The sequence below is a fragment of the Mauremys mutica genome, chromosome 2 (assembly GCF_020497125.1).
Source record: "Mauremys mutica isolate MM-2020 ecotype Southern chromosome 2, ASM2049712v1, whole genome shotgun sequence".
NCBI lineage: Eukaryota > Metazoa > Chordata > Testudines > Geoemydidae > Mauremys > Mauremys mutica.
The window spans coordinates 85,900,645-85,972,733 of record NC_059073.1 but is presented as its reverse complement, the minus strand read 5'-3'; the positions used below and the strand labels follow the sequence as shown (position 1 = coordinate 85,972,733).

The window sequence follows — 72,089 nt, the reverse complement described above, 5'->3', positions numbered from 1 at the left end:
GCTCTGAACCTGTGCTGCATTGTCAAAACTGGTATTGTTACCCACGCTAGCTGGATGCAAGCTAGCTCAGATAAGCAAGCCTGTGCACAACTTTTGATATGTGGACATCCCCTTAAGGTGACTGAGTACAAACATTATGCTAAGTATACACCTTTTCTCTTATCAATAGGTATCCTCCCTCTCTCAGGAAATCAGGGATCAGACATAGCACAGAAATGTAGTCTGGTGTAATTTAACAAATAATCCATTAAATGCTGTTTTAGTAAATGTCTATTTTCCAACTAGTACAGTTGACAATGAAATAAGACTAAATTAGATGTTTTTTTGCATAGGGCCTTCAGTGAGGGGAAGAGTAAGATGATAAAGAAGAATTACATTTGTACTAGTTTCCATTCATGTTAAAATTTGTTCCAGGAACAGATTATTTTTGTTCTATCTTCTGTTGTGGTCTGTGACCATCATTATTCAGGGACTAAGCCATTTTAATGGCTCTGAAAATAATTTGGTGTCAGCCTAACTCCCAGTGGACACATGTCCACATCAAAAAACCAACCACTCTAATTGGCAATCTCATTGGCATTCTCAGCACAGAGGCCAAGAACTTCAGAGATCCTTAGATTAAGGCCAGAAGGGACCATTGTGATCATCTAATCTGAATTTGTGTAGAACATATTACTTCCCTGAATTAATGCCTGTTGTAAGTCCCAATAGCTATGGTAGAACTAGTGCATATATTTTAGAAAAACATCCATTCTTAATTTAAGTTTCCATTGATGAGAATCTACAACAACTCTTGGTAAATAGTTCCAATGGCTAATTACCCTCACTGTTCAAAATGTGTGCCTTATTTCTAGTCAGAATTTGTCTAGCTTCAACTTCCAGCCGTTGGATTTTCTTATACCTAAAGAGTCTTATTATAAAAAAAATTTTGTAATCCATGGGGGTGCCTATATACTGATAAATTTAATATTCTCTGGCTAAATAGATCTAACTGAGTCTCTCTCTAAAACATGATTTTACAGTCCTTTAAATATGCCTGTGGCTCTTCTCTGAACCACTCCAAAAGGGATGTTGAAAAAATTGTAGTGTGGGGACCAGAACTGGACACACTAATCCAGTAGTAGTCACACCCATGCCAAATACAGGTAATAACCTCCCTACCCCTATACTGGATTCCCATGTTTGTATATCCAAAGATCACCTTAGTCCTTTTAGCCACAACATTGCACTGAGTACATGTTCAGCTGATTATCCACCAGGACCCATAAGTTGCTTTCACAGTGACTGCTTCCCAGGACAGACCCCACATCCTGTAAACATGACCTACAGTATTTGTTCCTAGGTGTAGGACTTTATATTTGGCCACATTGACTACATATTGTTTGCTTGAGCCCAGCTTACCAAATGATCCAGATCACTATCGGTAGCCTTTCATTATTTACCACTCTCTCTTTGTCCTCTGCAGACTTTATCAGTAACAATTGTCACTGGTTTTTGGCTCAGATTTAATATTTTTATCAATCTGTGAGACATCACTATAAACACACTTGATCAATGATTCCCTATTTATAATCACATTTTTGAGACCTACTAGCTAGCCAGTCTTTAATCCATTTTATGTGCCACGTTTTTTGTACCATTCTTGTCAGGGAGCAGAGTGAATTCTTTATGCCCTTGCCCTCCAGTACACCTTGAGTGAAACTGACTCTTTGCTACTTGCTGCTTGCAGAGCTGAGTGCTTGTGCCTTGCTCTGGCACACTGATTGCAGGATTGAGTGTTAACTCAGTTTACCAATTCTACCACATTCCTTGTATAACTGAGGTTTTCTTTCTCTCTCTTGCTAGTGGTTAGGTAAGGGTTAGCAAATGTTTGAGCAGTTGCTTTCTTTCACTGATGCTAGTTTGAATGTAGCATTAAAGCTTGGTTCTAGCTGTGACTTTCTCTCTGCAATTGCTAAGGGAAGCTATAAAAAATTAAGGAAGGTGCTGAGTGAGGACTGAGGTGGAGGAAGAAGGATCAGCCTGAGGAAGGAAGGTCCAGACAGTGAATCCATCTCAACCTATTCTGACTAGGGAACTCCGAGGCTAAGATCCGTATTGACTATTACGGATAGCTAGCATATTGTCAGAAATGCCAATGTGATTGGCCTCGTTGAAGGTTTGAAAAAAAGACCTAGACTCTGAGTAGTCAGCCCAGCCCACCATAAAAGTTAAGCCCCGAGGAGAATTCTGGGTGATTTGGTAACCATTCAGTTTCTTAATCAAAAGGTTGTGTGATACCAAGTCAAATGCCTTACCATAATCCACTAGATTTACACCATTTCCTTTATCAAGCAAACCTCTCATTTAAAAAATGAAATCAAGCTAGTTTGACAAAGTATTTTCCATAAACCTTTGTTTGTCATTAACACTCAGATTCAACAATTCCAAGGCCTGAAGGGACCATTGTGATAATCTAGTCTGGTGTCCTGTGTCACACAGGCCATAGAACTTCCTCAAAATAATTCCTAGAGCAGATCTCTTTAGAAAAAATCCAATCTTGATTTAAAAATTGCCAGGAATGGAGAATCCACCATGACCATTAGTAAATTGTTCCATTGGTTAATTACCCTCACTGTTGAAAATCTACATCTTATTTCCAGTCTAAATTTGTCTAGCTTCCATTTCCAGACTTTGATCATATTACACCTTTCTCTGCTAGATTGAAGAGCCCACTACCAAATATTTGTTCCCCATGGAAGCACTTATAACCAGTAGTACTAATAACCCTTTACCTTATGTTTCCTAAACTAAATGGATTTAGGTCCTTGAGTCTTTCACTATTAGGCATGTGTCCTAATCCTTTAGTCATTCTTGGGGGCTCCTCTCCAAATGTCAACATCCTTCTTGAATTGTGGGCACCAGAACTGTACAAAGTGTTCCAGTAGCAGTGTCACTAGTGCCAAATACAGAAGTAAAATAACCTCTCTACTCCTACTTGAGATTCCCCTGTTTATGCAACCAAGGATCTCATTACCCCTTTTAGCTACAGTGTCACATTGGGAGTTCATGTTCAGCTAATTACCCACTATAACCCTCAAATCTCTCAGTCATTGCTTCCCAGAATAGAGTACCCCCATCCTGCAAGTATGGCCTACATTCTTTGTTCCTAGATTTGTACAGCTAAATTTAGCTGTACAAAAACACGTTTGCTTGCATCCAGCTTACCAAGTGATCCAGATTGCTCAGAATCAGTGGCCTGTCTTCATTATTTACCATTTCCTCTTCTCCCCTCCCTCCAATTTGTGTATCACCTGATAACAATCAGATTTTTTTATCAATGACCTGGAAGAAAACAAATGTTTAAGAGGGTAGCACAAGGAACCAGTCCCTGTGGGATCCCACTAGAAATACCTGCTCAGTGATTTCCCATTTACAAGTACACTGAAACCTATCAGTTACCCAATTTTAGGCCATTCAATGTCCATGTTAATTTTATAATTCTAGTTTTAATCAATGTTGTACTGTACCAAGTCAAACCTTACATAAATCTATTACATCCAATACTATTACCTTTATCAGCCTAATTTATAATCTCCTCTAAAAATATCAAGTTTGTCTGACAGGATCTATTTGCCATCAAGGCTCACTGAAAATCAATATTATTGGTCCAGCAAGCTTTTCAAAAACTCTTGGACACAATCTGTCTCAACCTGTTGACTTTAAAGATGGCTAACATTCATAGCTGCTGTTTAACATCCTCCAGACATATGAGTGGAATGGAAGCAGTGTTGTATCATCTGTTTCTTTCCCAAATATAGACAAATTTATTGAACCTGCATTGATTGATAATTCTACCATTTCCATCTAGTAATGGATCAATACCATTGTTAGGATTATTTTTGTTCCTAATATACTTGAAAAACTCCTTATTGTCCTTAACTCTGCTAGTCTTAGTGTCATTCTTGTGTCCCTTTGCTTCCTTTATCAATTTTCTACAACTCTTTGCTTTTAATTTTTATTCATTACTATCAACTTCCCCTTTCTTCTATTTGTTTATATATAGACACACAAGGAGAAATCACAATCCCCCAATCAGGGGCAGGGGCAGGAGCAGGGGCAGGGATAGCTCAGTGGTTTGAGCATTGGCCTGCTAAACCCAGGGTTGTGAGTTCAATCCTTGAGGAGACCACTTAGGAATCTGGGGCAAAAATTGGTCCCCCTAGTGAAGGCAGGGGGCTGGACTCAATGACCTTTCAAGGTCCCTTTAAGTTCTAGGAGATTGGTATATCTCCAATTATTACCTTAATTAAGGAAGGTCATATGGGTTACAGAACTCTTCTTGTTTAGAAGGGAAGTGAATGCAGTTAAAACCAGAGCAGGTTTTTTAAGTCATTACAACCTCCATCCTTGATTGGCTTTTCGGGGCATTGAGTAGAGTGGTTTTTAAACAATTCCCAATTAGTCACATTTTTCTGATCTTCCTAGGGTGAGCAGATGTCCCAATAAAATCAGGACTGTACTGATATTCAGTTGTTTGTCCCATGTCCCAACGGACGTATGGTTGGGACACTATTTGTCCTGATATTTTGGCAGGGGGCACCTTTTTTTGGCTTTAGTGGCGCTCCAGCTTTTTTTTTTTTTTTAAACTGTCCAGATTTTAAAACTCTTGCATGCAATTTATAAGGACCTGTAGCTTTAAAGATGTCTAATTTTAGTATCTTTAACATCTGCCTTTTCATTCCAACAGTAACTATTTCTTCATCATATGATAGAACATATAACCTGACTTTTTCCCAAATACAGAACAGAAATATATATATTGAAGACTTCTGCTCTTTCTGCATTATTGACCATTCCTTCCTCTTCCATCTAGTACTGGACTAATACTGTTGATTCCTTTTGTTACTATCATTTTAAAATCCTTATTGTCCTTAATTATGCTGGCCATAGATTTTTTTTCCTTGTGACCTTTTGCTTCCATTATCAATTTTCTATTACATTCATTTATATCAGTTCCTGTTTTTTACATATGTTGTCTTTTAGATGTTTGTTTGTGGGTTGTTATGGTTGGGGGTTTTTAAATTGGTGCTTTCACCTCCCTTCATGGCCAGGCTTTTTTTTGTGTGTCAATTGTAAAAGATGATCTTACCCACCTAGTAAATTTAATTAAACAGTTTTCAATTGTCATTCCCTTTTTCCGTTTAAATTCTCCCAGCTGATTTGACTCATAATTGTTTTCAGCTTTCTGATATTGGCCTTTTAAAAGCAACAAGCACATATATTCGTGGTTGGGTCTCTTTTCTGGTTGCACATAACAAAGGTAATCAAGTCATGATCATTTGCACTTAAAGCAGCCATTAACTTTTGGTTCTGTGATCAATTCCTCTTTATCTGTCAAGATGAGGTCTAATATAGAATTCCCCCGTGTTGGATACAGTCCTTTTTTAACTTAATGGGCCAAAGCAGCTAACTTCCTCTAACTGTAGAGGTAACCTCTATAATGTAAGGTTGAAACATCTTGATGGAGCAGTGTAGGAAAACAGCACTATGTTGCCCATGATGTATCTCTTCTGCCAACAGAAGATTCTAGACTTACTTTGCAAGTCTCTCAAACCAGCATACTGCACAAGCAGCATGTTCACGCACTTAATGTAATGCCACTCAGTAAATCTGAAATGTGTATTTATTGTTCCTGTTGCCTCTGTTCTGGAAACATAATTCTTCTAATATAACTAGACAGACAACCATTCAGATGTATACATGCGCGTGCACGCACACACACACACTTGACTTTACATACTGAATATACATTCAACAGGTAAAAATTTGGAGAAAATTTTCCTTTTGATTTGCTTGGTTTTGATTGTAGTGCCATTCCTAACAGACTACCAGCTGGACAGAGGCTGTAGTAGTCCTCAGCAGAACCAATTTCCAACTTTCCTGAACTTAGGTGGGAGGAAAACCATAATGGGGTAAAGGTGTGGAAGAGCTGGCTATGAATACCCAAAGTTTTCTTGGTGTTGTAAGTTGACTCTTATAATATCCTTGGAAAATGATAGACTGGGGATGGGAGAAATGCCCTTAAGTCATGTATAGTTATCATTACTGAACAATAATGAAGTGCACACAGCACCAGTGATATGTAGTCCCTTCCTTCGAAAAATAATTACTTCAACTCTTATATGGTACACTATCCTCCACTTAATTGGGTCATGTTTAATCTAGATAGCCTCCTTATTAGAATATCTACAAGGGAATAGATATCGCTTAATGGCAATGATTGCTGGTTAATCAGGGCACAATTAGCATATATTCTACTTAATAGGGATACATTTGCCCAGTGACAACTGATGCTTTTCACTAGGTGTGAAATTCCACACTACAGTCTTTTGAAAGAGAAGTGCCCAAGTAAAGATTAAAAGGATAATACGGCTCATGAAAGATTAGAACAAATGTTTTATTGCATTTAATCTGTTTGGTATGGTATTAGTTAGTTTTTAATCTCTTCCTATTATATATACACAATGTCTTAATGAGGACAGCCTCTTTATTGGGACTCTGTCCACACAGTTAGGTAGATTCTTCTGTATAATAGGAATGAAGCATCTTCAAAACTGCAAAGCCATTACAGGTTCAGCACCAGCCACATGGCTGCTCCTCCAAATAGTTATATTGTATTACAGAATTGTCCTCCCTGGTTATGAAAACGTACATAGCATATGGTTCGCCGTCAGCTTAGCTCTCTTAAAACCACTTTGGAACACATGGAATCAAGGTGCTGGTGCTCCAGTTACGGCTGAGGACTTGGAGGCACTTTTATTATAGAAAATTGCTATAATTACAGGCCAACAGTTTTTCCTGTTGCTAGCATACATCCCATGACATCAGCACTGCAGCTGCTAGCAGAGAGCCCAAGTCTACCATATGGCTTCCCACAAAGGGAGGATTAACCAATAAATCCTGTAGGACAGTGTCTCAGAGCTGATGGCTGGGTTCTGACAACAACATACTTAAGGCTTTGGGATTTTTTTTTAAATCTTTTTCCTTTTAAAAGTTAACACGGGTGGGTAGGTAGGTCAGCTAATTGTCCTGTTAGCCAGGAAAGAGACCAAGGCAGTTCCTCCCACAGATACACTTTGTTCTAAATATTTTAAAGGCAGCAAGGTCCAGTAGATAGGACTGGGACTCTGGAGACTTGGTTTCTAATTACTGGCTCTATCACTGATCTGTTGAGAGACCTTGGACAAGTCTATTCCTGTTTCTTTCTCTGTTCCTCCCACCTCTCACTGTAAGCTCTTCAGGGCACAGACTGTATTATAATGTGTTCATGCATTGCCTAGATCAATGAGAACTCTGATCTTAAGTGGGGTCTTTAGACATTTAAAAACTTTGACATCAAAAAGGAGGGAGGAGGAAAAAGGGCCAGGAAAGAGGATGAACCTTGCTGTCAGCTGCAGTTGTTCCATATCACCAGCACCAAACTCCCATTATTATAACTTCAGCTGTCAAAAAAAATTTCAGGTGCATGTAGCTTTATAAAAATACCACCTTTGTGCTTATTTTACAGCTGTTCTTAATTCAAATGTGATTTTCCTTTTTAAAAGTTTGAACAGAGCCTGTAAAGTTGTACACATGTGAATAAGGGCTTTCATGCTTTAAATAAATGGTTCCATTGAAATTTGACATCCATAAGCTCACTGGCATGGACTTAAAACTTCTCACTTGCCATATTGAGTATATCGTCCTCACTGAGGATGGTCTGCCTTTACCAAATTTGGGGGGGGGGGGGGAAATTCTCAGGTGCTTTCAGATACATAGTTTTCCAGAGCTACACCATTGCTACATATTGAAATCAGTCCCATATCTTAATGATAATGGGACAAGTTTTTTAGATGTGACTTGATGTACAGAAACACCCACAACTACATACACTGAGCTGGGCATTTCACTGAGCAACTTGGGTAGGGAAGTGTCTAATGGCAGGACTTTTGCAAGCTGATGCAAAATGAGGCAAATGGGTCCATGCCCATTTGAAGCCTACTTTAGAGTTACGTTTGGAAGCCTAATCTAAAGGCATTTGAAGCCTAAGAGTGTGATTTATATTTCCATTTGAAGAAATTAAGTCCTCATTCTCCACAGACTATTTGTATACACCTGTGCACAGTAGATATAAAGGACAGCCCTTCTGACTCAGTAGCATTTTATATGCACTTTTCATAGGAACTACAGTCCAAGGCTGCAGTGAATCAGGCACTGAATTTATAATATGCAGTAGAGATTGAAGGGTTGGATAAATGCTTCAGCACTCTCTTTCCCCCCCCCCCCCACAAGAAAATGGCATACAAAAAAAATGTAGGTTAATGCAACATTATATTTAAGATTACTCAGGAAATACGTTGTTTCCCACAGCAGCCATAACTTGCTTACATTTTGGAAATAAATACATTTGAGTTAACTGCATTGAAGTCAATGGAGTCACACCATATAAAACTGACTTAAATAAGAGGAGAACTTGACCCGATGTGTGAGTATGTCACTAAGGTTAACATCAAATATTGTAAAATAAAAATACTGTATGCACACGGGGGCTGAGTTGCAGTACTTGTGATGCAATAACTTTTAATTCCCTGACTTTATTATCCTGGCGTTTGTGGTTTTTAAAAAAAAAAACTCACATTTTTTGCATTAAGCAAGTTTTATATCATTTATTTTCATATTAAAGAAGCATCAGCTGCAATCTCCTCTCGTGAAGGAAAATAGTTGGTAAAATTATTCCTATTAAAATCAGTTCTTTATCAGATAGGGAGAATTACATTTGTATTTGCTATAGAATTTTTTTGGTCTTTCCTATAAATACGTCAACACTTAGAAACTGAAACAAAACTCGAACCTGCCTAAGTTTTGTTGCACATAGCCTAAATATATACACTTAATGATCATTCCATGCCCTTCAAAATATGGAATGCAGAATCCAGCCTTCTGACCTATACTCTGTTGCAGCAAGATAACACACATTTTTAAAATCGCATACATTACCTTATAGTATCAGTGTGCTAAATACTCCAGAGAGAGCCCAAACATGGGTGTCTAGCACTGGGCACCTAAGCAGCCCAATTTTTCAGGTATTAAACATCCCACTCCCACGAAATCTTTAGACACTGTCTCAAATTTCAATCTATGCTTTCTTGTATCTTGTGTGCAGAACCTAGCATTGTTTGACATTATATAAAATATACCTTAAAATGCTACTATAAAAATGTCAGCTCCCTGGGATTTAAAATGGGGGAGAGGAGAACAGTCTAGGATGCAGAAGATCTATCATAGCTCAACACTTTCACAGCACTTTTTTCCCTTGGCTGAAACTTCAGTAGGTCAAGCTAATAAAAATCCGAGCAATAATGTAATCATTTGACTTCCTAGCACAGCACCAGACTGATAGCAAGTACCCCTCCTCATGAAGAGAGTCTAAAAGCTTAGGCTCCAACGGCCAGGCAGGAAGAGGCCAGTATGACTTCAGTCACAAAGCTGGGTGAATTTCTGAATCTCCAGAATGTTTGTTCAAACAGAAGTCCTTTAGTATCCACTTGCCTCCTGAAGGCGGTGTATGCATGCAGTCATAATTCATCACTTCATCTCATTCATTGCCGTGCTTTACTTCTCATCTTGTCCTTCACCATTGGCTGGTCTTAGGGTGACCAGACATCCCAATGTTATCGGACTGTCCCAATATTAGGAGTCTTGCATAGAAAACAAATGCCCTCACCCCCAAAAATTGTGGGGTTTTTTAACACTTGCTATCTAGTCACCCTAGCTGGTCTGGACACAAACATTTATCTGGTATAATTAATCTTATTACATTGATATAACTACTTTGGTTGAGTGAGCCAGAAGCTGGGAATGGGTGACAGGGGATGGATCACTTGATTACCTGTTCTGTTCATTCCCTCTGGGGCCCCCTGGCATTGGCCAGTCAGAAGACAGGATACTGGGCTAGATGGACCCTTGGTCTGACCCAGTAGGGCCATTCTTATGTTAGTTCACACTGTGCTTGTGCTGGCACAAGCAACACTTAATTTCAAGGGCTACATCTGCATAACACCAAACTACTTCAATTTTAAGCATGATGCAGTATGACTAGGTCCCAGAGTCCCACTGGCACTCTCTCCAAACTCATGGTGTTCTGGACAATTTTCATGGTCCTACTGGTGTGAAGAAGTTTGTTTAAGCAGGGGGTCAAACACCTATTAGCCTTTCCTCTATCACCTGGCACCAACACCATTCCTGGACTGCTTTCTGCCACTTTGGATGAGGCTCAGAGGAACACAGTGTTCCTGTCTTATGACTGCAAAGCATATCCTGTTATACGGGGGAGGCTATGGTACTGTATCAATGGCACCTGCTGGAGATATCTGCAGACAGAGGGAGTTAAGAGGAAAACCCATATTTTGATGCTATTCAAACATTTTTCTGTAAGAACTATTAAGAGCAGCTTCATGTGGAGTGATGGTTTAGGGCAGGAGTAGGCAACCTATGGCATGAGCACCAAAGGTGGCACGCGAGCTGCTTTTCAGTGGCACCCACACTGCCCATAACTTTAAATGATGCTTCTTAAACATCTTAATCTTCTTTACTTTACATACAATAGTTTAGTTATATATTTTAGACTTTTAGAAAGAGACCTTCTAAAAACATTAATGTATGACCGGCACGCAAAACCTTCAATTACAGTGAATAAATGAAGACTCGGCACACCACTTCTGAAAGATTGCCAATCCCTGCTTTAGGGCCTGGCCAACAAGAAGTGCCAGGTGGTGGGGCCAGGTCATTCTAGAGACTTGGCACGACCAGCAGTGGCTCTCGGATGCTTTTCCTAGCTGAATCTTTTGCAGCCAGTCAACAGATGTGGCTTTCTACATCTTCCTCAGAGAGAGCCAACTCCACTTCTCCCTCCCACTTCTTAGTGGGTGACTGCCCAGCCCCCTCCCACCATGTTCCTGGATTAAATATCCTCTCACTGCTCTCTTATAGCAGGAAGACCTGGAAAGGCTCCTCAGACTCCACCTCTGCCACTACATCTCTCTTTCCCTCTTTATAGGGAGACGCACCATAAGGCTTACAGGAGAACATGAAATCCTCATTCTGTAGTTTGAATGCAGAGGGTGTATGGGGGAATATAAGGGAAGAAGGGCCTCCAGCATGTACATGGGTACAAAATAGATGGTGGGTAGGTACAGAAAGTGCGCTGACCCATATGCTATAGGAAGGTGAGCAGGAGTGCACAGATGGTACTAGAGAGACAGGCAAGCAGAGTTGGTGATGAAACTGGAATGAGAATTTCCTGAAGAGTGTGTTTTGGTTTTGTTTTTTTTAATCACACCCTAAATTTTGCATTCACTAAGACTTATTATTATTTGGCCTGATGTAACTCCTCTGTCAAAACAACCAAAACCTAATATCTTGGTAAGAATAGTACAGACCACTGAAGTTGCTGACTGAGAGGAAATACCTCTGTGGCTCCTTCAAAATGTTGGTTTACAGGTGCCTTGTATAAGTCAGAATATTAAATGACCTTATAATAAATTAATCAATCTTCAAAATACTCACAAGTAACTAAATTATCATTGGTGCTTTGGGGTTCAAACCAGTCCAGCAAAGGGTTGTCACCACCTACCCAGTAAGCCTTGGTGCTTCTGTGCTCTGCAGCTTTGGCTGAGCCCTAATACCAGCAGCATGTTCACGGCACAGTGGCCTCATCTTGGCTTCCACCAGTTTACTCCCCTCCAGTCCCTCCCACTGGAACCTCATAGAAGTCTGTCTGCTGTCTCCAAGGAGACAGAGCGCACACTAGCCTGCTCGATTAACTGAAGATTTTACCCTTTTGCTTAACATACTGCACTGAGATCTCATTAAACTTGGTTCACTTTTACTAATAGAACCTAGATTTTTAGTGATACCAACTAGAAGGAATAGGCACAGAAATGGTTTCAAAGAGAACCATGTAAATACACTTCTACAACTAAAAATCTAAACTAAAACAAGTCTTTTGTCGAGAGCAGTTTTCTCAGTCATTCTCCAGCATAGCTGGCCATGCCTTAGCCAGGATCCAACACAGAGCCAAAGTGCTTGGTTTATCTCCTCAGGTGAAGGAGAACCACAAATTATTTTCCACTCCCATATATTCCTCCAACTGTAACTGTCCTGGTGGCAAGAGACAAATGATCCCCTGGGTGATTCCATCTCCTGTCTCCTCCAGGAGGGGCAATTTCATCTTGAACAGTGTCCCCTCCTGATGGGTTCCTATGAGGTTTCTTGCTGTAATTTTACAATGCAAATGAAGTCTCCTCCCCACCCCCCACCACCTGTAAGATGATTGCTTTAGTTACTGTTGACGTATCTACATGGCTATAAAGTAGACAGGGGGAATTCATAACCCTCTAAGGAAAAACCTATTTATCAACTTTTCCTGGCCTGCCTGGTTTAAACACATTTTAGTCACACTTCCATCATACCTGTCTAGTTCTGTACATCACACAGGAATCTTAATCAGTGAGTTAGTTTCTCAATGATATTACAAGTTACCTTTTTAAATTAATATCATGACAATAGTGGGCCAGGTGCAACGAGGTGGTCAGACCAGCTGAAATTCCCTGCTACGTACCAGCAAGCCCCTTGCCCTCTGGCACTGGAGTGATCTTGGGGTCACAATATTTAGAGTTTAGCTTTCATCTGCTATTTTAAATTTTACATTTTAGCAAAGACTTCTTGTTTGCAAATTAAGACTTTAGCTGGGAGAAATACATGTTGAATTTTCCAGTACTTGCTGATGAAATATTTAGAGCCTTATCATGCCATCCATCAAATAGACAGTTCTGATTTAAAAAAAAAATCAGTGGTACTAGAAGGCTCTCTCGTTTAGATGGAAGAGGTCATCCTGGAAATCTCACCTTTCCTATCTGACTCAGTCTGTGGTTCCTTCCCTTTCATTCTCCCTATTTTTTTTTAAATGTTGCTCAGTCAATGCCTCTTGTGGATTCTGTGATGTTTATCACATTGTCACAGAACTGACAAAAAGGCAGTAAGCAGAATTGACTGGCAGAAAAAATTGTAGCAATGGCACAACAAGCAAACCAGCACACAGGAGATGTGGATTCAGGAGACCAAGTCAAACAAAGGATAAGCTGAAAAAAATATATATAGGCCCTTTTCTGTCAGGCCTTACTCAGACAAAACTCAGTGACTTCAATAGGGAGCTTCTCCTGACGAAGGATTGTGGGCACCATGCCCTAACCTTAATTCCTTTTTTTTTTCTTAAGTGTGGATCATAGAATTAATTGTTATACACATTTTGGACTGTGCTTCTTAATGTCATTTTCATCATCCCATCTTTTTATTTTTAGAAATGCTGATTATGGTAGAACTGACTGTGCAGCTGCTCTGGAAAAATTAAATTGCATATTTCAATGGACAGGTATTAGCTGAATTACACCCTTTCCATTTTCCACCATTTAAGTGCCCTCTTTACATCTGGTATTCTTATGCCTACTCACTCTGCCAAATATAGAACCATTCAGATGCTAGATTTGGAGTACGAAGGGAAAGTAGACCTTCCAAATAACTGGCAAGTAGTTTGATTTATGACACATCAATAGTTTGTTTGGGTTTTTTTTCTGTGCACAGTCTTAAAATGGAGCAAATTGTTTCCCTGAGTGAATTGCCTCACTCTGTAGAACTTTGGTGGAAATGGAGCACTGTCCCCAAGACGCAGCTCACATGGAGGAGGAGGAGGATGATCATCATCTCATTGTGGACAAACCAGGATATTCATTCCCTCTAAATGGACAGAGAGCAAAGAACTGTGCCCTGGAGTAATCCACTAGTAAGGCTATTCTGTTCCACTCTTATAGCTCTCAGCTAGAGCAGGTCAAATCTAGGAATCTCTGTTCTGTGGGAAATTCTGGCACTAATTTTTTTTTTGTTCTAAACGAACAAAAACAGAAAACTTCAACATTTCCTGTGAAACAGATATTTACAAGGAAAATGTTCACTGTGGGTTAGTCAAAACATTTCATTTCCAGACAATTGAAGTTTACATTAAAAAAATTATGCTTTTTTTAAATAAGTAATTTCAAAGTAATTAGTCAAAATGACCAGTTCCAATAAGGTCAGACCCTATCAAAATATTTTGCTTCCCCCCCAAAAAACTCTCAATGGAATCAAACTCTTTCCAAGGGAAAGTTTCTTTCAACCAGCTCTAGTTTTGGCTCTTTAGTTGAAAGACTTGTGTATTTGGCTGTGCAGGTCACCAATTCCATCTCTAGAGGGCTGGCCAACATGGTGGCAGTCACATAATTGGGGGCTTCTTCAGGATTGAAACTTCTGTGAGCTTCCAATGCTTGGGATGAATTTCCTCTGCCCAGAAGTATGTAGAGCATTGTGCATTATGGGTCTCCCTCTGTGCCTCAAGTATAGCAGATGTGAGCCTCTAAGAGCTTGGCGCTCAAGCTGCAGAGAATCATGCTTTTTAGCTCTGGAACTCATTGGTTCAACTCTTGATAGTACTGATTATAACTGAGGCTGTTCTATTAGCAGACTCCAGAGACCATACAATGCAATGGGAAAGGAGAATGAACCGTTTCCTGGCACCTGCCCCCTCTCAAAAGATATGAAGGAGGAACTGAAGCAAGAAGATGCAGAAATCTAGAATACAAATGCAAAGCAGGAGTGCTAGCTTGAATACAGAGATGCGTCAGCTGCAAAATGGCCTCTTTAAATGTCCTTAGCAAATATGCATGCCTTTCTGGGGACTAACACTTTAAGGCTGTAGATAATCCACATGCCTAATAGGGAGATCGCTCTAGGATCTATTGCAGGTAGGGAGTGGGGGGAACAAGGTGTCTGGGTCATTCTTGCTAGGCAAATGCACAGCTAGCACTCCACACCCAGAAGTTTCTGGAATTGGGTTTAGTAGTTTTGGGTATGCTCAACAGGTTCCCTGTAACTGGATTCAGACTCCACTGAGGGCAAGTAGTGAGGGGAGCTGTTTTACAAAAAGCCATGTGACCTGTGCAAGTTGGGAGAAGGTGAGCCCCAGGAGTAGAGTCTGTTTTCCTCTAACTGGGAAGAATTTTGTAGGAAGGTTTTTAATCTATATTTAAACTGAGTGGTTGGTTGACTAGTTAGCTAACTGTGTGATTTCAACAGAGGGAGAGGAAGAGTCTACATGGATTCCAGTTGGAAGTTTCTGCAAGCAAGAGGAGAGAAGATATTGCTACAGTGCTTTGAACTCAGCAAACTGTATGGATTTCTGGTGATCAAAGACTGTAACTGAGACTCCAGTGAAAGCAGCCTAAGCTTTTGGGAACTCTTCCTTCTCACCGTTTCTGTGGAGACTGACCTGTTTAGATTTAACTTTTCTTCATGCATGACTGAAGATATTTATGATTCACATACATTTAAGTTATGGTGTAGAAATTAAGTTAGTGTTTATCAAAGTTTTATAAAGTTGGTATCTAAGAATTAAGTTCATTGCTTTTTATTCTTTTTGGGGAGGTTGACCCTGTGCAATCCTTGCTGAAAATCCTCTGACTAAATTCTGGGCCTCCTTGTGCTTTTCTGAGTTTTTAGGTACTAGGAGAAGTGCAGAGAAGTAAACCATAGCCCACACAGAGGTTACACATGTTCTGGAAAACAAAATTCTCATAAGAGGAAGTCCTGTACTGGAGAGAGGTGGGAAGGATGTGAGGAGCATATTACCCCTAATTTGGGGGAGGGTGTATAAATCCCATACTATTGAGTTTCCAACCTATTTAGACAATATTGTGTATTTCCTTGTAAGACACAGTAAAATTATTTTCATGCTTTTTAACTAATATTTTGGAAAAAATATCCTTACCTACTGACACCTCTCCATTTAGCAAATATTCTATGTCTTTTGTTTAAGGAAAGCAAACCCATGTGCCTGTTTGATTTACTTCATTTGTGTATAAAATGAAGAGTCTACATGGCTCTTAGTGTTATTGTTAAGTTAACTTTCTTCTGCATCAGAGCTCGAATTGCTTCACGTCAGTGCTGGCATCGGACAGAGTAATGATGACTCATCCTACATACTTAGGAGTGAAGGTGCTCTTGTTTTCCCCCTGTCTTCTCTCAGCAAAGTTTGATGGCATGCCCCTGAAAAGCAATCATACATTCCACCTAGTTCTTAGGGTTTTTCCCCCTCTTAGTCCCTTATTTTCTTTTTTGCTGATCTGGCAGCAATGACATGAGGGCATGATGACAGTTATTCCCTATTTGACCACGGGGGGAGAGTCAAGTCCCCCCTGCCCCTTATAGTGGTGGATTTTATTTTTATTTATATATATATCTATCTAGAGGCTATTTTTACAAGCTCAAAATGAGTCAATCTGAATATGTCCTGATTTTCACTATCATTTTATAGGAAGAAAATTATTTTTGCCCTTGCATGTGATTATATCTACAGGGAAAACTGGAAAGTCCCCTCTTATCCATTTTCATTGTTTGAAAGGACACTAACATATACATTCATACCAGTACAGCATTACTGAAAATTACCTATTTGGTAACATTGATCAGACAGTAACTGAGTGCACAAAACCTGGAAGATGTGATCTGGTCAGCTTTCTAGTTTTTATATAGGACAAACAGTGCACCCAAAGCCACTAGAGGCAGTTATTACCTTCCTCTCATACTCTGAATCTCTTTCTGACATCATGCACAGTAAAACAAAGCTGTTTATAGAACAAAATGCAGTAACAAAAGCCAGACACCAAGCATCTAGGATAAAATCTGCATTTGAGGACATAAGAGTTCAAAGCTAAATTTAAGCAGAGATATTGCTAGAGTAACTGATTAGCTACTTGGTACATATTGCACAGTGAGAGATCCAGTGGCATATAAAAGCTAGCAAATTATATCAGCAAAACTAGTGCTGTATAAACAAATCAGCTAGAATCTACTCTTAGCCCAAAATAAGGGGTGAGGGTTAAGATTCTTAAACCTGTGACCTATTGGACCCAACTTTAAGTGAATATTGGACCCCAACACATCAGCGCCTGCTTTTCATTGCCAGCCTCTGAAAATGGGCACTCAGTCAGATACCACAACAATGGGGGCCATTTAAGTGTTTTAGATGGACAAATAGATAAGTTGAAGTATCCCTTGTGAGCCAATTCTCATTTTAATGTCTTGCGCTGTAGAGATCATTTTTCATCACAGGGAAAAATCTGCACCCTATAAATAGAATGTATATCTATATCATAACCGAGTTTATACACCTACTCAGATTCAAATAAGTAGCCTGACTTCTTACAAATGTTGCAGCTTTATAATGACTGATCAATAAAAGCTGGCTTTTGAACTCTTCAGATGCAACCTGCATAAACTATTACAGTTGAGTGACAGGACCATTTAGAGGGTTATGTATTTCTTGTTGAAGGGGGAGAGCTCGTATTCTCTTCTTGTCAGAAAGACTGTTAAATATGAATTTTATTCACTACAGCCTCGACGCAGCCTGCACATTGTTCAATGGCCTCATTCCTTGGGCGTGAAGTGAGCTAGGAAATGAACCTGTAGCCACACTCAGAGTATAATTCCACTAGAAAAAACTGGGATTGCTATCTCCAGGAAATGTCAGGCGCATTAACTTTGCTAATGTTAATTGAATGCAGACTATGGAAGGTGCCTAGGGAAAGCTAGAGGGAGGGAGCTAGCATCTGCCACAAGGCATGAAAGCAATGTTGACCCTCTCATGATTCAGCAGAACATTTCTTCCTCACTCCCCCATAGAGTTTCATAATGGGGCTCCATCATAAGGAGCTGCTACAATTTATTACTGTCAAGTCTTTCCATGAGAGAAACATACCCGCTAAATAAGCCGATGCTCTTCTGGACTTCATGTCAGTTGCAGAACAGTAGCTTAACGTGTTTTGTTTGGGGTGGGGGGGTCAGGAGAGCAGAGGGATATAGGGGGTTTTTGCTCATGGTTTGTTACCTAAAATAAGCATTGTTACCACTGCAAGCCTTTTCCAAAAAGCAGGTTTCCATTCATGAATGTGACTAAGTGATTTCTGGTCTTGCTGTAAGCTATATCGCTAAACACCAATTTGAGGCATAGACACTATTTATAAATCATGTGTTACACTAGCACCAGACACCTTAGGTGGGAGCCCCTCTTCCTGTGCTCTCTCCACACATACACACAAAGAGCAACCATATACTTTCAATTAGGAAAACAAGAAAGAACAAAAGTAAAGTACCCATGTAAAAAACGTATAGCAAGTGTCTCTTCTGTGGGCAGGCTGAAGCAATTCTGAGTAGTCTAGCAATAGTTTAAGGATCTATAATACCAAAGACTATCTAATCAGTATGGTGGAAAGTTTTTTTTTTCCTTTGAACTTCTACCTAAGGTTTTGCAAGAGATGAGGTGGGGGAAAGAAGGGAGGGGCAGTTTTAAAAATTAATTGACTTTTAAAGGAAAATTCTGGTCCATTTTAGACCATTTGCTGGAATATGAATTTATACAACTTAATGCTGGTGAAAAAGCATTATAACATTGGGAATCCCAATATAACACAATTTAAATTCCAAATCAAGAGCACAGGGCAGTCCTGCACTTACCCATCAGGGACACCAGACTTCCCAGTAGCAGTTTTCCACAATGTTTTCAAATATGTGAAGCCTGGGGTTAGCTGATCCAAGAGATGCATCTAAGTACAAGCCGTAGAGCGGTTACACTCGTAGGGCCAGATGGCAATCTCTGGAAAACAGGTCTAGATGCCAAATAACTCCATTGACCTCACTGGAATTATTGCAGATTTACAGCACTCTTGCGCTTAGGTTCCAAGAAGGTGTAAAACAGAGCTCTGACATTGTTGGAGATATCTGCTATCATGGAAACATTAACAGAGAAGGAGCTGCTTGAGCTCATTCCCTCTTGTCAGTTGTTTTTTCCTAAGACTCTCCCCAGGGTGGATTTTCTCCATTTTTGAAGGTTACTTCCACTGCTTCTGCTTCAGTTACTGACCCTTCTCCTCACCTCTCTTGCCACCCACATGCTCTGAGTGTAAGTTACATTCACTCTGCACAAACACATGGAATGCCAAATTGCTGCAAATTACAGCACATTGCCACTTCTAGCCTTTTAGACCAACTTTCACCTATCTGCTGACTCACACCTGTTCTGAATGATGCCCTTAGACTGGGAAAGGTTCAGCTGGCATCAGCCTTGGCAAGCACCAGTGTGTGCAACCTTGGGGCTGTAATGCAGTTATGCCAAGGAGGTCCAGACATGCCTTGTCCCTGTTATGTCTTATTCTGCTTTTGCAGGTTTGCTAATTTCATGTGGCTGTGTGCAAATGTCTCTGAACTGGTCACATGGGAAGGCTTTGTCTGTGATTGGCCTCATGCTTATATAGAGTTAAACCTGGAAGAAATGTACTGAAGTCAATGGAGTTACACTGGGGTAAGTGACTGGAGAATCATGCCCTTTGAATTGGCATATGGGAGAAGTATGCAGGGAGGGATAGCTCAGTGGTTTGAGCATTGGCCTGCTAAACCCAAGGGTTATGAGTTCAATCCTTGAGGGGGCCACTTAGGGATCTGGGGTAAAATCAGTATTTGGTCCTGCTAGTAAAGGTAGGGGGCTGGATTCAATGGACCTTTCATAGTCCCTTCCAGTTCTATGAGATAGGTATATCTCCATATATTATCACAACCAGAAGTTTGGCCTCATGAGATTCCCCAATAAATCCCCTTGTGAAGTCATGAAACCTATATGCCACCCTTCCATGACTGAACAACATGAACCTTAGTATTGCTCTAAGGCCCAATTTTTACAAATCCTCACTCATGCAAGCAGTCAGGCTGACTTCAAGGAGCTTGCTTATATTAGTAAGGGTTGCAGGGTTAGGCCCTCAGCTGGAAATGAGGAAGCAGAGAATGGTGGAATAAGAGCTTGAAATGAAAACAGGTGAAAGAAAAGTGATCTAACATACTTTCAATCTTTTTTTAGCATGTCTATTTCTCTCTCGCCATACCCTTTGAAAACATAAAATTCTGTTCCTAATTTATTAATGGAATGTGCCAGCACCAAGTTATTTTTAAATGTAGAATATAAAGGGCTTTCATGAACTGGAGCAAGCCAGCAGCACCTGACACAAGTCTCAGAGCTAGTGTGAAGTTTACTTTTAAAATTGCTGCTGCTTCTCCAAAAATTATGCACTGTGAGCATGTGGCTCCATTTGTGTTTGCTTTTTCTTTATATAGCAAACAAAACAGCAGTAAAGAAAGTGACACACTGAAAGGATATTACCTTAACATGTGTGTGATTTTTTTTCTAAGTTTAACTATTTCTTCATGGTTACGTAGAGCTGGTTAGAAATTGGAAATGTTTCATGAAAAGTGTCCATAATTTCATTTTCTGAATTTCTTTCAAAAGTAGTCAGATTTTTTTAACCAATAAAAACAAAAAAAATATCAAAATTTCCAGTGAAGAATGAAAAAGGGAGGGACAGGACTGAAAAACCATTGAGTTACAATTGGTTAAAAACAGAGAAGTCACAGAAAAGAAATTTCTACAACAATTCTACAGAAGTTTGGTGCAAAAAAAAGTGACTGGTATTTATCTCATTAAATTGCTTATTCTTTTTGTCACACTGTCATATTGGTCATCTTTATAAACCCCTTGGAGACATGGATTTAAGTGTTTTGGGGTGACTAGAACTGAGCAAATAATTCCCAATTAAAATGTTGTCTTCATCGAGAATCTCAGGGTACGTCTACACTACGGGATTATTCCGAATTTACATAAACCGGTTTAACAAAACAGATTGTATAAAATCGAGTGTGCGCGGCCACACTAAACACATTAAATCGGTGGTGTGCGTCCATGGTCCGAGGCTAGCGTCGATTTCTGGAGCATTGCACTGTGGGTAGCTATTCCGTAGCTATCCCATAGTTCCCGCAGCCTCCCCCGCCCCTTGGAACTTCCGGGTTGAGATCCGAGTGCCTGATGCGGCAAAAATCATTGTCGCAGGTGGTTCTGGGTAAATGTCGTCAGTCACTCCTTCCGCTGGGAAAGCAACGGCAGACAAGCATTTCATGCCTTTTTTCCCTGGATTGCCCTGGAAGATGCCATAGCATGGCAATCATGGAGCCTGTTTCGCCTTTTGTGACTGTCACCGTATGTGTACTAGATGCCGCTCACAGAGGCGATTCAGCAGCGCTACACAGCAGCATGCTTTTGCTTTTGCATGATAGCAGAGATGGTTATCAGCCATATTGTACCATCTACCATACCATAAATTGGTAATAAGATGATCGTGGCTACCAGTCCTTTTGCACTGTTCCATTTGCTGCTGTCATAAGTGCCCCTGGCTGCTCTTAGCCAGGGGCGCAAAAGCCAAAATTGGGAATGACTCCCTGAGTCAATCCCTCCTTTTTGGTATCTAAAAATAGAATCAGTCCTGCCTAGAATATGGGCAAGTGTACTAGAGAACCACTGTATCAGAGAACCAGAGAGCACAGCTGCTCTGTGTCAGATCCTGCAGAAATTATGAGCTGTATTCTATTCACAGGGGGTGCTCCTGCAACAACCCCACCTGTTGATTCCGTTCTTCCCTCAGCCTTCCTGGGCTACCGTAGCATTGTCCCCCCACTTGTGTGATGAAGTAATAAAGAATGCAGGAATAAGACACAGTGACTTGTTAGTGAGATATGAGTGGAAGGCAGCCTCCAGCTGCTATGATAGTCCAGACAGGGCAGTAAGGAGTGTGTAGGAGAGGAGCCCAGCATCCCTCTGCTAGTTCAGGGGCAATTGAATCTTTTCTTTACACATGAAGGGTGGGGGCTGATGGAGCTCAGCCCCCTGTTGCTATGATGACGATGGTTATCAGCCATACTGTACCATCTACCAGGAAAAATTAGGACCAGGCGCCCTTGATCGACCTAACAGATGCTAGTCAGCATGGTTACCAGTCCTTTTGCACTGCCCCATGTGCCAATAGGCTGATGATGAGGACGGATACCAGTCGTATTGTACCATCAGCCATCCATAGCATGGGGGGAGCAAGGATGTTGGTGTTGAGTGCTGCACCATCGCGTCTATCTACAGCATTCAGTAAAGATAGGGTGACATGTAAAAGAGTCAAGAGAGGATTGTTTTCCCTTTCACTTCTGGGGGTGGGTGGGGGGGTGCGTAAATTGCCTAGCTATGCCCTGACCCACCGCGGACACTGTTTTTGACCCTAGAAGCATTTGGAGCTCAGCCAAGAATGCAAATGCTTTTCAGAGACTGCAGGAACTGTGGGATAGCTTGAGTCCTCCAGTCCATGAGCGTCCATTTGATTCTTTGGCTTTCCGTTACGCTTGTCACGCAGCAGTGCGCTGAGTCCCTGCTATGGCATCTGTCTGGAGATATTTAAAAAATGATTTTGAATTTCGTCTTCTGTAACGGAGTGCTGATAGAACAGATTTGCCTGCCCTTACAGCGATCACGTCCGCATCGTCCATGCGGGAGCTCTTTCTTTATTTTGATTTTTAACTGCATCACCACCCGTGCTGATCGGAGCTCCACGCTGGGCAAACAGGAAATATTCAAAAGTTCGCGGGGCTTTTCCTGTCTACCTGGCCACTGCATCCGAGTTCAGATTGCTGTCCAGAGTGGTCAGTGGTGCACTGTGGGATACCACCCGGAGGTACCAATACCTATACCGTCGATCTGCGGCCACACTAACCCCAATCCGATATGGTAATACCGATATTAGCGCTACTCCTCTCGTTAGGGAGGAGTACAGAAACCGGTTTAAAGAGCCCTTTATACCGATATAAAGGGCCTCTTAGTGTGGACGGGTGTGGCGTTAAATCGGTTTTACGCTCCTAAAACCGGTTTAAACGCGTAGTGTAGACCAGGCTTCAGACATTCATTCAATCAGTGTCTGTCACACAGGAGTGGTGGTTAGAAACTGCAACTTTAATTCCCAGCAGCCCACCCCTTATGTGAGTTAGGGTCGGAGTCCAGAGGTGAATACAACAAGGGACACTATTCACTGGCTCCAATGACTGACTGTTCCTTAGGCGCTTGATTCTGCAAGACTATTCTACTTAATGGAAGTTTTCCTCTGGACATGAATGGGAATAGAATCAAATCTTAACATAGCATTTGCCCCAAGCTTCCTCCTCTGAGAATAGAAGTGAAAACTGGGCTGTACACAAATATTTTTAAACTTCAGGCCAAATTCTGGCCAAAAACATGGCAGCCAAGGGCATAGTTTCACGAACTTTTATTCATATGAGTAGCCTTTAGCCTTTAAATATATTGTAGTTAATGGAACTGCTTATGGGAGAAGAAGCTACCATCATGAAAAGGGGGAAAGATTTCCACAGCTCTATTAAAAATAATTTATATTGAATCTAAGCTATCCCTCTATATTTTCATAGGTTAGTCCATACTGAAAATGTTCTTGGGTTTATTCTTGAAAGAATTTCAATATGCATTAGTTTTAAATTAAAGTTTTATTGCTGGTTCTTAGTGAACAAGCAAAGCTCAAATAAAACAAATCTTTGCCAAGGGAAGAAAGTCTGTATTTTTAGACATAAAATATTAACACACGTGAAATATTCTTTCCTATAGTGACATTCAGTGAAGCCATTCTTTTTATAAATTCCTCAAATTGAGTATACTGATTCCATAAACAATCCATAGCTTTCAAAAGAATGAATACTTGAGATCTTAGTTTTATCCTATGTCTAATAATCAAACTGCTGCATTTTCCTTGAGTTAATTTTGAATTAAGCACTTCTAATCATAAGGCGTTTTCTTTCCTTTTGTCATTAAAGTTTAAAAAATAAAATAAATTAATCATTAACACTAAATGTGCTGGCTGCATGCTAATATGCTGGCAATTTATCTATCACTCTTAATAGTGAGTATACTTTAATTTTCTCACCTCAGTGCCTGATAAACAATCAATGGACTTTATTTAATGGCTTCATCTGCAGAGCTAATTGTATCCATTTAGATTAAACTATTCTGATTGTTATTCTATGTAGTGATTTGGTGATATGAGGCGGAGGAGATACTATTGATTTTGGGCAACCAAACTCTATCCATTAGAGCTGCTAAGGCAGGAGTTAAATATAAATTATGGGCTATTATTTTGCAGATGTCTTTATAGACAAATAGGATAATTACAAATTCACACTAATCTGTTTTAGATTTATAGGTTTGTTTCCTGCAAATAAAGTGAGGGTTATAAAGTAGTTGAGTGAGACTGGCAACAGGTGCAGCGTGGTCTCCTTTAGCTGAAATGAAAGGGAAAACAGGGGAGGGGCAGATTTTAAAAGGTATTTAGGCACCTAAAAAAAAACCCAGATAGGCACTTAGTGGGATCTTCAAAGTAGGTGCCTAAATACCTTTGAAAATATGGTGATGCATCTTGATCTAAAACCCATTACAGTTAATGGAAGCTTTTGAATCAGTCCCAGAGAGCATTCCTTGTTCACTCAGACCTTAAAGTCTGTTCTGAATATAAATATAATCTTTGGAAAACCTTAGGAACCAGATTATTCAGTCTAGCATTTCAAGTGCTTTCTGCGGGGGGTTGCCACTGAAGTGTCATAACACAGTTATCACATTTCTGATACTGGTATCCAAGAAACAGAAATTATTTCCTGTCCTAAATATAAGGCAACACCATTGTATCTACTATGCCACTGTGTAGCATCTGCTGGTAAATTATTTTTAATGGTAACCACTGTACCTCCATTACACTAGGTAGTTGAATTAACAATTATTTTACAACTGAGCCTGAGTCTGATCTGACTCCATTGCAAATCATGAGTAACTCCAAATAGTTGTATGGGGGTTTTTGAAAGAGCATTACAATCTGATCTCAAGATAGATATCACTCCAAAATAATAGAAATACAGCTGGTCGAAACATCAGAGTCAAGGATCACTCCCACAGAGTCTTTGTAGTTCATAAGTTTAATGGGCCTTCTGTAAAGCTAATCCAAAGTGAAAAAAGTCAATAATTGTGTTGCCAACAGACCAGCAAAAACCTCAAGTTCTTGTACACCAAGATGTTCCTGTACACAGGTGCAATAGTTCATCTATGAAACAACTAATGTCTCATGTGAACTATCTTTGAGCCTGACTATCCTCAGTGGCATGAGACAACCATCAGTCCATAAGTGAAGCTCTCATTGAAGTCAATGAAAGTTTTGACCATGGAATTATGAGGCAATTGAAGTAAAATCCACAATGTTTTCTGTGAATACGGACACTAAATTAATCAGAGTTAGGCACCTAACCTGTTTAGGTATTTATGAAAATCTCACCAGGTGCCTATCTTGCAACACCTAAATACCTTTGAAAATCTGACCCATAGTGTCAGATCCTGCTCCCATTCAAATTAATGGGACATTTTGTTATTGACTTACATGGATGGAGACAGTTTGCAAAAAGTTAAGTATGAGTGGTGCTCCTAGTGTGTGGCTACTGGTATGGACACATTTTGGGAGTGTGAAATGTTTAGTTTTACAGTCTTTCTTTCAAGTAAAATATATAATGTGAATTAAATCCTTATCTTCCACCTTAATAGCTGCAGTGTGTCGTTGCTGTGGACATGATGCAGTTCTAATACCAAGGGGGACACACACAGTTTTTATTCTTTACATGTCAGAGCCCAGTTCCATGAGAGCTGCTTGTGCAGTGAGGATCTGGGAGTGGCTTTGGGTGAGGACTGACAATGTACAGATCCATCAATTCTCCTCCCACTGCCTCTCCCATGGAAAAGGGGTGGCAGAACTGCCATAGAAGCTAAGTAATGTGTGCTAGTGCTCTGGTGTTAGCCCATAGAGAATGAGGTGTAGTAGCAGCTAACACTTCTTTTAGGTCAAGTGGTAGAAGTCTGTGGTTTTGTAGCTGAAGGATCTGTTCTCGTTGTGTGCAAGAGAGAAAACTCTCTAGCATTGTATCTACTATTTGCAGATGAATGTGTTGCAGCTATGGAACTGTTAATCTTCATCCTGGAGGAAGGCTCCTTCCAGCCTCAGTTCTCTACTGCCCAAGTGAGTAACAGGCTGGACACTCAGAAGATTAGCTCCAATATAGTTAAATTATAGAAATGCATTTAATTGCTCCACCAAACTTATCTTTTATTTTAAAAAATGACATACTTTACTACAAACTTTCTTCCTGAGCTGCAAACTTTGCCCAAGAGTCAGCCTAGAGAAAACATATGACAGAAATATATACATTTCTAGGAACTGGTGTTTATAATGGGCAGCATGAGTCACTCTTTACAATAGCAGCAATACAGAGCTGTACTCTAATCATTAATTCCTATCTGGGTCATTTATTTGTGAATGTATCTTAAAATATGAAGCCATTTCAGGCAGGTATAGTTTTTTCCTCCTACAGTTTCACCCTTGCTCCCTTTTTTCACTTGAGACAATACACGTTTTTCTTGGTTGTAGCAGGTGCTCAGATAATCCTCTGCATTTTTCTTGCATTTCCCAGCGGCAAATGCATCTCTAAGTGTGTTTGACTTATTTGAAAGCCCAGATATCTCCTCCCTTTAGTTTTAGGCTTCAAAGCAATTTCCAAGAGATCAGGTATTTTAATAGATTTCTATTATAAATTTACTCTTTAACAAAAATAAGTCCTAGTAAATCATTCAGATTCCAAACACACTCTTTTGACATTTCCAAATTAACACATTTCTGGTCACTTAACCCCAATAACAATCAGGAAGAAATTGTAAGTTCAAATTCTTCCCGGTTATGCCAATATAAATTCAGCTGGTGGATTTCTGTGCAGCCTGGAGCTTGTTTAGTTAGATCCTAACAGAGTCTAATTGTATGCTGATGATAATTTATAAATGAATACATAATCACAAGGGTAACATTTAAAGCTCAACTAACCCCATGCTCATCCATTAATGATCTATAATAAAAGCGACAGCATTATAGTAGCTCATATAAAAGGATACTTCCCTTTGAGGGCAAACAAAATGCAATTTAGTCAGAAGCCATTAATCTATGTAGTGCTGGTTCCAGATTTGCCCAATGCAGAATTAATTAGATCTGGTCAAATCAGCACTGATGTGGTTAAACGTGTGGCCACTGAGTGTGGAACTGAGATAACAAATGGAAAGGAGAGCAGTTAAATATGTGAACTCAAATGGCTGGACATTTCAGGATTATGGGTGTGATCCACAAAGCAATTTAGGTGCCTAAACTCAAGAGTTAGGCACCTAAAACCCTAAGCACAGCACCACTGTGATCCATGAAACTCCTGCTTGGCTGCTGCCTTACTCTGTAGGCATCTGAAATGACTCAGCACCCAACTTTCCCCTGTGAAATATCCCTGGGAGCCTAAGTTTTAGACAGTGTGGCATGTACATTGCTGGCTTTCTGTAGCTACCCAAGCCCCAGAACCATTCATGAACTGGGGGAAGATAAGCATTTTTCCTCCTAAATCACAGGCCAGGCTCAATCCAGTTGGTGGCCTCTGACAACGCCACGCTGATCTGGTCGCTTTCAAAATCCATTCCTGAGGAGGACAAGGTGGGGATGCCCATCCTATAACTTTTAACCTAGTGGTTAGAGCACTCACCTGAGATGTGCGAGACTCAGGTTCACTCCCCCCCTCCACCCCCGAGGGAGAGAAATGACACCCTCCTGTCAGGAGAGTGCCCTAACCCCTGAGCTATGGGTTAGCTTGAGGTGGGATTTCCTGGTGAAGCAGTTCCATTGTGGATAAATACACAGAGACAGTAGTCCAGTGTTTAGGAAATCCATGTAGGAGATAAGAGACACCAGGTCCAGTCCCCCTTGCTCCAATCACTCTGTCATTATTTAGCCGCAATGGAATTGCTTCAACAGGAGAAGCTGAGGAAGTCCCACATCAGGCTATCCCATAGCTCAGGGGTTAGGGCATACGCCTGAGAAATAAGAGGCCCCTGTTCCAGTCCTTTTGCTCCCTCAAACAGAGGGGAGAATTGAACTTGGGTCTCCTGAGTGACAGTTCTAACCACTGGGCTAAAAGTTATGTGGGCACCACTTCCTCCTTCAGTTGTTTTGCATGAAGTGGGGCAGGTGCCAAAATCATTTCATTAAAAAAAAACACCTTGAGTGCTTAAACCACCTGACTGGAGGCACTGGGTCCCTACTTGTGGATCTCTAGTAGAGATAGGTGCCTCCCTGCAGCCCAGACTTCGGTATCTAACTCAGAGAGGGGAGGAGCTTAGGACACACCTCTCTGGGCAGTATCTCCCATTGACTAGGATAGGGAGCTCCCCACCTAGCATGCTGGCTTTTGTGGATCATTGGCTTAGGTGCCCCTCTGTCCCTATCCATTGTAAGGGAGCCTTAGCACCTAACACAGGCTTTGTAGACTGCAAAGTTATCCCTGTGATTTTTCTAAGCACCTAAAAGTTAGGCATCATGATGCTCTGCATTCCAACACCTAAGTACCTATGTGGATCCCCCTCCCCCATGAGCCTAAACAAGAAATAATATCAGTGTTACAGGGTCTATTCACTGCAAGGGTGCCTCCTCCTCGCTGCTCTGGGATTAGCTTTTTTCAGATCCACTACCAACTCTGTAACTTGTTCATGTGCTCTGTCACCTCTCTGTCTCTCTCTGCAGCTTAGGGTCTCTTCCCACCAGGGTCCCTCCCACCAGGTCCCTATGTTTTCCCCTTTTGGGGGGTTATCCAGGTCTCTCCATCCAAAAATGTCAGTCTTCTCCCTCAATGCCCAGATGATGTCACTTCCCCCATGGCTGGTAGGGGAACCCAGACCCACTCTCTACACTGGGTTCCAGCTCAGGGACCCCCTAATCAGCAGCCAAAGTTGTAGCCCATAGGATTATTTTGCTAGCTATTATATCCTACCAATCCAGCCAAGTAGTATTAATTAATATATTTATTTTTCTGAAATTAATCAATTTTATTCTTATATTTTATTAGTATTAATTCCTTGGAATTTAGGCTGTGTTGAGGCATGTGTTTCCTAATAATAAGTTTTGCTGAAATGCAAGAAGCCTACAAGCCTGTAATATCTTCAATATAGCAAAAAGTAGAATTAGTTATAAATATGTCAGCATAAAAGCTGGCTTTGGCACAGATAAGAATGGTCCCTGAACTTTGGGGAACCAAAGGGAGGAACTATCCACATCACATCACAGATTTATCCACTTTCTACAACCGGTTGGTAACCGCAGGGTATACCACAACTTGGTTATCAAGACAGCCTAGGTTGGCAGTTTTGGAGTGAGATGATCCTTATTAATATATTTAGAAAGTAAGTGTCATAATCCACTAACCTATAGGAGAAGCAGCAAAGAGTCCTGTGGCACCTTATAGACTAACAGACGTATTGGAGCATGAGCTTTCATGGGTGAATAGCCACCTCATCGGATGTATGTAGTGGAAATTTCCAGAGGCATGTATATATATGCAAGCAAGAATCAGGCTGGAGATAACGAGGTTAGTTCAATCAGGGAGGATGAGGCCCTCTTCTAGCAGTTGAGGTATGAACACCAAGGGAGGAGAAACTGTTTTTGTAGTTGGCTAGCCATTCAAAGAATCATTGGGGAAGCCAGCACCATCTTGTAATCGGGCATGCCAGGAGTGAAGCTGGTCCTTCACCTCCTATTACTGGGTCCTCAAGGAAGGGCATGAGTATGTTAGGTTAAGGTACTTATAATAGAAGTGTTACCACCAGACGTTTTGGAATTCTTTTACTGTTTTGCAGTTATAAGTTTCATTGCATTTCTTATTTTTATGTTAATGTCAATAAAGATTTTATCAATTTGGTATTGTCCTCAGTGTACGCGTTCTTGCCAAGCACCCCGAGAGTCCTCTTCCGATATAGAGCTCTCTGAGTTCTTGAACTCTGTAGTCTGAATTGGACAAGAACCTAGAAATCTTCTCGTCGGATGTGATCAGTAGCGAGCCATAAAAACCAACCCATCAAATTCAGGTCAACAAGGTCTACAAACTTACTGCCATTTCCCTGAGCCTTTTCCTGCTCTGCCTTTCTCACCCTTCCTCTCCATCACCTTTATGGGTAAACCCTTCTATGATGGCCTGGATCTCCTCGGTTTCTACTCTCCCCTGGGTTTTCTCCTTTCCTTTTCTAATGCTCACAGAATAGTTCCAGCCTCCCTTACTGCAGTCCCCTTCTGCTGCCAGCTGCCTGGCTTTACACAAACCCTGCCTGTTCCTTCTCAGCTGGGCTCCATCATTATTCAGGAGTTACATAGGCCACCTAATTCCCCTCAGCTGTGACATAGCTGGTTAATTGGAACCATCTCAGGCTCATTAACCCCTTCTAAGCTAGTGTGGAGTGAACACCCCCTCACAGTCAGGACCTAGTTGACATTAAGCTTCTCAGGCTAACAGTTTCACTGTCAGTATCTTCATGATTAGAAGAGCTAGCTCTGTTGAACAGCTAAATAATTAAAGAGGAGTTATTAAGAAGCCATTTCACCATTTAAATACGTAACTCAATTAGTATCCAGTCTGAGCACAAAGCAATTATGTCATCCTAAGGAAAATGAAGTGAATTTTATTTTTAAAATATTTTAAAATTGAGCTCTATTAACCCTTTCATCAGTTTAAGTGCTCAACTGCATCTTACAAATGGGTATACACAGCCTTACCTATATGAGTCATAGCACTACCTGTCTAATATGGTCAGCAATAAAATCAGAAAGGAGCTTTCCATGGATTTGCCATCACAGCTTGTAGCTTCACCCAAAATTATACACAATAATGTTATTAATAAATAATTATTCCTCTTATCTCTGTTTTCCAAGAACAGTGCCTTACATTTATCTATCAAATTCATCCTCAAGTATTCCAGATCTCTGGGAGTTTTTCTAGTGCCGGTTTGTTTACTTGTAGTGTCCGCAGGTTCGGCCAATCGCAGCTCCCACTGGCCACATTTCGCTGCTCCAGGCCAATGGGGGCTGCGGGAAGTGGCAGCCAGCACATCCCTTGGCCGGTGCCACTTCCCGCAGCCCCCGTTGGCCTGGAACAGCAAACTGTGGCCAGTGGGAGCTGCGATCAGCCAAACCTGCGGATGCTGCAGGTAAACAAACCGTCCCAGCTCACCAGCAGCTTTCCCTGATGGGCAACGTGCCAAAGGTTGCTGATCCCTGGCCTAGGGTCTTCTGCTTTTTCTCTTGTGTCTCACTGATATTTGGGGTACAGAGGAGGTCTATTATTCAATTTTTGCATCCCTAATGGAGCTAACAGAAGCCTTTCGGGTGCCAATTATTCAATTTATCCCTACCTACTGTGGCTAATAAGAGGACAATCCAAGCACCAATGCATCTTGAGCCTGGGATATTTGATAGCATTATAGCCCAGTGTGGAATGGCATTGATTTTAATAATCTTTGTAAATAAACTGGCCAACTGGAATGCAGTGTCTGAAATCCCAAAATGTGTGCCAGAAATAGTGACCAAGTTACACCTCTACCTCGATATAACACTGTCCTTGGGAGCCAAAAAATCTTACCACATTATAGGTGAAACCATGTTATATTGAACTTGCTTTGATCCACTGGAGTGTGCAGCCTTCCCCCCCCCTCCCGGAGCACTGCTTTACCACGTTATATCCAAATTTGTGGTATATTGGGTGGTGTTATATCGAGGTAGTGGTGTATTTACAACTTGGTCATTGTCAACATCATTTGAGTAAAGAAAATTATACTGCTCTGTAATCGATCGCGCCGGGGCTCAACCCTCCTCAGGGCAGGAGGGGAGCCACACCGACTCACTCCACGTCTTCTGTTGAGCAACAGTAAACCGGTTGAGCAACAGTAAACAGTGTTAGGGAGCTCAGGCCCTCTGTTGCTGGGGCTGAGCGGCAATACAGCACACGAGGCTCAGGCCCTTTGGGACAGGGCTGAGTAACAACACACAGTACAAAAGGCTCAGGCCCTTGAGGGCAAGGGCTGAACAGCAAACAAATAGTCAGGGAGCTCAGGCCCTTTGGTGCAGGGGCTGAGCAGCAATCAGCACAATAAACTCAGGCCCTTTGGAGCAGGGGCTGAGCGAGGGGGGAAACTGCCACCCGTGAGTGGGGTGGCAGGGGGGACACAGGCCCACCCACTCCACTGTGTCCCAGCCCGGGGCCCTAGCAGCGGCTATCACCGCTGCTGGTCAGTGGGGTCCTGACCACACACTGACATCGGGACCTCTGCATCTGTAGCCTGACAGGGGTCGGCTACCCCCGGGCTACTTCCATTTTCCCCCTCAGGGCTTACCTCGTCTGGGGCACCAGATCCAGGCCAGTCAACCTGCATAGGCTCCTCCAGACCAGGGCTTGGTGGCAGGTCTGGCAGCTCCTCGGGGAGGTCCGGCCAGGCGTGCTCAGGCGGCTCCTCCGGGTAACAGCAGGGGCGGGGAAGCTCCGGCGGCTCCTCTTCATAGGGGGTGTGGGGGAGTCCCAGCGGCGGCCCCCAGTACCTGTCACGGGGAAGCTCCGGCAGCTCCTCGTCGTAGTGGGCGCGGGGAAGCTCCGGCCAGTCAGGACAGCTGCCTCAGGTCCTGGAGGGTTCCCAGTCAGGAGCTCCCGCCGGCATGTCTGCTCCCGGCGGTGGCTGGGCTCTGACTGAGCTCTGGCGGCCGGCTTTTCTACTTCCTGTCCCGCCCCTTGACTTCCAGGGGGCGGGGACTGGTGCTGGCGGCTCCGCCCACTTGGGTGTCTGTAAGGGAGCTCCCTCCTCAGGGCAGGAGGGGAGCCACACCGACTCACTACATGCTCCTATTCAGTTTTCCTTGCAAAATTAAAGTCACTATTTCTAACTGAGAAAGGGCCAAAAGGTTAATGAGTAGTAAAAAGGCCCACATGTAATCTTACTTATATAGTTGTGAGATAGCAAGCAATTCCACAAGATGGCAGCAGATTTGGAGAATGTAAGTCCCACATAGAGGTGTTGGCCCAGTTTGAGTTCCTATTTAGAGCAGCTTGAAAAGATATTACATTTGAGGATTGAGCTCTTACATTGGCAGAGACAACTAGAGTTAATTGTAAACTTGAGTGAATGCCATTTGCTAGCCTTCTTAACAGTTACTCAAAACAAAGCCATAACCCCACTACAAGCAGATGAGTAATTATGGGAACACCTGAAGATGTTCAGATCAGATGGTCATCTGAAATTTATCTAACCACTTTGGTCTGGAAAGCCTGTGAAAACAGGCCTTATCAAGAGGCCCATCTAATTTTCAGCCTTGAGAATAGCTTTTCCAGCTTCAGCTAGGAACTGTGGAGGCATGTGCATTATTTTTAAGTTTACCACCTTTTTTCAAACCCTTTGTTTTGAGCTGCATCTTGAATGATGACTGAAGTTAATATTTATTTAATGTCTTATGGAAGAGTCCAACAGAAATAAATAGAGAACAGTAATCCTTCTATACAAATTTAAACCAAGATAGAGACTTCTACAGCAGGAATAGAATTTTCTATTAAAATGTATATTGCAGTAAAAAAAAACTATAGTAAAGTTAGCATTTTATATTAAATTCGACTGGACATTTCCATTAGGGTGTGAAAAACCAACATATTGTACTGCATTAGAAAGAGATGGAAACGTTATGTTTGATCCTGCATGAGGGTAATGTATAGTTTTGCTGCCTCCAGAGATTCTCAGGAATGAATTTACTTATTCACGATTCTTCTCCTGCTTCTTGCCTTGTTCTGATGGAGAAGTAACCTTCACCAAACCTTTACCACGTGCAGATTACTCCCCACTTTCCCACTCTGGCATTCACCTGCAGTCTACATCATGTTGGGGAAGACTGACCAGGGCTCTCGAGTCTCCATTCTTCTACATCTTTTCTGCTATAGGTGGGAAAGTAGTGATCCTGCAGAACTAACTTGCTCCTTCACCACCACCCAATGGACAGAGCAACAATCCAGTTAAACTGAACAGGGCAATATTGGTGGGGCATTTCATCCCCTTACTTTGCCATACAGGCACAGAGGATAATTACAATTTTGCCCTTAATCTTGTCAAAAATCATCAATTTTAATTATCTGACTTGCCTGAGAAGCCTACCCAGGGTATTAAAGTTAAGAAAACATTGAATACTGTGGTGTTTACAGGCCCAGCAATAAACTGAAACTATTTCTCTATGTGAGAGTGTGATGAGTACATTTTCTTTGATACATAGACGTATACCGCACCATACCATAGTTCTTCTCATGGAGATGGACACATGGATTTCACCATCAGATAAGCAATATATACCCACAAATATAGAGCAAGATTGTAATTTGCCCTCTGCACCCACACCAACCTGGGTTACCTGGGCTGGGATACCAAAAGTAAAAAACAAAAACAAAAAACTTTGTTTCAAGTTAAACAAAACACTTCATTTGACCCCTGTGATGTTATTGCCATGAACTGTGACCGTATAGATCATTGTTGCAACCAAGGTCCTATAGTTGCGCAAAATCTTGTATGAAGGAGGTCAAGTAAGGTGTCTATGAAAAGGTTATGATTTGCTCATTATGATTATGCTATCTGTATGCATGTATCATTTTTGTATTTAAAGTTATAAGTATTGGCTCTATACCTGTTTCAAATGTTGGCTCCTGGGGTAACGCCCACGAAGTAATCAGCCAGATATGCTATGTAAGATATCTGCAAAGATGTTATAATTTTCCAGATATGATAATCTTGTTTATATGTTTGTATCACCTTTGTATTATGAGTTATAGATGTGTATGTATGCCTATATTTCAAACTTGTGCTATGCTTCTGGGTGACACCCAGACATTTTGGCATCAAATTTTGGACCATCAGCTATATAAGTGACTCATTGAGAGAAGGCAGATACACCTTATGATTCAGCAAGGCATGCAGGGAAATGCCTATGGAGAGAACTCTAAGGCTTCCAAGCCATGTGCTGGTCAGCTTGTGTTTGAAACAAAGAAAGCACAGGCCGCATGGTAAGAGACTATAAAAGGCCCTGGAAACACCTCCATTTTGTCTTCAATCCTGCTTCTTACCTCTGGAGGAACTTTGCTACAAACTGAAGCTCTGAACAATGGACTGAATGACCCATCCAAGCTGTGGATATACTCCAGAGACTTAACTTAAGCCAGCAGTTTCTTCCATCACTGCTACAAGCCTGAACCAAGAACTTCGGTAACTAATGTTACCATGTAACTAATTTTAACTCTCATCTATATTTCTCTCTTTTTATGAATAAACCGTTAGATGTTAGATTCTAAAGGATTGGCAACAGCGTGATTTGTGGGTAAGATATAACTGGTATATTGACCTGGGTCTGAGGCTTGGTCCTTTGGGATCGGGAGAACCTTTTTTTTTTACTGGAGTATTGGTTTTCATAACCATTCATCCCCACAAGGAGTGGCGCTGGTGGTGATACTGGAAAACTGGAGTGTCTGAGGGAATTTCTTATATGACTTCTGGTTAGCCAGTGGGGTGAAACCAAAGTCCTATCTGTTTGGCTGGTTTGGTGCCTTAGTAGTAAAGGACCCCCAGTCTTGGGCTGTGACTGCCCTGCTCTAGGCAATTTGTCCTCTCTCAGTAGTGTCCCAAAGGCTACTTTGTTACAACCCCTCCCGCCCCTCCCAAAAAAATAATTTAGATTTCAAGGGGCTTTTTACAAGTCTTTAATTTAAAAATAAAATAAAATTGAAAGAAGTTTCAAAACAAAAAATTCATTCTGACTAGAAAAATCTAAGTATTTCATTTAAAAAAATGAAAAAACAAAACATTTCACTTGGGGGCAATGTTTTGTTTGTTTCCAGTACAAAACAATTTGTCAAAACTAACACAAAGTTGCAAAATGTTTCAGTGTCACCAAATCTAACTTTTTTTTCCCAATGAAAAATGCTGATGAAAAATTTCACTCAGCTCTAATTGTGACTCTTGCCAGGCCATTCCTGAAGAGGCACAGCTGCTAACTGCCAGTTATACAGGCAAGATGTGAAATCTCAGTCTTGCCTTCTGCACATAACAAACAAACTGTTACTGAATTTTTCCCAACTCCAACTCTATAGCTGGAATTGTCACAAAAGAACAGTGCAATCTTATCCTAATGCTGACTTAGCTGTCACTTTCTTCCTCTAACCCATCGCTTCACAACAGTAGTCACAAGCAAATCCAAAATCCAGGATAAGTCAAAGGGCCATCCCTAGGCATTTAGCAGATTTAATTTGCTTGATGGTAGAGTCATCTCATTTGAGGTTTTAATTAACAGTTGATTTCCTTCCAGTGTGAAAACCCAAGGATCCTTGTCTTGCAACTGAGAAAAGGAAATGTAAAGCACATCTTGAGAACATCATTGATTGTTTCACCCTTTTTTAACTGGTGTCAAACTATTCTGCTTTCACGTGAACTGCAAAGCGGAAGAATAAATTGGATAAATCAAGAATGGAAAGTATAATAAAATAAATACAGTCCAAGTGTCTAAGGACATGTTTTCCCCAAAAAATATAAAACAACCTTGATATGGCAAAGTAATCAAATTATCATCATTTAAACCACTTTGTCCTGTGACTCCACCAGTCCTCAACTTGTTTGCTAATAGACCTGTCTGAATAATGCAAAAATGTTTGTGAATAATTTATTAGTTGATTGATGGACATACAACTGTCTAATAAATTATTCACTATTCAGCCCACTACTCAGCTGGTCGAATAATGACAAAATTATTCATGTATAATTTAGTCAAAGAAAAATGCCAAATTTGTCAGATAAATTATTTGAAATTAATAAATCATATAGTTGCCTTTGTGAACTCAGTATCATCTCAGAGGCATTATTTACTGAATCAATCATTTTATTTAGATGGTTGAACCAGAATCTCTTTTTACCTAGGCTGTAGCCAGTGATGTTAGGAAACATCTGTACAGATGAGCAGAAGTTCATTGTCAGATTTAATCACATGTGCCTAAAGATGAAAAAAATAACAGCAGATTACAAGTTTGCATAAATTTTCATCTTCTGGTGTTGGAGTTTATGTTGGAAGGAGAGCCTGGCACAACCAGCTGCAAGATGACAGGGATCCTGGAACCAGTTTTGGGTTCCTCAACTTGAACTGTTGCCTCAGTCTCAATCTCTGTCTCAATCTCCTGCTCACGAGGCAGCCAAAACAGCCTCTAGTGGCCAAATGCATAAGAATCAAACTGAGATGTGGAATTGTGAGTATCACTCAAGATGCATGACATTGGGCACCCCCGATTGTATAAGAGTTCATAGTATGTGTCTGTATTAAATGCATAGCCTGTAGGGGCTTCCATGCCTGTTCCATCAGAAAACAATTTTACCATGAAATGTCCAAATCTTGAGGGCTTCATCAAACATTCTGTGCTCAATTTTCAAAAGCTTTTGAAAGTACATCTAACGTATTTGTGGACACCCCTATAAATGCCCACAAAACCCCATGTTTCTGCATGCCCACAGGTATTTCTGTATTACAAATTAGGTACTTATGCATATTATGCTTAACAGTAATGCACGTCATTGTACAAGTGCAAGATTTAACATGGCAAACAGGTACTACTGTCAGATTGGCGGGCACATTTTGATTGCCCTTAAAAAATTTGCTCAGAATTGATGGGCCCAATCCAGTCCCCACTGAAGCCAATGGCAAGATAACAGCACAGGCTCCTCTATTTATTTCAAATTACTGTAAATTTGTAAAGTGTATTTTGTTACAAAAGAGCTACATTGAAAGAACATTAAGTTTGCTAAGTTCAGAACTTAACTCTTAGGAAATTAAGACCACCCCTGCACAACAATTTTACCTTGAAATATGCAGCCCTAATTCTACCCTCTTATGTGTATGAGTTATGATGTTTCAGGGATTATAAATTGGCCACATCTCAATGGATTTGTACGCAAACAGAAAAAGGCAACTCTCTTGCCATAGGATTATTCTCCTGACAAATGTCAAGTTCCTGGTCCAATGTACAAAAGAAGCTGTCCAAACAAACAATTGGAAGACATTTTTAACATTCAAAACTACCCGTTTTTTTCCCTCCAAAATGTTTGAACCTTTTTGCTGAAACTTTAAAGAAAAAGAGAAAGAAAATCAACCTGAAGCAAACAACCAATAGGGAAAAATTTCAGCCTGGATCGTTAAAGTGTGGCAAAGTGATGAGCAATTGAAAGCAGGTTTACAATGGGAAGTATTAGGCATTAGGCACACTTAACTATAGGTGTTATATTGTGCTCCGGCTATGGTAAAACATCTACAAAGGTCCCAGAGCAATGGTCACTGCAAATTGAGACATATAATTTTCATTTCAACTGGAACGAGGCACAATGTGCCCATTATCTCCTTTTATTTTAATTTAGCAATAAAAGATCTGGTTATGGCCATTAGACAAGAGAGAAATCCTTGGCATTAAACTTGGAAAGAAGGCATATAAAAATGTAAAATAAAGATTTAATTTACAGTGTGAGAGACTAGTAGATTCATATTAATAGAACTTAAAACTAGTTCTAAATAATTAAATGTGATTAATACAAATGGGAAATTATCAGGATATAAAACAAATTGAAGTGAATTGTTCGTTTTAGAGCTGTCATAAGCAGACAACCAATATTTTAATTCAAATTTTTCAAATTATGACTTAGAGAAAAAAACTGGTCAGTTTCAGTGTTTATAGTACATGTCTAGTGAATTTACTTTTACATTTTCACTTGTAATGTGGGTGGCAAATACTGCAGAGGAATATTTGGTTCCGAAAGAATTGCTTTCCGTTATTTTTTTAAATCATGGCAATATTTCTATTCCTACATTTTCTTAAATCCTATCTTTAGAAAATATCAAGTGAGGACCCAATTTGACTGTTCGCTTTCCTTTTGCTATTTATGCAATATACCAATGCAATTCCCAGGCTAGTAAAATAAATAAATACAAAATGTAATTATGGAATTTATTTTAGAACTGAAAGAAATCCAACTGAAGCAAGATATATTGCAAGCTTTTTTGTTTGTTGGTCATAGTTCTTGACCTTGAAATACAATTAGAGCTGTAAAAGATATAGCTTGTGGATATAGTCCATTAATGAGCTGATGATAAAACTTAATATACAGACTCTTTTGAGCTACATTATCCTTTAAATTACACCTGGCCATTCAGCCCTTCAGTGGTGTTGCACGGGTATAAATGAGGATACAAATTATGCTTTTAAGGTTAGCCAGCCAACTGCGATGGATTCTTTTATTAATTTGTATTTAGGTGTTTCTTCAGCATCTAGCAGCACAATGAGGTCCTGGTCCATGACAGGATCTTCTAGGCACTATAGCAACACAGAAAATAAATAGTATTAATCATATATTATTATCAGGAACTTGATAGGGAAAAGTAGTTGTACTCCTCCAGCTCTGCTTGCAAACCAAGCTCTCCTCACACGAGCAGGACCTGTGTATAGTATTCCACAACTGCAGAGCTGCACAATTTGCCATGAAATCTATCCCTCTATCATGGAATTGTGCTTCTGAATCTCATCTTTCATTTTTTTTTAATTGGATTTTTGCAGAGATGACCTTGAAAGAGTGAACCAAGTGTATCAAATGTAATGATGCCTGCCTTACTATGCAGACAGGATGAAACAATAGTTTTGAGAGGTGTGGATTGTCCCATTCATCTTAATCAAGGCCCCTTGGACTCCATCGCCACAGAATTTCGTATTTTTCCAAGTCAACACAGATTCAGCCTTTTGCCACCGCATTCTCCATTTTGCTGCAGACAATCAAGTCAACAGGGCTCTGTGCACGCACCCAGATCCACCCGCATGGAACAGCTTGCAAGACTGCAACCTAAGTGCAAGCAACAGCAGTTTTCTTGGCAAGGTTGAGAACCCCTCTAGCTGGCAGATTGAGAAAGCCCACGCTACTCCTACTGCACTGAAACTGATCAATACAATAAACGAGCATTAAGCAAACATGCTAAACTATTATTTAAGCAAAGTTGAGATTTCAAATGACAAGTATTCATCTTAAACACAACATTATAGGCATGTTATGAAACCACACTTGAAATTGATATGTCAAGTAACTTGAGCAGTAAATTAATACTTTCTGAATACACTGATTAAATCCTGTCTATGTCGGTGCAAAGAAAGGAAGTTATTTCTAAAGGCAGAAGTATTATATGTTGCATAGTTTGTTTTCTTGAATCTGATCATTATCACCAAGTTAATTTGTATTTTATCTGCATTTGTCTCATAGCTCACTTATAACTTTATGAAAAATGACAGTGTCAACATCTTGCCATGTGACAAACAGAATCCACAGCAGGCTGAAAAGAAGCCAGGAAACTCTTTAGTGTGAAAGCGACCAGTGGCTGATACAACCACTCCTCCCCCCCCCACACACACACACGTGTTGACAAAAAACTGCACTAAATGATTTGTAGTTTCCGGTGATATGTCCAGGACCTAAGACAGACATTTTTTGGACAGACAGGTATTTTTGGAAAACAAAGGAAAATGGCTCCCATGCAACTGAATCCTAAAAAGAAAATGTTTAAAGCTATACAGGAGAGCCAAACTTTTTTAAAAAATGACTCCATACCAGACTTCTGTATACATTCCGCCCCATATATCAGTTGTCTTCGGCAAGAAAGTTAAGCACAACAGGCTTTCCATGGAAGTTAATGCATCATTATAAGTAGTTGGAAAGTGGGTGATACCATAAAGGGAATTCCCAGTGCAACAAAAAGCCTTCTCATTGTAACTGCTGCAAGCTCTTACTCAGTTGGCAAACTTTTGTTCTTCCTCGCAGAAAAAGCAACAACATACTTTGTCTGGTTGACTTTTATTTTGATTAAGGAAAACAACAAGAAGAGAGAAGCAAAATAAAGCATTCATAAGAAAGTACAGCTCATGTTTCCTCTATACAGCCGTATCAACTCTGAGAGTCAAATAAATATGGTCTCCTTGCACACAGGCAGACAACGGCAATTTACAAACCCTGGAATATTCTTAAACTTTTAAGAATTATGTGGAAAAAGAAAGCTCCATTCCATTAAAGATTGACTTACACCAGAGATGAATTTAGCCCAGTATATTATAAATGAGGTAATCTCTTTGACACTTTTTTTTTTTTACTATAGTAAACTTGCAGGAAAGTGTATCTCTGCCTAGACAGAAAAGGAAATCTCTGAGCATAGAAAAGTCCTGGAGAGTCTCCTTTCCAGGAATGAACACAAGACTTTTTAATGTTCTCTCTCCCCCTTTCAACTCCTGATTTTGTCCAAATTCGGGGTTTGCTCTTTTTCCTATTAAAAGGAGTACTCATTGATTTTAATAGTAACAGGATCAGACGCCAACTAATAATAGACAATAGTTGTACTTAATGTTGCACCAGTGATAACTTTAAAATCTGCAGCAACTTCTTACAGACCAATTCCCAGAAAAATCTGCCAGGCTCCTGAGTTTTGCATAGACATGCAAGAGCACTGTACGGCAAGTTGAGCCCTTACCAAACTGCTGGAAATAGTGCAGGAAGAACTACGCAGTATGGTTTTAGATAAAACTAGTGGTTACAAATGTCCCATAACATACGATTATTATTTTCAACATACCAGGAAAATGGTACAAAGAGTCAGAGATATCCCTTCTCTGAATTCAAGACTGAATCCTTGCAGTGTAACATTTCCCATGCATAGTTGCACCTTTTGAAACGAGGTAATGTTGTTTTCAGAGTGCATGCAAGTTATCTGTTGCTTAATGATACCTAAGAGTATTTAGATTTCATAGATGAGACCATAGCATTTCCATTGTTCACAGTGTAGATTCAAAATTTTCACTAGGCAAACCTATCTGCTTGTGTGCATGACATTTTGTTATAGATAACAATTTGAGGGTAAAAAACATTTGTAAAATAGAAGAATCCAGATGAACATTTTTCATTCAGAACAGGAAGCAAGGAATCTACTTTTTCAATCATTCTCCTTCATACAGAATACTCACAGCAGGAGTAGCAAATGTAGAAAAAGAAGTGCAAAAATTTCAGAGAAAAAGAAACTTAGCCTGCACTTCTAAAATAGAGGAGGAAAGAGCTTCAAATTGATCTGACTTATAAAGAATCAAACTTTACACTAAACAAACGGCACCATTGATTTAGCCCAAAGCCCTGGCTTTTTCTGGTACAAATATATTAGAATACTAACTTATCTCACACAGCTTTTATATCGTGCTTTTCATGTTATGCCCAATATTAATCAAAGTCCCTATTAAACCAGAAAGTTCACAGAATATTTCTCACGGTTATTGTTAAATCAGAGGCCCTGACTCAACAAGATTTTGACTAACATGACACAAAAGCCTACATAAAGCCACATAAGATAATTTTCCAGGATTTTTGAGACTTCTGCAGTACAACAACCACATGAAACATCTCCAGAGATCCAAGGAGCACTGGACCACTGCTAAAACCTTAAAAGTTACAGTCAATTTCTAGGAGTCACCAAAAGACAATTTTAGGAGTATTGCTTGTCAGGAAACTGTTCTATTGCTTTAAAATACTGTTATTATAATAAAATATAATATTGTCATTAAGAATCAGAGCCAGCTAGAAGTTAACAGGAAACTAAGTAGGTGAAAGGATACAAAATTCAGGAATGCCTGAGAGTATGTAAACTCTTCTGATTCATGCACTGAAACAAAATATCATTATTAAACCAGCATAACATGTCCTGCCTCCCTATTAAGCATTGTGGCAGAAGTAAATTCCCTTAAAAACAGTGCAACTTGAGAAAAAGAAAAAGAAAAATAGAAAGACCGTGTGCTTAAGTATAATGCTCTCAATCAGGCCCTGGGGGGCCATGAGCAGGTTTCAGAGGGTCCGCCAAAATAAACCAAAGACCAGGGTTGGCGTTGGAGTCGCTGGGGCTGAGGGAAGAAAGCCAAAGCCCGAGCCCCACCACATAGGGCTAAAGCCAAAGCCTGAGCAACTTAGCTTTGTGAGGCCCTCTGTGGCATGGGTCTGCGGGCAATTGCCCTGCTTGCTACCCCCTAACGCCAGCCCCGGCTTTTAATCTACTGGATATGCAGAAAGTCAGTTGTTGGGGCACAGGTGGGCTGTGGAGGTTTTATAGCATGTTGAGAAGCCCTGCTCTAGATTGCTTCCACACTGGCAGAGGGGCCTACCTATATTCACTGTCTGAGTTAGCATATTAGTGGTACTGGGAGAAGCTTAGTTGTCTTTATCCACTCTTGCGTCGTATAGTGTCAGAGTCTGCCCCATCAGTGATGCCAGCCTCCATTACCTGCTTGTCTGATTCTCCAATAGCTTCCTTAGCACTTCTTCTGTGGTGCCCCCACATGATACGCCCTTCCTAAGTCAATTAAAAAAAAATACACTGTTGTCTTCTTTCAAATTGTTTTTCTAGAACCAACTCTACTGGGATGCTCAGAGGAAACTGTTTAGTGACCATAGCCGGGCAGGTGACCTTGTAAAGATTTTTAAAATAAATGAACATTAAATAGTTTGTTTTGAAATCCGCAATCTTTGTAGATGTAATTGTTCCCAGGGTACCCAGGACTGTGAGTCACTTTGTTAACCCCATCCTCCCCCCACCTCCAGCATGAGAGAGTCTTGCTTGTGCTTGGATGGGTGTTAGCTCCTTAACACCACCAGCCTGTTAACCACCCAAGCACTCTCCTCTGGGCAATGCCAGCCCTTATTAACCTGCAAGGCAAAGTCGTAAGTGCACCCTAGTCCTTGAGCCCCTTTGAAGCACTCCCCTGTAGTATTCAATCCCCCCATCCACTGAACACTGACAGAAATACCAAATCTTCTGTCCCCAAAGGGACAGTATACATGCCAGTGTATATGATTCAACTCAGCACATTGCTTAATACCACAGCACTAAGATATATTTACAGTGAAGACAATAAAACGTTTATCATCAAAGATTCAAGTGATAGTGAGTAAGACTATTGGAAACAAACGGTTACATATAAAACCAAATGATAATGCTTTCTATAGATTAAATTTAAACAGGTTAAAATTACTTTAGATGGGAGGTTCTCTCGCCCACTGTCTTCTGCAGTTTTGCAACTAAGGCTGGCTGGGATCCTGTCTTCATGAATGTAGACGTGCTACCCATTTACTTCCTATGTTCAGGATAAAGGGGTTATCTCTGGCTTCCAATTATATCCCCAAAGTTCATTGTCCATACTCAAAGACAGGATAACTCCCCAAGGCTTCATTTTCCTGTATGCTGCATCTCGGTTGACTTCACATCTCTCCATTAATGACATATAGAAATGGGTATCCACCACGTTAGCTTACAATGCTTAATTTACACCCCAACAGAGAAATAGGTGAACAAACATCTGTTGTCTGACAGAAAACCTATTTCTCCACCTCTGCTGTGATACAGATGCTAATAACATATTTTCAGGGTATATAATATAACTCCTTATATAGTATCTGTATGCACATTTCACAACAATATTAATAGCCATCGTGATGGTTTTCATTTGGGACCTTGTATGCCCCTCTTTGATGACTCAGAATGTACATACCAGAATCAAGACATTCCTGTTACCCTCGCCAGTTAGCCTTAAGGGGCTCTTGGCTCACAGTATATGATTAGTCTGTTCATAGACTATACCAGGGGTCTCAAACTCAAATGACCATGAGGGCCACATGAGGACTAGTACAGTGGCCCGAGGGCCGCATTACTGACACCTCCACCCGCCGCCCTTGGCCCCGCCCCCACTCCACCCCTTCCATGAGGCCCCGCCCCTGCCCCACCTCTTCCCACCCCTTCCCTGCCCCCATTCCAACCCCTTCCCCGAAATAGTCTCCCTACTCTCAGTTCCAGCGCCTGGCACCACCATGGCACATTACTGTCAGGAGGAGCAATTACACGGAAAGTCCTGCTCTGTCCCTGCATCCCTGGATTGGAGATTGCTCATTGCACGTGAATCTTTGGCAAATTTAGATGCCAAACTCTAAGAAGTCACTACTGAGCATGTGCAAAACTGCAGTTATTCAGAGGCTTATGATTTGGGCAAATTTTCATGGGGACAGCAAACAGCACATTCCTGACACCTGGGCAAGCACCCTGCCAATTTCAAACCCTTGTTCCAAGGCATGGAGACATTATTAGAGCTTCTCAACTAAGCAGTTGTAAGAATTTTTTAACAAGAGCAAAACAATGTATTTTGCCCTAATCTAGTTTTTGGAAATGGCTGAACTGTTTCTTTAAAAATTCAGCCTGAAGCACACACTCAGCATGGAAAATTTCAGCTTGAACAGTTGAAGTTTGGCAAAGTTATACAGAACTGAAACCAGGGTTTTATAAGGGCAACTGTCAGGAGACCTGTACTATACAGCATGCTCCCAGCTTCACCTATAATACATGCGGTAAAAGCTTCCAGAATCATTGTTTATCTTGAGTGCATTGTGTACCATCTGTAGCATACGATATAATAGAGGAGCTTTATATGTACATTGTTCAGGTAGGTGAATAATGAATGATTAGGGGAAAAGTAAAGGACTTTACAATGAACTGACATGTTTCCACATTTACCACCTAATTATTACTATTCTTACCTAAATAAAGGTAATCATGTTTAACAACCCATCTACGGCAGGAAACTGTAGTCAAGTGTAGGCCAAGAAGATAGTGGCTATGACAGCATTACAGATCAAAGATTTTAGCTGAATCAAAACACAGGCAGCTCCTGTGTATTGATTACTCTCCTGGACTGCAAATTATCACTGATTACTTTGAGAAAAGAGGTGTTGATGGCTTGCTTCCTTCCGTTAGCCTGGAAAGCAGTCAATAATATATTTCATATACAGAAAACAAAAGTGGCCTGTGCTGCTTAAACATTTCAAAGATTTTTTTTTTGTAAACAGTTACAAAATGGCATATCAAAAGTACATGGAGTCGAATTCTTCTCTGTTCTATGCTGCCCCAATAAAGAAATGGATTTGTACCTGGGCAAACTTTGTCCCATAACATGGATTGATAATCCTTTAAATCAGGATTTCTCAAACAGGGGTCGCCGCTTGTGTAGGGAAAGCCCCTGGCAGGCCGGGCCAGTGTGTTTACCTGCCCCGTTCGCAGGTCCGGCCGATCGCGGCTCCCACTGGCTGCGGATCGCTGCTCCGGGCCAATGGGAGCTGCTGGAAATCCACAATTGGCCGGACCTGCGAACAGGGCAGGTAAACACACCAGCCCGGCCTGCCAGGGGCTTTCCCTACACAAGCGGCAACCCCTGTTTGAGAAACCCTGATTTAAATGATACACATTGAATGAACTGCAGTGCTAATCTTTTGGGACACTGAGGGTATGTCTCTAAACTGCAGCTGGGATCATACCTCCCAGCCTGGGTAGATGAACTCAGGCTGGTCTTCACAATGGGGGTAAGTTGACCTAAGTTACGCTACTCCAGCTACATGAATAATGTAGCTGGAGTTGACGTAGCTTAGATAAATTTACCCCGGTGTCTTCACTGCACTGAGTCGATGGGAGGTGTCTCCAGTCGACTTCCCTTACACTTCTCGGAGAGCTGGAGTACCAGGGTTGACCGGAAAGCATTCTGCCATCGATTTAGGGGGTCTTCAACAGTGTCAATCTCCCTGTAGTGGAGACCACCCCTCAGTAGTTCTGCCTGAGTTAGGACACTAAAAGTAGCAGTTAGGATGTTGTGGCCCAGGCAGCAGCTCAGGCTAGCCATCTGCGTCCAAGCCCACCCAACCACCCAGGTCTGAGCTTAGGCAGCTAGCCTGAGCTGCTGCCTTTGCCACAAAGTCCACACTGCTATTTTTAGTGCACTAGCTAAAACAAATCAAGCACAAGTCTCTCATTCCAGGCTGAAGGCCTGCGCCCAGCTGCAGCGTAGACATTCCTTTAAAGACTTAGTCCTCCTCCGTGTATCAAGCTTGAGTACCTGCACATGGTGTAAGGGGGGAGAAGTCTATAGGAGTTTGACGAAGATGACTCAAGGATATACATTGAAATATAAAGCCTACAAGTGAGTAGTTCAAATAGTTCATTCTGTATTGACCCAGAAGTTGTTGTCTGATCCTTGGAGATCTCAGATTATATCCTACAGGACAAGTTTCCAGATCACAAAATCATTTATATTGGCATTCTCAGTAGAGGGGCCAGCCACTGAACTGGCAAAAATAGACAATCCTGGAGGAGACTGCTCCACTACGGGGCTGGTACACCTTGATGGGGTAATTTGAGGGAAGTTTGCACAGCTACCATCCAGGCCGTACTTGTTCTGCTCGATAAACAGAGGACTTCAGTTCCCAGAGCTGTCATTTTGATCTCTTTCACAAGCAAGCAATTCACCTTTTCTTTAAGAATATGCATGTTCATAATAGACCTCTTTGTAGCATCTCTTCTTAAAGTAAAACCTGAGCAAATGCATCAATTTTGTATATGATAACAAAAAATAGACTTTAGCCCATTCATTTGCTTGTAAACTGTACAATGAGAAAAACTCATAAATGGGGGTTGGAGGGGAGTATGAGGCAAGACTAACTAGCTGAAATCTCAAAAATTTTCCTCTGCATCAGCATCAGCAACACCAATGCTCCTAATGTAGTTCTCATAAACCAACACCTTCTGAAATATTTCAACTTCCTGCTGAAATAAGGAAGTGTGGAGGTACTGGAAAATAGAGAAAATCTTTTAGAAACTTTCATGTTCTTCATTATAGACTTTTGGAATGAAAGTTTGGGCTGATTTTTATTTAATACAAAACAGTTCATCATTTTCTAGTAGTAGTCCCTATCTAATAGTCCAAATTAGGTGAATGTTTTGGATCTTACTTCAGGAAAACTGTCTGGTAAGATTTTGCTGTATTGTTTTACCAAGATACGTCAGTGTTGCCTCCTTTACATTTAGATTTCTCTTCTTAAGATGAAATGATTGGGGGGGGGGAAACTAGCCTACATTTTTGCTCCAAAATCCCTAATCAAACCAAACCTGAACAGTATCCTACTATATCTGTGTGAAACTGCACAAAACTTTTGGTGACTTTTTACATGACACTGTCCTTAATTTCATGTAATCCATTTTCAGCCCCCTGAGGTGACACTTTCTTGCAGCTTTTCTCAACAGAGGATAACTTGGCTGGAAAAGCCCATGCAAAACATTTCATATACTTTCACACTGGAAGCAATTTTGTTTGATAACGGGCCCAAAAAATTCAGAGCAGGCTATTTAACTCTTCTTAAACCTCATAGTTCCATGGTCAGAAGGGAGGCAGGCAGTGAATTCTGGGGCACTTCTGACTGGAACAAGGGCCAAAGAGGTGAAATCTAAAAAAGATGCCAGAGCCAGAGTCCAGCAGACAATCCTGAGGCCCCACTTTACTGCCACTCATGTGATATTACACCTCTACCCTGCTATAACACGACCTGATATAACACGGGTTGGCATATAGTGCGGTAGCAGTGGGGCTCTGGCGGCGCTTTAAAGGGTCTGGGGCTGTGGCTGCTGTGGGGAGCCCCGGGTCCTTTAAATCACCACTGGAGCACTGCTGCTGCTACCTTGGGGCTGCGGCAGCGGGGCTCCGCCTGCGATTTAAAGGGCCCAGGGCTCCAGCTGCTGCAGGAAACCCTGGGCCCTTTAAATCACCGCTGGAAACCTGCTGCTGCTACCTTGGGGCTGCGGCAGCGGGGCTCCGCCTGCGATTTAAAGGGCCCAGGGCTCCAGCTGCTGCGGGAAACCCCGGGACCTTTAAATCACCGCTGGAGCCCTGCCGCCCCTACTCTGGGGCTGTGGCAGCAGGGCTCCACCTGCGATTTAAAGGGCCTGGGGCTCCTTGCAGCAACTGGAACCCGGAGTTCTTTAAATCACTGCCGGAGCCCTGCCGTCCCTACCCCAATATAATGGGGTTTCAGCTATGATGTGGTAGGGATTTGGGGCTCCCCATGAACGCGTTATAGCGGGGTAGAGGTGTACTAGCAAAGGGTCAGAAAGCAGTAGTTGATGGCTAGGGGAAAGGAGGGGGCTTGTTTTGGGTCAGTGAAGAAAGGAATTGATGTTCTTGTTGGGAATGGTGGGGGTGGAGAAAAAAGGGAGAGGAGAAGGGGAAAAGGAAACATCTGAAGTACTGAACAAGCATCAATAGTTTGATGGCTTTCTCCAAATCAAACTTCTAACCTTTCGAGGTTTGCCCATCACAAATTCTAGTCATGAGCCAGATCAGCTGGTGTAAATCAGTAAAGCTCCCTTGAAGTCAACAGAGCTATGCTGGTTTACGCCACACTTGGATACGCTCCTTTACCTTCACATGGTTGGCAGATGTATGAGGTGTGGTTTAGTATGTGGCACAAGAGGAGATGTTCACAGGAGGAAGTTTATTAACAATAAGTATTCAGAGAATGCGTCAAAGAGTTCTGTGGTACCTTATAGACTAACAAATGTATTGGAGCATGAGCTTTCGAGGGTGAATACCCACTTTATCTCATGCATCCGACGAAGTGGGTATTCACCCTCGAAAGCTCATGCTCCAATACGTTTATTAGTCTATTAGGTGCCACAGAACTCTTTGCCGCTTTTACAGATCCAGCCTAACACGGCTACCCCTCTGATACTATTCAGAGAATGATCATGGATTAAACTAAGAAAAACTACAAACTGCAGTTGAGATCATTTATCATCTGACTAGAATGAGGATTTAGCAAGACTCCCTACTGTGTCCATTTATATTTAGTGCTTCTAGAAAAAAAATTCCCACCACTACTCCAATGTGATATAAAGTGGAAAGCTTGAAATGTGTGAAAAGCTATGGAGTCTTCTGTATGAAGGGAGGTTTTTTTTTTCCCCTTCAGGATTTTTTCCTGTTAATTTAACTTTCAAATGGAATGAATAACTATTATAAGTGTCAGTTCCATTCCACACAGGCCTAATGGTATTATAATATTCATATACATCAACTCTCCATTGCCATCTTTCTCCCCAAAAAGTCTCTCTCTTCCACAAAATATCCTAATGTAGCACAGACTCCTTAGAGATAAAAAATGTCAATCCCTTAGTTCAATATTGTATAGATGTCAATATTAAAATAAATGCAATTGAGGATTAAATAAAAAAGAACAAATGCCCAATTTGATCAAGCCTCCAAAATCTAACTTATCTGAGTCTGAGGCAGAATCTCAGGTTTTTTCTGAAACTGCAGTCTCAGTGGGGAGCATTAATAAAAGAGAAATATTAATTTACTAATGATAACTGCAAACATACCTTTTAATATAATAAGGAAACATGCTTTTACCTACCCCAGATTAATATTAATGAGTTGAATAGCAAGCAGTTATCTTTCTATTTTTTTCCATACTAGGTTAGTGATCAGAACATTCATGTACAAACCATTATTTATTTCTCTACTCCCTGTCCTATGTATGTATTTAAATTGGGCCGGTATCAGTGGTATTTATGCGCTGAAATACAAGACTTTTGATACTAGTATCATCTTATTCAGACAATATTCTCTGCTCAACCCTCCAACAGGTTATGTACCAAGGTGATCTGCAAGTAGCTTTTCTTTTAACCCTTCTTCCCAGGGAGATCTATATGAGAGAAAGAGGACTTGTTCCTAATGAGGGAAGACTTGACAAGTCAGATGATTCTTCTTTGAAGCTGGTAAAACATGAGCTCAGGTTGATCTTGAGTTCCACAGCCACAAACTCTTCAGGAAAGTCTCATCACCAGTTCTGATGAAGAGCTGAATCCTGCCTGTTGCTCATGGTATTGTAGAGAGAGGCACTAGTGAGAAGGTAGTTGTCCTTTAGATAGTCTGGTCCTAACCCACTGAGTCCTTTGAAAATGAGGACCAGGATTTTGAATGGAACCCAACACCCAGTGAAGAACCAGTGTAGGAACCCAGTGGAACATATCTCTAATGTGATCACTTTACTTATTCCATTTAGGACGTGTGCTGCTGTATTATGGGCCAGCTGTAGCTTCTGTGTAGCTTCCTTTGTCAAAGATAGGTAGATAGACTGTTACAATTCTATATCTGAAGTCACACATACTTAGGCCCTGAGACCAAGTTTTCATTCATGAGAAGCAAATGCAGTTTCCATTTGGGAAAAAAGTGTTTTGATCACTCTTGTGACCTGCAAGTTCACCTGCAGAGTGCTGTTGAGTATGACTCCTGGCCTCCTTCCTGGTGATTAATGGGCAGGTTTCCTCAACTGAGGCACAGTCATGGATTCTGGTAGGTCTCAGAAATGCTTCTCTCTTCCCACCAGCATCACCTCTAGTCTGCCAAGGTTGAGTTTGAACAAGTTGTTCATCCAAATTCTTATTTTTTCCAAACATGGGGTAAACTTGCCAACTATATTGTCTGATTCAGGCAACAATTATGGCTGTGCATTTGCAAAGGCACTTTAGGGGAAAAAGACGCAACTGCCATTTACTATCAATGGCATGTGAGCACCTAACTCCATCAAGCAACTTTGAAAATCATAGCCTACACATATGATGTGTCTATGTACGACCACCATATTGCTGGCATTTGAACCCATAGCATTTCATAATATTCTCAAGTGGCTTAATACAGATGTTGAGCATTTAAATTTCCTTTGTTTCTGTAGTTGTATGGTCCCTGTCTACTTTTAGGAACTTAATGAAAATGGCATTGGTATGGTGAAATATAACAACATTATTTAGTTTGTTTCTTTTTCCTTCTCTTCCCCCACCCTGGTTTATTCTGTACTAAAGTTACAGAGAACTCTCTTTTAAAAGCAACTGTATAAAGTTAGGCGTGATTTCAGTTATGTGAGCCCCAGGGGCTCAATGAAATAATATGAACAGATGTCCAAAATCTCAGAAGGCATGTGGCAATGGAAGGACAGGGAATAATGTAACCAGATCTGACAAGATCCAGTCTGATCTGAAAGTTTCTAATACTCCTATTACCAAGAACATCATCTTTATCTGTGCTTTAGATTACAGTTCACAAGCAATGTACCATTAATGACCTCTCAATTAGACTAAGTACCATAATCTAATGTCATTTTTCCATGTATTTATTTTTTTATTTCCAAAAGACCAGGAATGACTTAGACACAGACAAATATAGTTGGATGCCAATCTTAAAAGCAAAGCATTCATATATGTTAAATTTTAAGTAGGTAATCCTTCAATCAGATTAATTATACTTGCACAGGGAGAAGGTCATATTCTGATTTCAGATATAACAGTATAAATCAGAGTAAATTCAGCTTTACTCTGGTGTAGATGAGATCAGGATCTGGTCCAGGCTAGTAATATACTCTCAATGCTATCTATCTTATCATTCAGGCAAAAAAATATTTTTTTTTTAATTTGCCACTTTGCCTAGCCCAGCGCATAAACCTCCATCAATTTAGAATGTGAAGCTCTGAGGGTCAGGGTCTTTTTGGTCTGTTTGTCCAGCATCTGGCACAATGGGGTCCCTGTCCATGACTGGGTCGCCTAGGGTATGTCTACACAGCAAAGAGAACCCACGGTTGGCCGTGCCAGCCGACTTGGGCTCATGGGGCTGTTTCATTGCAATGTAGACTTCTGGGCTCAGGCTGTATCCCCAGCTGTAGACTCTGTGGGGTGGTAGGATTCCAGACCTTGGGCTCCAGCCCAAGCCCAGAAGTCTACATAGCAATGAAACAGCCCCGCAGCCCAAGCCCCACAAGCTTGAGTCACCTGGCATGGGCCAGCTGTGGATTTTTCTTTGCTGTGTAGACATATCCCTAGGCACCACAGCGACATTAAAAAATAACAATTAATAGCATTCAAGCTTCTTGTTGGCTTCCATTTTTGTTATTATCTTTGGGAGCTAAGATCTGGTTATTTAGGTGTTTAAATATGGATTTAGATGCTTAACATTAGGCTCTTAAGTCAGAAAATATTTCTCTGTGAAGATCATGCAGCAAGTCAGTGGCAGACTTTCTAGCAGAATCCAGGATTCATGACCTTCACTGGCCCCATTCCCAGGTATATATAACATAATAGGGATAAAGAACGTTGGGGCAGGTGTGGTAGTGAGAAAGGGTACATTGTACGGCTTAGCCTGCAGTTGCAAAGTTAAAAAAGAATATTTTGAAAATCTGGTGATTTGCTTGTGTAATTAGAATGCTCAGCTGAGCACAACATTTTTGCTCACAAAAATCCCCCAATTCCAGTTGTACTAACTATTAAAATAGCGTTAGTAAAAATACTCCTGTTTATATATTTTGAACATTTGTACAACCTTCAACTGTATTTTTTTGAAAATTTAGCTCTGAGTGTGTATTTTCTTCTGCCATTTGGTACATTGCCATCATATTCCAAGTGACATGACACATGGTAGATTTATGCACCATGAAGCAGACACTGCAGGGGTTTTATGTATTTGTGTTTTTTTACCAGTTAAACAATACACAGGGGACTGTCACACTAACAAGGTATACAGTGATTGACTTGTTCAGCCTCCTTGAGACTTTTTCTTCAATATAGTAGAAACCTCAATAAACAGGAAAATTATGTTTGAACAGATGTTTGCTTTGAATAGCTGTACTGTATTTGTTTATTTTTCTGAAAAGTATATCAAGTTCATTCCTATTTAAAGATGGATTTAGCTGAGCAGAGGCGGCTCTAGGATTTCCGCCACCCCAAGCAGGGCGGGACGCCGCGGGGGAGCGCTCTGGCGGTCGCCGGTCCCACGGCTCCGGGGGACCTCCCGCAGACGTGCCCTGCGGAGGGTCCCCTGGTCCCGCGGCTCTGGTGGACCTCCCATAGGCACGCCTGCGGATGCTCCACCGGAGCCGGGGAACCAGCAGCCCCTCCGCAGGGCACGTCTGCGGGAAGTCCCCCGGAGCCGCCTGCCGCCCTCCCGCGGGACGCCGGCCCAAGCGTACGCTTGGCACACTGAGGTCTGGAGCCAGCCCTGTAGCTGAGCAATTTCAGTCACAGATTAAGCCATACTTACATATTTTTGCATAGTTCATTACACATTTTGCTATATGTGGGGTATCCTTTGTCCTTTTGATAAACATAGGATTTACAGTGAGGGGGGTTAGCACACTGCAACAGACTAGCTTTTTAGGAACATAGGACTTGTCAGAAGGCAAAAATCTCGTTATCTCCAGACTGATTCTTGCCTGCATATTTATACCTGCCTCTGGAAATTTCCATTACATGCATCTGACGAAGTGGGTATTCACCCACGAAAGCTTATGCTCCAATACGTCTGTTAGTCTATAAAGTGTCACAGGACTCTTTGTTGCTTTGAGCAGTAAACAAAAATTCATGGCCCATGACTTGTCCATGACTTGTACTATATACCCCTGACTAAACCTTGGGCCAGAGGGGCCGTGGGTTCTCTGCGGGGGAGCAGTCTGGGGGCTCTGTGGATGCTTGGGGTGTGGTCTGGGACCCTCGCTGGTGCTGGGGGGGCAACTATGCACAGCCCAGGACCCCTGCTGTGGCTGGGGGGAGGTTGACAGGACTGGGAGGCTCCCTACCCAGCTCTGCATGTCCCTGCAGCTCCTAGGGGGAGGAAAGGCCAAGGGGGCTCCCTACACTGCCCTCACCACGAGCTCTGGCTCTGCAGTTCCCATTGACCGGGAATCGCCACAGGGGCAGCGCCTGCAAGCACGGGCAGCGTGTGGAGCCGCTTGGCCCCTCCACCTGGGAGCTGCAGGGACATGCCGGCTGCTTCCAGTGAGCCCCACGCCCACATCCACCCAGGTAAGCACCACCCTGCACCCCAAACCCCTGCCCCAAGCCCTGAGCCCCGTTCCACATGCAAACTGCTCCAGCAGCAGCTGGTGGAGCCAGCTGCGCCAGCCGCTGCAGAAGTCAGGAAGGTCATGGAAAGTCACAGAACCCGTGACCTCCATGACAGACACGCAGCCCTAGTTATTAGATATGTAGGTCCCTTTTCTTCACCCAAGCCTACTGCTACATGCTACATCCTTTTCCAGGGTGTATTGGGTAATCCAGTTTTTTCTTTCCAGATTCTTCCCAATCAAAAATATTAGTTTAGAGTGAAGCGAGTTAAAATTTCTTACTGTCAGATTGTCCATTTGAAGATATTGACAGGTTGGACATTAGGAAAAACTTCCTGTCAGGGTAGTTAAGCACTGGAAAAAATTGCCTAGGGAGTTTGTGGAATCTCCATCATTGGAGGCTTTTAAGAACAAGTTAGACAAACACCTGTCAGGAATGGTCTAGTTATTACATAGTCCCCTGAGTGCAGGGGACTGGACTAGATGACCTCTCATGGTTCCTTCCAGTCCTACACTTCTATGATTCTATTCTATGACTCTATATTGAATGCTTGTATAGTCTACAAGGCTCCATTTTCTATACCAATCAAAGTTGCATAACATCTGTGGAATGTATTGTTCTTCCTACCACCAAAATCTATGCAGCCAAAGAGCAACACAACTCCAAGAATGTATAGAATTACAGCATGAAGTGGTACATGGAGCCAGACACGTTAGTCCTCTCAGTATAGATTTGATTCAACCTACTGTGAAAGACCCAGACCAGTGGGGTACAGGAGTCTGGTAGAGGGCAAATATACTGATCACTGGATGAGTAGTTTTCTGTTCCCTGAGTGACCAGGGCAGGGGCTGCACTAGAGTAATCAGGAACCTGCTAGAACCAGTTAAGGCAGACAGGCTGATTAGATCACCTGCAGCCAATCAAGGCAGGCTAATCAAGGCACCTGGGTTTAAAAAGGAGCTCACTCCAGTCAGGCCAGGAGGAGCCAGAGGAGAGGAAGTGCGTGTGAGGAGCTGGGAGCAAGAGGCACAAGGAGCTGAGAGTGAGAGGGTGTGCTGCTGGAGGACTAAGGAGTACAAGGGCTTGGCTACACTTACAAATTTGCAGCTCTGCAGCAGGGTGTGAAAACACACCCTCTCCAGCACTGCAAATTGCGGCGCTGCAAAGCACCAGTGTGGTCAAAGCCCCAGCGCTGGGAGGTGGAGTACGGACAGCGCTGGGAGAGCTCTCTCCGAGCGCTGGTGCTTTGACTACACTTAGCGCCGCGGCAGCGCTTTGAAGTGCTAAGTGTAGCCACAGCCCAAGCGTTATCAGACACCAGGAGGAAGGTCCTGTTGTGAAGATAAAGAAGGTGTTTGGAGGAGGCCATGGGGAAGTAGCCCAGGGAGTTGTAGCTGTCATGCAGCTGTTACAGGAGGCACTATAGACAGCTGCAATCCACAGGGCCCTGGGCTGGAACCCGGAGTAGAGGGCGGGCCCGGGTTCCCCCCAAACCTCCCAACTCCTGATCAGACACAGGAGGAGTTGATCCAGACTGTGGGGAAGATCACTGAGGTGAGCAAATCTGCCAAAAAGCGCAGGACCCACCATGGTAGAGGAGGAACTTTGTCACACTACTGAATGCCACTGTCATGATTTTCCTAAAACATCAATGTTTGTTGTGCATGATTTAAGGATTCGTTGTCCTCTAACTGGATCCTTACGTCTAATGGAATCCTGCACTAATGGAAAGGACAATGCAAGCTCTGAATGATCAGCAATCTAGGGAGACAGGGAGCAAGATCCTCGGCAGGGGTAAATCAGTGTAACTCCATTTTAGTCAATGTAGCTACACTGACTTACACTAGCTAAAGTTCTGACAATGTAGGTCTCTAGGCAGAATAGCCTATGTAGGTGAACTAAGATGGTGGATGACATACTCATCCCACTCTGTATGTGTAGAATGAAGCCCAAGGGTCTGCTTTTCACATGTTAAAGTTCTCTTGCACAGAAGAAAACAGATTCCTGGGCGAAGTGTTTATGTTCTGCCACTGTGTAGCCATCTATCTGTTGTTGTACATTTTAATTTACCTAAGCATGCAGTAGTAATAAAAGAGTTCTAACATTCATGATATGCATTGTTCATTGAAATTCTGTGGCAGCAGATGCAGAACTATAGTGTAGATAAATGGCAAATATCTTAAAAATCATAGGCCAAATCCTGCTGCAATTAGACAGGTGTAGATCCAGATTATCCCCATGAATCGGAAAAGGGGACTTGATTCTCCACTGCTTTGCACCCCTTGACCCTACTCCCATGTAAAGTGGGTGGATGAAGGGGAAAGTCAGCAGGGCAGAAGTGGAGTGGGGACATGCATCATTCCCCCATTGAATCTGGGGAGCTCACGCGGTCTTATCTTTTCACACCCTTTTCGACTGCTGTGGAGATTCAACTGAAAGTAGCCTCCCCAGAGCAGCACAGTTAAGTTTCCACTAGCAATGTGAGCTTTGTCATATTCTGCAATATTTGTTCTCCTTATTTTTCTGTTTAAATATTTAGCTTACTATAATGCTGTTCATATTCTATATCCCTAAAAACATGCAGTATGTGCATTGCCGATGCAAGGATCGATACCCCCACTGCCTATTTGAGTCAGGTGACACCTCCTTTTTGCAAATATTCTTTCTAACACTTAACCAATGAGTATGTCCCCTCTCCTTTAGCATAGCTGACTTGAGTGGTCTATGTCCCTACAATCATTTCTTCTAGTGGAATTCTAGAATGGAACTCACTTCTTCTAGCAGCGGGGAAGAGTTGTCTTTCACAGTTGCCCGGGATGGCCATGCGCTCTTTCCCCCCCACCTCCACCAGTCGTCTTTGATACTTTTTTCCAAGTTGTTGTGTTTTAATGCTCCCGTATCTTTCGTAGTAGCCGCCCAGGAGAATTGTTAGCAGTCAAACTTGTCTTCCACATTCAAGCTGTCCTTTCAGCGCTCCCACTCCATAAAAGAGGCTGTAATACTTGGTGATACTCTGCACCAACAGTTCTGTTTCCTGAGGCACAAAATTAGGTTTCTTTCCTCATGCAGTGGAGCATGTATTTGTGATCCTAGATTCACCTCAGAGGCCATAGACAAGCCAGCAGCAGCAGCTGTAGTAGCTGCAGTGATTCCACCAGCAGCAAAGTCTAAAATAAGAGGAACCTAGATTGTCACCTGCAATGGCAACCCAGAATTAATTAGGAATGGAGATGGGGTTCCACTGGGTCTCTTCGTTACCATAACAGCACAATGAGAGAATGCTTTCGATTCAGCAAGGTGTCTGTAATGTTTATGGATCCAAAATAGGACTCTTTACCCCAGTGCTGTGAAACTTTTCTGAAACAGATGGTTTGGCTCAGACTTCTTATCCAGATCTGGATCCATCCTTTGCAGCTTGGATCCATCTCCAATATTTAGGAAACTGCAAGAGGTCCAAGCGTAAATAGTACTCTGCCCTGGATACAGTATTAATACGACAAATTTGGGCCCAGTTGCAAAGGGGATGTAAAATGCTATCATTCTGACTGCTCAGACTGATCACTCACTTTTTGCACAGGATTAAGGCATCAATTCAGCTAGATACTTGAGCAGGTGCCTAGTTTTAAACACTTGAAGAACCCCATTGAAGTCACTATTCACAAGACTAAAACTGGAAAAATGCTTGAGTACCTGGATAAATTAGGGCCTATATGACTACCCAAGATGCAAAGCAGAGCAGAACCAGACCCTTATTTCCCAGGACCATTATTTGAATTCATTGGTAACAGTCATACAAACTTTCCCCAATTTTAAAGATGAACTGAAAACCTTTTCCCTGCCAAGAACACAATACTGGCCCCTGAGGTTTCTCTGCTGCTTCTCTTGCTGTACTTACTTGAAGCAGAGCAGGAGCTACTTTTCTTAGTGATGACGACAACAACTGTAGCAGGGGAATCAAAGAAACCTGGAGGCCTGTACTCAGGTTTTGCAAGTAATTGAAGTATTTACTCTCATCAAAACTCAGAAATAAGCCAACTGAGCCTTGGGTCCAACATATCCATAAGAAATTCATAGAAGAACAGAGTAGGCATATTGGTTTATAGCTAGGACCAAATCTCAAAACTTTGATTTCACCCATTTGTTATTTTTTTCTCTACTTACTGATATTGCTAAGTGTGGCAAATTGCTGGCAGTATTATACTGGGTCCCGTGCTTTCTCCTCTTTTGAGGGGGTTTCAGGGCACCGTTTCTCGCCCCTGATCTGGGGTATCAACTGTCCCACTAGTGTCCCAGAGAAGGGAAGTGGAGAGGGAGGGACCCGGGCCTGCCCTCTACTCCAGGTCCCAGCCCAGGGGCCCTAGGGATAGCAGCAGACCACTTGAACTAGCGATTCTTTCCTGTGGGCCACTTCCTGCTCCGGCCCTATATCTTGTGGGGGCTTCCTGCCCTCTCTCCACTTGGGCCAAGTTTCTCTCAACCCCTTGTCTCTGTGGAGTTCCTCTGCTCTGCATAAGCCGGGTTTTCCTTTAACTAAGGTCTTGGTCTTCTGGCCCACCACAGCACTTCTGCAAACTGCTCTCCTCCAAACCGCTTTCAGCTCCAACACCAAACCAGTAATTAGTTATACAAATTAACATAGACTGCTTAATGGATAAATTGCCCTATCACAAACTTCAAAGAGACATATAGACAATGACATATAGACATGCCTCTGACAAAGTCGGTATTAACCCACGAAAGCTTATGCTCCAATACGTCTGTTAGTCTATAAGGTGCCATAGGACTCCTTGTTGCTTTAGACAATGACATTATTTCACCCAAGATTCATCTAAATGTTAATATTCCCTTCTGATCTTTGAATTAGTAGTTACAGTGACAGACAGGAACTGTCTGTTTAAATGGGTAGCATCTAAGATACACACAATTAATATCACTTCTAACTTCTAATAATATAGGTTTGCATTTCAAAGTTCTAGACTACCTATCCATAGAATGGCCCTAATTACCATTTCTAACATGTCTTTAAAGATTGGCTTTGGGTTATTCAGCCTGCAAGCTGTTTAACCCTTTCTGGCCATGAGTTATAGTTTGTATAAGATTTGTTGCAATTATATAGCAGTGGTAGCAACAATGGTTTGCATAATTATGTTTTAATTGGACAACGTCACAATCCCTATTCAGGATGGGTGCATAGGCATGTGCTTGCGTCCCATTGAAGTCAATGGGACTAAAGCACATTCTTGAAGTTAGGCATGTGTTTAAGTGCTTTTCCTGAATAAGGTGTGGACTTTGTGATGTGCTTACCTGAATTGAGACCTAAATGAGTACAGTCTCAGTGCACTATTGATGCATGATCAACGATATTATAGGCCTTATTGTGTAAGGAGCAGTGAATCAAGAAACTGTATCTAGAGAGTCCCTGATCAGCAACCACACTGCCACCTAACAATTCTGGCTGCAGAAACACTTGGCAGGTATGAGCCTCAGGGGCCCACACACCACAAGAGGTGCTGCCCACACAGGGTCTAACAGACAGGATAGTCCTGATGACATACTATTTAAGCCTGAAGAGGCTACAGAAAGTTTGTCTGTACAACTAGGTGGAACTTCAGCTAACTGCTGCTACAGACCCTGCTTCCTCATGCTACTCTTGATCCCTAATTCCTGACCTCGGCTTTACCTCTTGGCTCCAATACCTGGTTTCTGACTTGGCTTTGTCTCCTGCTTCTGACTTCTACTTCCTCACCTTGGCCTACCTCCTGGCACCAACTCTGGCCCCTGGTTCCTGACCCTAGATCAAACTGCAACTCTGATTCCTGATATCTGACTCTGGCTTTAACTACTAGGCTGGCCACCCATGACCCATCCCTGACATATTGTGACATCAGTTTTTAAATAAAACTCCCCTATGATTTCAGTGATCATGTCAATGGTGACGAGCACCATAGACATGCTAATTAATTAATTAATTACATATTCAGGAGAAATAAAGAGGCTCCTACGCTGATCTTGGGATAAAGCTTTCATCTTTACATTATGTTCTAAGATGGTTAAAAACAAATTTCAGCCAAAGCTTTCACTAACACTCCTTAAACAAAACTGGAAGATTTCAGTCCCCATAGCTATTAACTTGAATATCTACTTAATTAAATATCCCTATCATATTTAATTCTAAATGGTTAAATCAATACATAAAGTCCTTCAGGGAGGTAGGACAGGAAGAAATGGGCTTAATCTGCAGCAAGAGAGATTGAGGATAGCTATAAGGAAAAACTTTTGACTAAAAGGGTAGTTAAGCTCAGGAATAGGCTTCCAAAGGAGACTGTGAAATCCCCATCATTAGAGGTTTTTGAGAACAAGATGAATACCTCTCAGGGATGATGTAAAGTTTCCTTGGTCCTGCCACTGCTCTGGGGGCTGGAATTGATGGCTTCTTGAGGTCCCATCCTGCCCTATATGTTTGTGATTGTATAATAAGTCACTCAAAGAAAGGACATTCAGAAGAACAAATGTGGGCATGATGCAGGGCCGCCCAGAGGGGGGGGGCAAGAGGGGCAATTTGCCCCAGGCCCCGAGCCCCACGGGGGCCCCCACCAGAGTTTTTCGGGGGCCCTGGAGCGGGGTCTCTCACTCGCTCCGGGGGGCCCGGCAAACTCTTGTGCGGCCGGGCACAGGAGCTTCTGCTGCTCCTGGTCTTCGCCGGTGGGGGGTCCTTCCGCTCCGGGGCAGAAGGACCCCCCGCTGGCGAATTACCGCCGAAGACGGAGCGGGACCCGCCACCGAAGTTCAGCCCGGTCTTCGGCGGTAATTCAGCGGCGGGGTGCCCTTCCGTTCCGGGACCCGCCGCCGAAGTGCCCTGAAGACCCGCGGCGGCCCCCCCCCCCGCCGCAGAATTACCGCCGAAGACAGGGCTGCACTTCGGCGGCGGGTCCCACTTCGGCGGTAATTCGGCGGCGGGGGGGCCCCCGCCGCGGGTCTTCGGGGCACTTCGGCGGCGGGTCCAGGAATGGAAGGGCCCCCCGCCGCCGAAGACCCCGGGCCCCCGGAATCCTCTGGGTGGCCCTGGCATGATGTTGAAGTATAACCTATATCAGGGGCCAGCAACCTTTCAGAAGTGTTGTGCCAAGTCTTCATTTATTCACTCTAATTTAAGGTTTCGTGTGCCAGTAATACATGTTAACGTTTTTAGAAGGTCTCTCTCTATAATATAATTAAACTATTGTTGTATGTAAAGTAAATAAGGTTTTAAAAATGTTTAAGAAACTTCAATTAAATTAAAATGCAGATCTCATCAGTTTAGTGTGATCCTTGCCCTTGCTTTTCCTTGCTGAGTTTTCCAATGTCTGGCACATATTTGGATACTTTAAGCTGCACACAGGCTTCTGAGTCATCAGTTGTTAACCAGCTCTGAGAGGGACAGACGACAGATTTCATGTGTGAAAATACCTGTTCACACAGGTATGTGGATCCAAATGCTGAAAGCATTGCAAATGCAATTTTCTTCAAACAGTTAAATTTCACTGGCAGGGACATCCAGCAGGTCAGATCAGAGGCCCCATGATTTCTCTCGGTAGCTTCAAGTGCACTCCGCAGATCTCCAAACTTTGATGCCCACAATTCTGAGCTTTTTAACTGAATGAGCTGCATTTCGAAATCTTCAACACCCATCCACTGAAATACAGACAAATCCAAATTGCTTTCGTTGAACTTTTCAGGTTTAATTAGAGAAGAAAGCATTGGGCCAAATTGCTGGAAATCTTGAAATCTGTCAGAAAATTCTGATTCCAGTTCTTGCATGTACATTCTAATATTATTGACACTAACAGTGCAAGTGTCGATAGTTCTTTTATGTGTTGGAAGTAGCAGAAAGTCAAAGTTCGAATATCCCAAGGAAAAACTGCTAGTTTTACAACAAATGCCTTCCAGGTTTCATAAAGATCCAGAACCGTTTGCCCTGCACCCTGGAGACGGAGGATGAGTTTGTTTAGGTGAGCAGTGATGTCAGTTAGAAACATGAGCTTACACAGCCATTTGTCATCATCCAGTTTGGGGTAATTTTGTCCTTTTTCCAACAAAAAGGCCTTGATTGCATCAAAACAGTTTACAAAGTGCACCAAAACCTTGCCACGACTTAGCCACCGAATGTTGCTGTGAAGTGGAATGTCGTTCTAAGCACTGTCCATCTCTTCTAGCAGTGTTTGAAACTGTCTGTGAGTCAAAGCAGATCGAGCAACAAGGACATTCACAATTTGCACCACCGTATTCATCAGATTAAGATCTGAATTAGAAATTTTAGCACAGAGGTTTTCTTGATGGATGATACAGTGAAATTTGACTGTCGGGCGGCCCATGTGATCTTCAAGTAACTTTACAAATCTCTTCTGTTTTCTGACCATGTCAGGAGCACCATCTGTTGACATCAGAAAAATATTTTGAGAGACAACTCCTCATTCTTCAAAATGGTTTACAAAATTTCTGCTATATCTTCCCCCTTTGTGGTGCCATGCAGGGGTTTTAGGCAACAAAGTTCCTCTTGGATTTCATCAGAAGCACAATACCTTGCAACAACTGCCAACGTGGAATGTCGTTTATATCCATGCTCTCCTCAACTGCAACGCTAAACAATGCTGTGTCTTTTAATGCAGTCGTCTGCTTTTCGTTAATGTTTTCTGCCATTTCGCTTACGCGTCTCTCAACTGTTCTGGCAGAGACAGGCAATTCTTTTATTGTAGATACGCATCTTTATTTGGCAAATCATTGAACAAAACATCCGAACTGCTGAGAAAAACTTCTTTTATGTATTCCCCATCTGTAAACGGCTTTCCATTTTTGCAATGCACTGTGTAATCTTGTAACTTCCTTCTGTAGTTTGATTTTTACTTACATTTAAGCATTTAAAAACACTGCTTTGCTTCTCATATCCTGCTACTGCCTTTTTGATTGATTCAGTCTTGTCTGCTTCATCAAGAAAGGTTTTCTCATGCTTTGTTTGAAAATGTCGAATACTTGATGTGCGACAAATAACACTTTCACAACAGAAAGCACAAACAGCACGGTCCTTCTTTTGAATAAATCCAAATGTATCTTCCAAGAAGGCTGAAATGAACGGACATCTAACTTTGCTTTCTTAGGAGCTGACATTTTGTCAAATGTACCCCTCAACTTACAGTGGGGAAAAAAAATTGTGACAGACGGCACACCTGTCAAACACAGTGTGCTGTTCCACGTGACATGATAGTGACGTAAGCAGCAAATCAGGACTTAAAAATATCCCAGTACGGTGGCGCTGGAACAATTTTTAAGGTGGGGGTGCTGAGCTGTGCCCCCTCTTGCCCCTATCTGGACCCCTCACTGCCCCAGGCTGGGGCCAGTGGGCCACAGCTGGGAGTGGCTGCAGAGCCCCGGGCCGAGGCCAGGAGCAGAGCCCCGGGTTGGCAGCTGGGACCCCCAGCATGGCAGCAGAGCCCCCAGGACAGGTGGCCATGACCCAGGGCCAGCAGCGGGCTGAGCAGGGCCAGCGGACAGGACCCGGACAGTGTGAGTGCCACTCAAAATCATCTCGCGTGCCACCTTTGGCACGCAAGCCATAGGTTGCTGACCCCTGACCTATATACTAGGCTGCAATAATTATTGAAGTCTGACATTACAGATAAAGTGATCTGAACATTTACACTACTCTAAATAGGCTTTGACAAGAGGGCTAAGGATTTGTCTTAGTGGAAAACTAACATGGGCTTTAAACTGGTATTGGTCACATGACTGATGCTCAAATGATGCATGTAGAGTAATGGGAAGAAGTGCTGCTGCTTTAGTCAATTTTTACTTTGTCTGTCCTATGGTTTTGTGTTTAATCGTCAAGCATGCCCAGAGCTCTGGTTGGGCACCTTTTGGTGTGAAGTTTATATAAGACCAAAATCATTTTTCAGTGCTTCCGTTACCCTGGGGTCTGAGGGTCTTATGCTCTTTGACTCATTTATACTTGCAACACCTCTGTGAGATACTATTATTGCCTTTTTATAGCTGAGAAACTAAAGCACAGAGAGGCCAGCTGAGTTGCCCGTAGCCATACAGAAAGTTTGGAGTAAATCAAGGACTTGAACTGAGAACTTCTGCATTGTAGGCCAGTCACCTAAGCACTAGACAATCTTTCCTCTCCAGCCTTTGAAAAAATAATAGATATAGTCTCGGTGAGGCTGAATTTCCCTCCTAGCCTCCTATGAATCTAGAATAAATTTAACAATGTGTCACAAAGGGGAAATCTTGTTTATCTTTCCATAGATAAGGCTTTCATGATGGGTTCATCTTCTTGGACACAAACAAACCAAGATTTCTGATGCGCTTTTCCCAGTTTTAGCAGATAAATGAATTTGTGATGGGCGGGTAGCAGACAGTCCAAATCCACAAATCTCTTTGTTTTTCACCTCTAGGATAGACTACTGCAAAGAGCTCTGCTTGGATCACTTCCCTTGAAGAGCCCTTGAAAGCTTCCACTAGTGCAGAATGCAGCTGTTCACAGGAGCCAGTAACACTTGTACTTGCTTTCTCTTCACTTCCAATTGCAGGGCCTCACTCTCCTCTCATTTACAAAGATGCAAAGCAGGAGTAATTCGACTGCAGGACATGGAGTCTGACCATAGGTGTAGTTTGACTGCAATATGGAGGGGGGAGGGGGCATACATGCACTCGCACACGCCGAAGCCAGTCCCCCTGGCTCTCTCCCCCAGCCTGGAGTGGTACCTGGCCTGCCAGTGCTGGCATAGACGGCGAGTTCCATATCCATGCGGTGCTCGGGCACCAGCAATATTCAGAACCAGGGGCCCAGCTCCAGCAATATGTGGAGCCGGGTGCCCCCCACACCTGCGCCCCCTCCCACGCCTCCCCCGAGTGTTCCATGGCCCCAACTTGCTGCCCCCGGGCCCTGCCCCCTGCACTGACTGTCTCTTCCCTGAGTAGCTCCATGTTGCCTCCCAGCAACTGCTGCCACAGGGTCCTAGTGCTCCCCATCTCCATGGCCAGGACAGACTGACTCTGAGCCTGCCCTTCCTCCTCAAACCGTTCCCTTTTCCGACAGGACCCTCAAGCAGCACAGGGGGGCCCCCTTCTGCCCGCAGTCACCACTCCTGCCCCATGCAAGGAGGCAGCCCCATCCCTCACCCCCAGTGAGGCTACAGTGACAGTGTGCTGCTGGGGGGCAGGAAAGGGGGGCTCCTTCCACAGAGCTTGCTGCTGCCGGCAGGGAAAGAGCTGGGGGGGGTCCTCTCTGGCCCCTGTCCCAGAGCAGCCTGCCTGCACCTCAAACTCATCCCCAGCTCTGCCCCACCCCAGAACCCCCCCGCACCGCACCCTCAACCCTCTACCCTAGTCCTGAGCCCCTCCAGCCCCCCAAACACCTTATCCCCAGCCCCAGCCAGAGCCCTCATCCCCCACACCCCAACTCTCACCCTGAGCCCCTCCCACACTCCAAACCCCTCATCTGCAGCCACACCCCACAGCCTTCACCCCTGCACTCCATCCCTCTGCACCCCTCCCATCCCCAAACTCCCTCCCAGAGCCCGCATCCTGCACCCCAATCCCCTGCCCCAGCCTAGGGTCTGCACCTCAGACTTTCTCCCTCACCCAAACTCCCACCCAGAGCCTTGGGCAGGTGGGGGGGCGGAGTTTAGGGGCAGGGCAGAGTTGGGCGGGGGCAGGTTCTGGGCACCACCAAAATTTCTACAAACATGCCACACTTGAGTGCTGGGGGGGGTCAGCTGAATGGGGGAGCCCCAGTTGCTGCTGTAGCGACCCAAGCAAGGGGGCTGCGGACCATCTGGCACTGGGTGCTGCTGCCGCCCGCGATGTGGCTGCTCTGGTGCCTCCCTGTGCTGCTGTGGCCGCCATCCTGCTGGGGGGGCTGCTGCTGCCGACGGGACACCACACATGCCGGCCACACACACACACCCATTTCCATATCCCCTTTCTTCTCTCTGCCCTATTCCCCCACCTCCTTGTCCTGCCCGGCTGCCCCCTGTGGGCACTCACCGTTGTCCAGAAAAGAGATGGGCACTAGGACCCAGGAGGTGGCATCCAGCTGCCGAGGTAGCAGCCCGGAGCTCCTGCCCTGGCCCAGCTGCAGGGCTTGCTCTGGCCTGCTGCGAGGGAGGCAACGTGTGGGAAGGACGGAGCCCCTCCCCCCCGCAGATGGAGCAGAGTAAGCCCCGCAGGGCAGTTTGGCACTCGCAGAAATCGGGGATGGGGGGGAATAGCATGTGATCCCGCATGCCCCCACCCCCGCCTCACCTTTGTTTGAGGGAGCAAGGCATGAGTTAGATTAGACTGATGTAAAACCCGCGTGAGTTTAAACTCAGGCCCACTGTATTTGTGTGGCCCATTCTTTGCTAATCACCGTGACAAATGCCATGCAACTGCAGCTAAAATCTAAGTGAAACAAGACTGGAAATCTGGCTGGAAAGCTTGCAAAAATCAGGAGCTAAGATGTGATTTTGTGTGATTAGATCTCTGAGTGCCCATATTGACACATCTTTAAGGGGCCAGATTTAAAAAAAACAAGAAAAAAAGTGCTGAACACTTATACTCTGAATATCAGTCCCTTTTAAAAAAATCTTCTGTTGGGAATCCAAGAACTGAGGCTCCTAAAATCACTAGTTGTTTCTGAAAAATCTTGGCCAGGATTTCTCATGATATTTCTCATGTTTCTGCTCTGAAACCCTTGGACTGTGTGTATTGTGAACAGTGCCTAACATTGTGGGCTACCAAAGGACAACTAAAAAGTAACAATAGAAATAATTGTGTGAATGCTGCTAAGGCAGCCCTTCTCCTGATCTTTCAGGAAGTGCTTGCCGAATGCCAGAAGTGAAAAAATGAAACATAAGTTGAACTTTTTTCAAATCTAATAAAAGGTTTAGATCAGGTTTTGGAGGAAAATTCTGGTCAATTCACCCATTCCTTAACATCACCAGTAGGTTTGTTCAAAAAGGTAGAATGAGCTTCTGACTATCATATGGAAAGGGTGAAATAAACTTTCACTCATTAGAAACTACTGTAGTAAATCTCTAAAATACTCCCTAAGGAGTATACCTCTACTATACCTCATGGTTTCGCTCCTAGAAATTGCATCCTGTAGAAAGTAAATGGAAAATGTCATTAATCTATCACTATATATTGCGAAGAACTCTTTTTACTTAATATTTTTATTACAGAATTGCATATATAAAAAGAACTATATGGTTTACATGGTTTAGCCGTAAACTCTAAATAAGGTTGATGATTCATCTCCAAACCAAATGCTTGGCTCTAAAAACACACTTTTGCATGAGTTGCATTATCGCCTCCACTGCCACTGAAAAACTGATCAGCTGTGCTAGCCAGCGCATGGATTAGTGAGTCATGGCTCTGCCACCCCTTCTCTGCCCTTCCTGCCCCCTTTGTGGCATGGCACAACCCAGGGGAATAGGAATAGAGCAGCCCCGTGCTCATCTGAAAGCAAGTGCTACAGTTTTGCCTGGCCTTTTTGCAGGCCTCACAAAAGGGCAGAGGTTCATTATACCCCTTCCTCCCTGAGTAAGGGTCAGGTAGACTCCAGCCTACAGTAGGAGATTGCTCATGAGCCAAAGAGCTTAGAATGAATGAGCCTGTTCGTCATGATAGTATCCCTGAACCCAATGCAACTGCTTGCCTACTAATAAAGTAATCAAGCACGAAGGTGACAGAATCTGCAACCAACAATGCTTAGAAGTTGTCATAATAATTTGTGTTGCAGCAGCACTTGGAAAAATCTAATCAAAGACCAAAGCACTAGATACACATGTAATGAAAAGTTGGTCCCCGCACCAAGGAGTTTACTATCTAAATGTGATGAAAACCAAAAAGTGGATCCAACAAATCGACATGGGGAGCACAAGGTGACAGTGAAACAATTATGATGAGTGTAATAAGCAGCCACTACAAATGCTACAAATCAAAATATATTTACTCAGTATGTTTCAAAGCAAAACATGATGCACTCGTCCCATATTCCATTCACAGCACAAAATCTTGAGCGGGTAAATCAGGCTATTGTATCCAGACATGGATAATTGCCTTATTTTCTTGGCACCTGAGCAGTACATAATAGCTATTGGTTGTTTTATTTATTTATTGTATTTATTTAGCAATTGATTGTATTAACAGTAGAAAATATTTTAAAATAAGACAATCTTAATATACTAAATGGAACCCCTCACCCCTCCTAAATTTACAATTTCATCCTGCTATTGAACAGGATTTTTTTTACTCTCAAAATTTTTTGTAAGACTGAAAAACTTTTTTCCACTTGTCCTGGAGAGTTAAGCCCAGCATAACAGAGACCATATGGAGCACAGATACTAAAGAGGAACTATAGCATGAGAAGCTATTTAGTGCTTTCTGGAATAGCAGTGTAGGCATTTGGGCTTGGGGGGTGGGGAGCCTTGGCTCTGAAACCTGGTGAGCGGGAGGGTCTCAGCCCAGGCTTCAGCCCTAGAGAGAAAATCTACACTGCTATTTCTAGCCCCAAATTACAAGCTCCATAAGCCCAAGTCAGTTGACCGGGGCTACGAGACTTGCTGCCGTAGGCATGTGTGTGGGGAGATTCAATGTAGACGTATGGGCCACTTTACACAACACTGGCAGTGTAAAGGGGCCTTGATGTGAGTGTAAATGTAATTTGTGTCCCCTTGCTAAATATATCCACCGTGTATTAACTTTATAGAGTGTTTTGGACTCCTTTGCATTTGCTTTACTAGTAAAAATAAAAACCAGTTCAGAAACAAATGAAGGCAGAAGAAAAAATCTATTTGTTTTTTAACATTATCCTTGTTATAATAGCATTTGTAAAAATCATATTAAGGGTTTCTGATAGGAGACATACATATTAATACATGGTATCTACTGATTCAAACTCTTGCTTTTGATTTCTTAGTCAAACACTAACGACTTAAGTTGGTACATCATTCAGTGGCCTCATTATTTTCAAGTGTAAGGTGCTTATAGATATAAACAAGTATATTGTAGCCATTGCATTAAGAAGATTGCATTCTGAGAAGGATATTAATGTGAGCCCATAGAAAAACATCGTAATATATTATGTATGACCATTTTGAATTTTGGAAGAAAATCTTTGATACTAATGGGTAACATTAATCTAACATTGACTCACTGATACTAAACATTCTAAAAGCCACCTCATTATCAGCGGATGTATCACAAGTTACAGCCTTACTAAGAAAACATTCCAGTCAATTTATAAGCATTGCACTTGCATTGTATCTACCAGTTATGGACAACTTTTCTCTCAGATTTAGATTCCTGGCTTTCTCTTCTTCTCCTTGCAACCCCCATCACTCATCCTCTGTGACTTCAGCTTCCACGTTGATGAACCATCCAACACCTTAACACTATGTCTATTCACCTTCAGCTCCTCATTCAACCTGCAGCCTAGTTCAACTTTCCCTCTAATCAAAAGGGTCATTCATTTGACTTGGTCTTTACCAAACACTGCTCTCACTCTGAAATCTGTTGCTGAGTCCTATATCTTACCCTTCTCCTCAACCTCTCATTTTCCTCTGGTTCTTTCCCCCCTTGCAATACAAACAAGCTTCAGTGTCTCATTAAAAAAGCCATTCTTGATCCAATTTGCCTCTCCAAATTGCACCCCCATCTCCCTTATCCTGTTTATCTCTAAGCTTACTGAATTTGCTGTCTAAACACTGTCTTGTGTTCCCCTACTCTAGTTCCATCCTTGACCCTCTTCAGTCTTGCTTCCACCCCTTGCACTCCACTGAAACCACTCTCACCAATGTCTCTAATGACTTCTTCTTGGCTGAAGCCCAGAACCAATATTGCATTCTCATCCTGCTCAACCTAACAACCACCTTCAACACTCTTGACCACACTCTCCCTCTTGAAATCTTGTCCTCCATTGGCTTCTGGGACTCAATCATTTCCTAGTTCTCCTCCGACGCTTCCCTCAGTGTGTCCTTCAGTGGACCTTCCTTATCCCCTCTCCAACTTTCTGTGGGAGCTCCAAACAATTCTCTGTCCTTGGTCCCCTTCTCTTCTACCTCTAGCCCTTATTTCTGGGTAATCTTCTTCCCAAAACATACATTCAACTATCATCTCTATACTGATGACTCACTAAGCTACCTTTCTATTCTGGACCTGTTTCCTTCTGTCCAAACTAATATCTTAGCCTGTCTATCTAATATTTCCTTATGAATGTACAGCAATCACTTTATGATCAGCATGACCAAAAGAGAACCCTTAATCTTTCCCCCCAAAGATCATCCACCTTTTTCAACCACTGTCAACAACATCTGCATCTACCCTGACAGAATCTGGCCATCATCTTCAACACACCCCTCCTTCTAGAGCCTAACATCCAGGCTGTGTCTAAGTCTTCCTGCCTAACATCTATAAGATATGGCCTTTCCTATACAGCCACACAACTAAAAGTCTTGTCTAGGATCTCATCATCTTACATCTCAATTTCTGCAACATCCTCTTTGACCTTGCAAAATGCAGTCTTGCTCACTCATACCCATTCAAAACATTGCTGCAGGGATCATTTTCCTAGCTCATCACTTAGACCATGTCATCTTTCTCTTTGCATCCTTCCCATTAGCCATCACAGCAGCTGTTAAGCTACTTGTCTTTACTTTTAAGGCCCTTCATGTCCTAGCCCCACTCTACCTATATAACAGAATACACTCCTGTATTCACATCGCTACACACTGTTGTAATCATCTTTGTACAAGGTATGCCTTCTAAGGTATCATTTGAAAACTCATCATTTGCTGCTCACAATGGCCCTGATAAAACATGTGTGGCAACTGTGAAATTATAAGATTCCTCTGTATGATGTTATTAACACATGTTCCAAACCCCACTGCCTTGCCCAGACAGAAGTTGCTAAACAAGTCTGTCCTAAACAAAGGAATGTGCTTGCCTTAATTTGCATTTAAGCAGTAAACAGAGTTATCATGCAGGAAGGGAAAACAAAGGAAGCTCAATCAGGTGAAAAAAAACAGCAGGGGACATTCTTTCACATAGACTGTCTCCTGGGTCTTAGCTGGAAATGTTTTTCAAGAGGGGGATTGAAACTATAAAAAGGAAGGACTAACACCCTAAGGCACCCCTCTCTCTCGTATTCTCAGAAGGCAAATGAAACAGCTGTTGGATTCTGGGGGAGACATCCTCACCCAAAGAGTTTGGTCAGTCATGTTGCTGGAAACATGTGGTGAGAAATGTCAGTCAAAACTAATATAGTTTAAGTTAGGCATTAGAAAGTGTTTTATCTTTATTTTTCTTGTACCTGTTTTGGACTCT

The 72,089-nt window shown here is 42.3% G+C and overlaps 1 long non-coding RNA gene across 1 annotated transcript; it reads right to left on the bottom strand.

The window, feature by feature from the left end:
* Positions 1-40,731: 40,731 nt before the first annotated feature.
* LOC123363094 lies at positions 40,732-60,565 on the bottom strand. The gene is made up of 4 exons (XR_006576706.1): positions 60,443-60,565; positions 43,281-43,349; positions 42,622-42,668; positions 40,732-40,822 (listed from the first exon to the last, which is right to left on the bottom strand). It is a non-coding gene; the product is annotated as an uncharacterized LOC123363094 (long non-coding RNA).
* Positions 60,566-72,089: the final 11,524 nt, after the last annotated feature.